General features: G+C 42.6%; 3 protein-coding genes and 1 long non-coding RNA gene across 10 annotated transcripts in view; 3 read left to right on the forward strand and 1 right to left on the reverse strand.

The window, feature by feature from the left end:
* The first annotated feature begins 1615 nt into the window (after positions 1-1615).
* UEVLD (UEV and lactate/malate dehyrogenase domains) lies at positions 1616-28080 on the forward strand. Of its 6 annotated transcripts, none has more exons than XM_080405804.1 (15): positions 1690-1765; positions 2832-2888; positions 3152-3236; positions 3879-3941; positions 4697-4860; positions 5893-6028; positions 7371-7495; positions 8102-8207; positions 9964-10134; positions 17034-17207; positions 17792-17876; positions 18514-18637; positions 19990-20150; positions 26065-26149; positions 28027-28080. In XM_080405804.1, exons 1-14 carry the CDS (start codon positions 1724-1726, stop codon positions 26081-26083), a joined length of 1512 nt encoding a protein of 503 aa, XP_080261930.1. In that variant the 5' UTR covers positions 1690-1723; the 3' UTR covers positions 26084-26149; positions 28027-28080. The 6 variants fall into 6 exon arrangements, with proteins under 6 accessions (XP_080261934.1, XP_080261935.1, XP_080261930.1 ...); XM_080405807.1 differs by lacking the exon at positions 2832-2888 and adding an exon at positions 2579-2682 and having other exon boundaries at positions 1750-1765; XM_080405805.1 differs by lacking the exons at positions 26065-26149; positions 28027-28080 and adding an exon at positions 21193-21778 and having other exon boundaries at positions 1693-1765.
* TSG101 (tumor susceptibility 101) lies at positions 22177-44780 on the forward strand. 2 transcript variants are annotated; one of them, XM_080405816.1, is made up of 10 exons: positions 22177-22371; positions 26065-26149; positions 28027-28092; positions 28680-28843; positions 29854-29980; positions 32705-32771; positions 34449-34543; positions 41421-41623; positions 43080-43319; positions 44451-44780. In XM_080405816.1, exons 1-10 carry the CDS (start codon positions 22330-22332, stop codon positions 44538-44540), a joined length of 1179 nt encoding a protein of 392 aa, XP_080261942.1. In that variant the 5' UTR covers positions 22177-22329; the 3' UTR covers positions 44541-44780. The 2 variants fall into 2 exon arrangements, with proteins under 2 accessions (XP_080261942.1, XP_080261943.1); XM_080405817.1 differs by having other exon boundaries at positions 22182-22371; positions 34452-34543.
* Positions 44781-51298: 6518 nt separating this feature from the next.
* On the reverse strand, positions 51299-57357 carry LOC308070982 (L-lactate dehydrogenase A chain). The gene is made up of 8 exons (XM_080405822.1): positions 57220-57357; positions 55834-55968; positions 54937-55054; positions 54109-54282; positions 53511-53684; positions 52755-52872; positions 52201-52324; positions 51299-52091 (listed from the first exon to the last, which is right to left on the reverse strand). Exons 2-8 carry the CDS (start codon positions 55957-55959, stop codon positions 51927-51929), a joined length of 999 nt encoding a protein of 332 aa, XP_080261948.1. The 5' UTR covers positions 55960-55968; positions 57220-57357; the 3' UTR covers positions 51299-51926.
* Positions 57358-57478: 121 nt separating this feature from the next.
* LOC308070995 overlaps positions 57479-70030 on the forward strand; it is a 15661-nt gene continuing 3109 nt past the window's right edge. Inside the window, exon 1 of the long non-coding RNA XR_013930961.1 lies at positions 57479-70030. This exon is cut by the window's right edge and continues 2135 nt beyond it. This is a non-coding gene — a long non-coding RNA (uncharacterized lncRNA).

Raw genomic sequence — 70030 nt, forward strand, 5'->3', positions numbered from 1 at the left:
CAATACCCAGGTTGCCCAGAACACTTCCCCCTGTTTAAAAAAGGGTCTCCACCACAGCCCCACCATGCCAGAAAATGCAATGTTCAAGGTTATGCTGGTGACAGTCCCAGAGACAAACTTCCTCCTCAGGGCAGGTGTTTCTCTGGGCCGGTGGGGTTAGGGACACAGCACCTGGGACACTGCCAGCCTTGCATGTACGGTGCAGAGTGGGGCTGGGGGCTTGGAGGTGATGTGCTGGGTCACTGCTGCCGTTCCACAAGTCCTTGCCCTGCAAACACTGCTGGAGATGAGCAGCTTCTGCACAAATACAGGCCTCGAGGAAGGGTAGGACCATGCAAAGTGAGACCACCAGGAAGGAGCAAAGGTGGTCCTCAATGTATCTCCTATTCACAGGACCGGTCTGTGGTAAGTGTGATGCCCTACCCTACCTCTTATGGTTCAAGAAGTTCCCATAACCCTTTCCCTCTTGCCCTGGCATTCACAGGGCCCCAGCTGGTACTTGCTGAAGGAAAAAGCCAGTCTGGCTATTTTGACTGCTACTGCAGCCACCGGACACCATCCTCCTAAATGCCAAGCTATGGTTTCTGCTTCTGGGTGGGCTTTCACAACCCTGGGCACGAGAGGTTGTTGCAATTGCAAACCCACCTCGATAGGATTCTCAAGTGCAAGAAAGAGCAATACATAATGGTTCTAACATCCTAGCGCAGCAAACCAGAAAGTCAGCCTCTCTTCTTTGAGCTGAGTCATCTGTTAACACCTCTGACCTGAAACTTGGTTACACTGAATGTGGACAGCTGGAAACTGAAGTATCAGCTCTACGGTACACACCAGCCTCTGACATTGAGAACATCACGTCTTAAAAAGTCACGTTTACAAATAATCAGCTGTCGATTCATTGAGAAAGCTCAAAGGGCCAGAAAGTGGAGCCTCAGGGTGCGCAGGCAGTTACAGGCCCACGGAACCACGGCGGCCTGTCCCTGCCGGGGCCTGCGCGGCAGCCCAAACCGTGCTGCCACGATCGCCCCGCCAGCCGGCCCGGCCCGCGGCCTGGCTCCGCCCCCCAGGCGCGCGGCCGGTGCCGTCACCGCCCCTTCACGCCGAGCGGCACCACCCGCGGCCGCGGCGGGGAGTGAGGCGGGGCGCGGCGCGTACCGGGGCTGCCGCAGCGGCTCTCGGCGGACGGACTCCGGACGGACCGAGCGCCGGGGCTATGACGTCACTCCTACGTACACGGAGGAAGCGGGCACGGGTGGTTCCGGACCCGCTCGCTCCTTGCGGCACCGCAGCGGCAGCGCGCGCTCCGGGCCGCCGAGCGGCTCGCGCCCGCTCCGGCAGGGCGGGGCGGGCTGCACGAGCGCTTCCCCAGGCCGCGCTCCTCGCAGAGGCGCGCCGCGGCGCTCGGGCTGTTCGGCTCCGGGCTGGCGGGCCCCCGGCAGGGCACGGGGACCGGCCCAGCTGAGCCCACCGCCTCCGTCGAACCGGCCCCCGGCCGGCACCGCCCACCTGCCCGGCGGGGCGGCCCCGGGAGCGAGAGGTCGAGCAGTGCAAGGCAGTTCGTTCTGCATGTTTAGTTGCGCCACGTAACCCCAGGAAGCCGCAGGTCAGGTGCGACACCGCTCGCCCAGCGGCAGAATCCCCCGAGCCCCCGGCGCGCTACCCCGTAGCTGGGGCGGCGCGGCGGACTCCCAGCAGCCCCCACGCGGCCCCGCCTCGCCTCGCCGCCATGGCGTTCTCGGAGGAAACGCTGAGGAAGCAGCTGGGCAAGGTGCGCGGGGCCCGGCCGCGGCGGCTGCGGGCGGCACTGGCTGCTCGGACGGGGCGGCGGGAGCGGGGCGGCTCGCCGCGAGTGGGCCGGGCCGGCGGCCGTGAGAGACGCAGTGCTCGGCTGGGGAAGGCTTCCGCGTGTCAAAAAGCGGTGCGGGGGGAGGGCTGAGCGGCGACCGCCCGGCTTCCCGGCAGCGCGCGCCGGCCTTAGTCCGGCGGTCCCCGCGCGCGGAGGCCGCTGGCCGGTGTGCGGGGCCGCGCGGCGCGTGTTCGCACGGGGCGGTGTCGCAGCCCTGGGGCGGGTCCATTCCCGCACGGGGGCGGCGTGCGGGCGCGCCGTGCGGGCCGGTGTGCGTGGGGAGGGGGGGCATTTGTCCCGGCCGCCGCTGGGCCAGCCGGCAGGGACGAAGCGTGCAGCAGGGGCGGCGGGGAGCCGGGCAGCTGGGCCCCCCCGGGGCACGGCCCGCTGCGCCGGAGCGCGCGCCGCGTTGTGTACGTCTGCCTCGTTCGGGCACCTTTGGGTTTTTAAATTTTCTTTCAACTGCCTGCCTTGGCAGGCCCCTCGAGCCGCGCTCCGGCCGAAGGGCGCTCTTTTCCTGCTGTCTGCGTGTCCCGCCCCACGCGGAACGTGCCCGCGCCGCCCCCGCAGCCGCCGCTGTCCCCGCTGGGCCGAGGAGCGGTGCGGTAGCCCCGGACGCGGAGGATGCTCGTTACGGCTGTCGGGTGCGGGGGTGCAGCTCGCGTGGGGCTGGCCGGGCGCGGCCTGATCCGTCCGTGCTGACGGTCCCGTCCCAAGTGTCAGTCCCTCTGTTAGCCTGCCAGTAGGTTTTCCGCAGGCGGGAAGGAGGGATGCGTTATTTTGTTTGGATTTGCTCAGCTCTCAGGGACAGCTTAAACGTGGAAGAAATTTCCCAGAGGGTAATTACTTACACGTTAAATATGTTTGTGGAAATCAACATCTTATGAAACTCATTTGAAATGTGTGCAGGTGGATCTGAATTTTTAGTAGTAACTCGGTAACTTTTTAAAGAAGTTTATATTTTTATGTTTTTGATTATTTTGTACAGAGGAGACTGGATTTTACTAAGCTTCTGCTCACAGCTGTAAAGGAGGAGAAACGCTATATAAGGAGTGATGTTTAGAGTTTGAGTGTTAATGTAGCAACAGCAGACCTGTGATACCTTTAAAGCCTTTTTTTTATAAAAATCAAAATTTTTGAGAATTTATTTCACACTGTAACTGTTTATAATACTGCAAGTAATTATTACCTTTGCTGCCTTATGTTTCTGCCTTCTCTGGGTTAGTTTACCCTATCTCTGGTAGTGAAAGAAGAAACCTTTAAAGTGAAACATTTTTTCTCTGATTTTTTTTTCTCCCTCTTTCCCAGTATAAGTTCAGAGACCTGACCATAGAAGAACTAAAGAATGTTAACAAGAGCTATCCAAACTTCACGTTCTCCATGAACACATACAGTAAGAAGTGATGCAGTTACTTTGAACTGATTTTGGGGATTCTTACTTGCCATAAATTCAGGCAGTGTGTAATAGAATCTAAATAGTGTGACATCTTTCAGTTGTGTTCCTATCTTTATTTTGACTTGCAGTAAGTTTCTCATGTCATGTGACTATTTTTGAAAGCTCTTCCAAGAACAGATACATATAAAAACCTAAGCCACTCGTTCACTAAACTTCATCTTAACTTGTCAGTAGTTACAGAAGATGGATATTGTTTTAAATTTTTTGTATGTAATAGCATTTTTCCCATATCCTGTGATCATATTGAAAACATTTTGATGGCTTTAGCTTATCAAGTGTAACTTCTGGATTCCCTTAGCCTGACTGAAAGTTCCTATGACACCAGAATTACCCAGGACACGGGTTTGCCCAACTAACCATGTGCTTAGTTGTACCAGAGCAGTTTTCATTAAGACTCCATTATGGAATTGTCTCAAAGGGGAGGTGGGGACCTTTGTAACATTCTAGCCTTGGTTGTTTCAGGAGCAGTGTATTTGATTTCTAAAGAATTAGTGTTGTATATTGGTAGCTGTGGATGGGATTGCCGTGCCAGATTCAAAAGGATTTATTATTTTTATAAAACCATGTTTTTAATTTCAGCCTTCAAGGATGGATCCCAGAAGGACCTCCTGAATTTTAGTGGGACTGTTCCAGTGAAATATGGTAAAGTAAATGAAATAAGATTTTCTTACCAGTGATGAATCTAATTGTAAAGCGTGCTGGGTGCTGCCTCTTAACAATGTACTGTGCAGCTTCTTTAAAGGTGGCCATAAAGAATTTTGAATGAATTGGCAGAAGCCACTTCTACTGCATAAACAAGTGCCTTCATGCACACACAGATGCTGAAATAAGGTGGTATTCATTAGATAAGTCAATTAAGTATTTAAAAAGATCATGTAGTTTGAGACTATGTAGGCAAGCTCTTCGCTTCTAACAGAGCTTGCATGAACTCTACAAGCTCTGTGCTTGTAAAGGCAGCGTCCAGAAATAACTAGTAGGTAATTTTTTATTTTTGACTTAAAGCCTTTGAAGTCTGACGTAAAAAGCCCTTAATAGATGTTGAGTCCTAAAGTAAGAATGAAATGGGTAGCTGTAAGAGATTTCTTTGCCTGGAAAAGAGGATGCATTGGCTGATGGAGTACCCACCCTGGGAAACAGAACAACAAAGGTTTGTATGAAGAAATCATAGAAGACATGATCAGTAGCACTTCAAGTTGATCCAGGCAAATCTGTTTTTATTAACTAGCCTAAGTAACATAAGTACTTTCTGATGTGAATCTGGAAAATGATCTGTTGGGCTTTTTTTTTTTTTTTTCCTATGTGATTATGAAGTGTGAATCACATGCACACCTGCCTTTTTTTTTAGTGCCTCTTTCCAATGCAGAACCTGGTAATGGCTTTCATTTTGTGTTGAACAGGTAATTCCTATAACATACCTATTCATCTGTGGATTCTGGATTCTCATCCCTTTGCTCCACCTATTTGCTTCTTAAAGCCAACTGTGAACATGGGCATTTTAGTGGGAAAGCATGTTGATGCTCACGGCAGGATTTATTTGCCTTACCTGCAAAACTGGAGCCATGTAAGAGGTGGAGTGGCGGACAGGGGAGGGAAGTATTTGGGAATAATGCACGGTATTGTACAGAGATCAGTGGAGAAGAATTGGTAGGGTTCAGAGCTCTTAATTTTCTGCATTTTTTTTTTTTGTTAAATATGTAGTGACTATGCAAAGACAACCAGAATGTTACGTGTCTTGAAATTACAGCTTTCAGACAGTCTGAAGCAATTGTAAAGGAAGTTACAAGTGATTGTCAGGAAAATTATTTTAAGCTGAAGAAAAAAGGGGCTGACTTTCTTACAGAGCAATGTTAGCCTCATGATACTTTTTCCTTTGTTGCTATGAATAATCATAATAATGCTACTAGACCAACTGATTATCCCTCAAGAGAGTTCAGTGGAAGCTTCTGTCTTTTGGGTATGTCTGTCTCAGCAGAACTCTGAAGTGTTAGCATAAAGATTCAAAAGCCAGTGCTGCTGCTCTATGATTTTATGCACTGTGTTAAGTAACTTCCCTAAATATGGCTGCCAGGCCAGTAAAAATGATTTCATGAACACTAGCTTTCTGAAACAGAGGGGATATATTTTACATTATCAATACAGAAGTTCCCATGGGAACTTCTGCTGACTTCTCTGTGTGTTTTGCCCAAAGGACAACTGAATTGCTGAAACTCTGGACAGTTAATTTCATCTGAGAAGACTGAATTATCTTTCCTTTAGCTATGATTTATCCCATTTATAACATTGGATGTGGCTATACTAGAGGCTTTCCTGTGTTCATAGATGTCTTAAAAAAATAGTTGCACTGATAATTTGAATTTTATAATTCCTTTTTGTTAAATTCCTTTTTATCCATACTGCTCTTTGGAAAGTATCTTCTCAAAAAATGATGTTTTTCTTTCCCTTAAGTGTTTATGGAAGTGTTAAGTGTGTCAATAGTTAGTTCCATTAAATTTTATATAGCTACGGTTCTTTATGAACTGTTGCAATTTACAGCTGATACCACTATATGAAATAGCTAGTCAACTGTTTTGTCTTCTGTATTGCTGTATTTCAGCCTAAGTCAACTGTCATTGGATTGATCAAGGAAATGATTACAAAATTTGAGGAAGAGCTGCCTTTGTATTCACTTTCATCTTCTGATGCAGCCAGGCAGGCAGAACTTCTGTCCTACATTGCAAAGATTACTGAAGGTGTGGATATTTTCATGGATTTGTATGTTATGTTCTTATATAAGTTTTACTAATTATTACTTGATATCACAAAGATGCCTACGCAATTTTGTTACCTGAATTTTTTGTGTCTGCATGTCCACAGCGTTTGGTATTTTCTTTGTATTTCTTTGTTCAAATTTCTTTGTTCAAAAGTGCCTCTTTTTGAACAAGAGAGCTCAAATTCTCTTTGTTTGAGTAAGCAGCTAATTTGGGATGTTTGTATTTACGCCTACTGGAAAATGCTGTAGACTTGGTACTACTCATTTTTTTGGAAATTACTGCAGCAGCAAAACTCAGTGTAAAATCTTATATGAGGGAAATGTGATTTTTATTATAAATGCGTTGATTTTACCCAGTCACAGTCAGTCATTCTCTCAGGTCTTATTGGCTCTCACATCCACAGTTGCAAGCCTTGAGATCCACCTGACTACAGTCGCTGGTGTGCAGTGCTGAGGATAAGGAGTGCTGGCTGTTGAGCCTGTGTCATGTCTCTCGGGAGGTTCTTGTTCAGTGGTGACAAGCTGATTTTGGACTTGTCTTTTATACCCTTTGGGAGTAGATGCTATTTGGCATTTTTGCCTTATTGCTTTATCTCACCCATTGTAAATCTTGGGAAAAATTCCTACATTTCAGAGTTCTCATGTTTTCCTTATTTTACAGCTCTGGTCCTGTTGTTTTCTTCATCCTGACACATTTTCTTAAGGTTGCTCTTTTCTTCTTTAGTGGAATCACACACTGTGATCTGTGGCAACTGTGCACACCTTTCCCTTTAAACCTTTTCTGCTCTTTCTTCTGGTAATTGTATACACATGCATTCTTGTGAGCACATACCTGTGTGGTGCGCACAATACACAATTCTACGTAGTGATGCTACAAATCTCTGCATTATACTCAGAATGAGAATAGTTGTCTTACCAGTAACACTGACTAAACAACCTCAGGTCACTGTATTTTAATTGAATTCCATCTTGCACATCTTTTCAAAATATGAAGTCTTTTAAAAAAAGTTATGACCATGGTATATAGTTACACCTGTAACAGTAGCAAAGGGAATATTGTTTGTACGGTCTTAGTGTCTAGCTTCTTGCTATTGTTATGCTCATATTTCCCGCTTAGTATCCAGAGAGGAATATTTGTTTTTCTTGTTTTACACTTTGCAATTTGTGATGAGTCTTCTGTGGCAAGGCTTGACTGCTGTTTTGAAGAAGTTTATGCAATCTGGTTTAACTCTGGCACAGCCGTGATCCTTTATGCAGCAGCAGTGCTTGTATCGATAGAATGTGGACCAGTGCTTATGTTTGTGGTTTTCTTTTAATTGTAGGAGTGACTGACATGAAATCAAAGAGTGAATTTGGTGGAGGCAAAAGTGAAGGATGTTTTAAGAAAATTACTGTTGTTGGAGCTGGAGATCTTGGCATTGCGTGTGTGCTAGCAGTTGCAGCAAAGGTACATACTTACTATAAATGGAAACAGGCCTGATTAGTAGAGAGGCTTCCAATCTAGTTCTTAGTGTCTGATGGGTAGAAATACCTCAGCAGTTTTAACAGCCGTCTCACTTGCTTCTTCAGTTAACTTACAGACACACGGAGAAGTGTTAGTTTCTGCCCTAGTTTTCTCAGTCAGCTTTATAAATACAAAGGATTGAATATTGAATTAACTTATTTTGAAAATCCTTGGTTAAAGGATTCTTGCCTGAGTGGTAGCCTCTTACAGTGGGATCTCCTAGTCCCCTGGAAAAGGATAGTCTGATGATCTGAACTTCATTACGGCTGTGTACTTGGGGACAACAGAAACAGCAATGTTTATAACTGCCCAGAGATTTTTTGAGTTTTTTTTTTTTTAATTTGTCTCATAATGCCTTATTTTCCCATTAAACTCACTAAGATAAATTATTTTTCTTGTGATTTGACAGTAATTTTGGCCAGTATTTTTGTTTGGTACGCAGTACAACAAACACTGGAATTGGAGGAATACTGGTTTTTATCCCACACTCATACAAGAACAAGTTTTGGTTTGTTTTATTGTTGATGTGCATTATTTTTATTCATACAGGGTGCTGCAGACAGGGTGGTTCTTCTGGATCTTTCTGAAGGTGCAGCAAAAGGAGGGACCATGGACTTGGAGATCTTTGCTCTGCCAAATGTGGAGATCAGCAAAGGTATTAGATGTTGTTTCTGGAATGGGAGTGAGTACTGCACTGTGTGTGCTTGTGCTCATTTTAATGAGAACAGGGCACCTGGAGAGATACAGAGGCTCTGGCATATAGGCCATCTTTTTAAAAAGATGTTAATCTTTTCATAGCTTCTTGCTTTTCTTTGTCTTTTCAGGGTAAAGTTGTGAAAGGAACATTCAGCAAAGCTTGCATCACTTTTATTTCAGGCTTTTTTCATTCTGTATATAGAGGTAGAGGTGTGTGAGTCTATACTTCCAGGGTAAGAGGCTAAGGCTGAAATTGGGCTTGTGCAGAAATACAGAGAAGCCAAGCTAGCACTTCCGTGCCATAGCTAGAGAGAGGGTAGGGGTGGCGAAAAATATGTGTGTTAAGGAGTTGGAGATAGCTGTGAGAGCAGTGTTAAAAAGGCTGATAAACAAAGGTAGGTTTCAAAGTGCCTCTTTACTGGATTGATGCTCATTAATCATTATCACTGCATATTCAAAGAATTAGGTTTTAACAGTGTTGTCCTCAATTAGCTGTGAATGTACACTTCAACAGAGTGAGGCCATAAGATGGCTACAGTCTTTGATCCTCGTTGCAGAGGTTGTGATGATGTGGCTTGAAAGCCCTTCCAAAGGGGAAGCTTGAACTGAATTGAGCAGCTTTGCCATTCTTCCTTGCTTCTGTGTCACGGTTTGAACATAAAACAAAAAAATATTTTGCCCTCTGCAAGGTGAAGTGGGAGGCAAACAGAGACTTGTTCTGGTCCAGAATATTATCTGCTTATTCTGCACTTGACATTGCCTGCTGTATATCCTTTGATCTTATCTTGCAGGTTTTATTGCCAGCACACGTTTTTTCCTGAACCCACGTTGTGCAACTGTACCACAAATCTCTGTTTGTGCCTTAGTAGTTACCTACTATATATTTACATTTAGCTGTGGTATAAAAACCTTGTATATTGTTGCTTGTTATGCTATTAGTAGTGTTACAATAGTACAAAATGCTTACACACTGTCATCAGTTATTTTAGTATGGTTATATCTAGATTTGGGGCAAGTTGGTATTAATTATATCCTACATAGTATGCTTCCAGTTTGTCAGTGCACTAGGCCTCTGCTTTGGCTTCAGCTCATCGCAGAATTGTGTGACAGTCAGATTACCTTGTTTCTGTGTCCAAGCTGATCATCTTTATGGTACTTGCTCAAAGGCAGCTTTGACATACTAATTTCTGCAGCAAATGTGGTTGTCTGTTTTCTTGGGCTAATAAATAAATTATCCTTGACTTAATACATACATACTTAATAAATAGACTTTTGGAACAATTTTTATGGTTGTCTACACGTCCTTGATCGAGGACAAAATTTGAGATTGAGATCAAAAAGAAACCTTGGATAAAGGAGTAAAAGTCTTTCCTCCTCTTTAATATTTCTGTCTTGCCAAGGAAACTTGGAAATGCTTATCTGTCAACCCCGTCTAGATGTTTTCTGGTCTCTGCTCTGTTAACCTTGGACAAATCGCAGTCTGCCTTCTGTGTTTGCCAGTTATGAAATGGGAAAGTAGTTCTATGGGAGAGCTGTCTTTTACATGTGCTGTAGAAGTGCCCCAAATTCCACATGGGGGATACGGAGGGAGACAGGAGGTAAAGAATCCCTAAGCTGGATGCTGCAATTCAGCCTTTTGGATGGCTCTTTGTTTTGCATCCAAAACTCAATAGAATGGTGTACATTTTAAAAATGTATTTTCTTTATGTTTTTAGATTTTTCTGCTTCAGCTGATTCAAAAGTTGTGGTACTTACAGTTAATTCTCTGGGTAATGCTCAGACTTACCTTGATGTAATACAAAGCAACGTGGATTTGTTCAGAGGAATTATCCCAGCAATATCGCACTACAGTCAGAACACTGTTCTCCTTGTTGCTTCTCATCCAGGTATGCTGGTACTTTGCCTAATGTTCTGTCCCTCAGCTGGCTTTCTCTTAGGCCTGTTTTAAAAATACATTGCTGATGAATATACCCACTTAGTCATAAACTCTTGCTACTCTGAAAGATGTTTTCCTTTCCAGCTTTGAGCAGGACACTGTCTTTGAGAGTTTTTTCTTTACTGTTACCAAGACAAAAGAAAAAAGTATACTTTTGTTTTATATAAAAGGTATGTATTTCTGTATGTTTCTGTACTTATTTTCAACCTGGCTGTATCTACAAGATTAACATCCATTGGCTGTTGTCTTGTCAGTTGTGAGTTTTATGTGTACATTTCTCCTGTGCAGTGAAGATATATGCAAGTGTGCTGTGTGCCATATGAACAGACTCACAGACTACTAATGTACATAGTAGAGGTGTCCTGGTTTCAGCTGGGATAGATTTGATTTTCCTCCTAAAAGCTGGTATAGTGCTGTGTCTTGGATTTAGAATGAGAATAATGTTGATAACACCACTGAAGTTTTAGTTATTGCTAAGTAGTGCTTAGCCCAAATCAAGGACTTCATTTTCCCATGCTCTGAGAAGATGCATAAGAAGCCGGGTAGGAACCTAACCAGGGCAGCTGACCTGAACTAGCCAGAGGGATATTCCATACCATAGAACACCATGCTCGGTATATAAACTGGGGGAACTTGGCTAGGGGGGCTGATTGCTGCGCAGAGACTGGCTGGGCATTGCTCAGAGACAGGGTAAGCAACTGTTTTCCTTGGGTTTTATTTCTCTCTTTTTTTTTGTTGTTTCCCTTTTTGTTACTGTTACTATTTTATTTTATTTCAGTTACTAAACTGTTCTTAACCCACAGGCTTTACCTTTTTCCTGATTCTTCTCCTCATCCTACTGGGGCAGGGGGAGAGGGGAGGTGAGCGAGCAGCTGTGCAGTACTTAGTAGTTGGCTAGCGTTACACCATGACAGTCCTTTTTGGCGCCCGATGTGAGTCCCAAAGCGTTGAGATGATGACAGATTTGACTGGAGTGTATTAAAACCGATCTGTTATAAGCATGCATTATATTATTTTAATAGTTGCTGGTCACAATGTTGATTTATTTGCTCTCAGAGTTTGTTGCAGTTGTTCTTAGAGTTATTAAATGCCTTATTTGCTATAATGTGTTCCCTGTTGTGGTGTTTGTCATCTCTGGGGGCTGGGCTAAGGCTATCATTTCATTCTACTTTGTAAGACTGACTTATGATAGAATTGCTGGTTGTGAAACTAATCTGGTATATGTACTCAGCATTACCATCACTCTGTACTTCAGGAGCCATCTATTGGAAACCAGTAATAATTACACCTTTTACAGTTTCTCCTTGGAGAGCCAATCTGTGGAGCAGACTTCTTTCCACATCTCCCCCTTCTCCTCCAGGCTAATTATGATAGCGTTTGAGAATGCTGAAAATTTTGAATATCCTTGGGATGTTGAAACCAGCATGATTCTGTTGCTAGGAGCCATGAATATGGTTCAGGTTTTATTCAGAGTTAGGCAACTAATTGCTACTTGCACCCCAGTGACAGGCACTACAGCCACTCAGACCCTGGTGATGGGTGATGCAGCTGGACCAGAGGACCAACTTGTGCTGGTGTCAATCGCACCTATACACAAGAAGAAATGGACACAAAAGACAGCTCGTCTAGTAAAGGAGGACAAAGTAGGGACATCACAAGAAGAGGCAGAACAAGAGGTTCTCAATCCCTATCCCTGAGTGAGCTGCAGGATGTGTGAAAAGATTTCAGCTGTCATCTTGGGTGCTCTGATGCTGGATTAACAGGGCTAGTAGCCTGGAATTAAGAGGGTAGGAAAGCCAGGCAGCTGGGTTCACTTTCTAGGGAAGGAGGCACTGACGAGGTGATTGGAAAAGGGACAAAGCCCTCAGCCTCCAGAGGAGACTCCTGTCAAGCTTGAAAGAAAGGTGTCCCTTCAAGGAAGATGTTACATGTCACCCAGGCAAGTGGAGCACTGTGGAGAAAGGTACCCAGTACCTGAGGGAGTGAGCAGTGCTAGAAATCATTTATTATGACCCAAAAAATGCACAGTCCACTATGGATCCAGAGTCCAATGCATATGACCCATGTGGTGGAAATTTGTACAGAACACACCATTGTCGGATGCCAGCTCATTGGCAGTAGTGACCTGAAGAGGCACCAGCAGTGGATGAGGGGGCTCGCAGACTCCAGCAACACAAGAAACTCTTCCTCTCTATGGACTTGCATCTCAACTGTGGAAGAACTGTCTGAAAATTGGGAAAAACTGTTCCAGGGGTTCCAGCAACAAAGAGGATAGATCCTACTCCCCACCTGTACAGGCTAGTGTCTCAGCTGTTAACAGTAAGTGTTCTTTTGCTCAAGAGAGGATATAGAGGGTGTACATGATGGTGTACCTTGTGGTTTTACCTGTGGCACCACAGAGAGGACATGAGGAAGTGGGATGGAAAATCTGCCTCGACCCTAGAGGCACGGGTACATGAACTGCAGGGAAGAATGATCACAAACAAGGGTTCTTCCAGGAAGATTGCTGCTCCAGTGGGCAGTTCCCCAGGCAGAGTGGAAGGGCTGATCTTACTCCTGATCCTACAGAAAGAAGTGCTTATCCGTTTTTACAAGAAGTAAGTGGGGAATCCTGTAACCAGGCCTAGAGCAACCCTGCCTCCAGCCAGGTGGAGGAGAGGAACAACTGGGTTTACTGGATGTTGTGGATTCAGTATGTCAGACCCACCGGAGCGTAAGGCTCTGATGGATACAGTGCACAGGGTACCCCAATGCCATCAGGCTGCAAGGGGGCAGAACCCATCTGTATTTCTGGAGTGCCAGGGGGAACCCAGCAGCTAGCTGTACTGGGGGATGAAGTGAGCCTAACTGGGAATGTCTGGCAAAAGCACCCCATTGTGACTGGCCTAGAGGCTCCATCCATCCATCCTTGGTGCAGATTATCTCAGGAGAGGGTATTTCAAGCACCCAAAAGGGTACCGGTGGGCTTTTGGTATGGCTGCCTTGGAGCTGGAGGAAATGAAACGGCTGTCTGCCTCACCGGGTCTCTCAGAGGACCCTTCTGTTGTGGGGTTGCTGTGGGCCGAAGAGTAACAGGTGGTGATCGCTACCGTAATGGTGCACTGGTGGCAACATCACACCAACTGAGACTCCCTGAATTCCAATCCATAAGCTGATTTGTTGACTAGAGAGCCAAGAAGTGATCAGCAGGACCCTCACCCATTAATAGCCTCATATGGCCAGTGTGAAAGTCTAATGGGGAGTGGAGACTGACAGTGGACTACCGTGGCCTGAATGAAGTCGTGCCGCTGAGTGCCGCTGTGCTGGACGTGCTGGAATTTCAGTACGAACTGGAGTCAAAGGCAGCCACGGGGTATGCCGCAGCTGGTGTCACTGATGTGATTTTCTCCATCCCTTTGGCAGCAGGGTGCAGGCCGCGGCTCCTTTTCACTTGGAGGGGGCACCCAGGACACCTGGAATCAACTGCCCCAGGGGTGGACACACAGCCCTGCCATCTGCCATGGACTGATCCAGGCTGCGCTGGAATACAGCAGAAGCAGTTTGTGAGAAAGGGGAGAAAACACTCCACATCCTTCTGAAAGCTGCTTTTGCCATAAACCAAAGTAAGGTCAAGGGACCTGCACGGGAGAATCCGATTTTTAGGAATAAAATGGCAAAGACTGGCGCCATCAGACCCCGGTGGAAGTGGTCAACTAGATGACAGCTATGTCTCCACCAGCCAGCAAGAAACAAACACAAGCTTTCTTGGGTGTTGTTGGGCTTTGGGGAATGCACGTTCCAAAGTACAGTCTGATTGCGAGCCCTGTCTATCGAGTGACCTGGAAGAAGAATGATTTCAAAGGGGGCCCTGAGCAGCGACAAGCCTTTGAACAAATCAAACAGGAGATAGTTTGTGCAGTAGCCCTTGGGCCAGTCTGGGCAGGGCAAGACGTAAAGAGTGCGCCCTACACCGCAGCCAGGGAGAGCGGCCCTACCTGGAGCCTCTGGTAGAAAGCACCAGGGAGGACTCGAGGTCGACCCCAAGGGTTTTGGAGCCAGGGATACGGAGGATCTGAGGCCTGCTATACTCCGGCTGAAAAGGAGATATTGGCGGCTTATGGAGGGGGTTGGGCTGTTTTGGAAGTGATGGGCACTGAAGCGCAGCTCCTCATGGCACCCCAGCTGCCGGTGCTGGGCTGGATGTGCAAAGGGAGGGTCCCCTCTACACATCATGCAGCTGATGCTACGTGAGCGGGTGGGTGACGCTGGTAACAGCGAGCTCCAATAGGAAACCCCAGTCGTCCAGGAGTGTTGGAAGTGATCATGAGCTGGCCAGAAGGCAAAGATTTCGGGATGTCATGAGAGGAGGAGGCGAACCGTGCTGAAGAGGCCCCACCATATAATGCGCTACCAGAACAGGAGAAGCCATACCGCCCTGTCCACTGGTGGGCCCTGCCGTATTGTAGGGAAGCGTGGTGGAAGGCAGCTGTGTGAAGTCCCACACGACAAGTCACAGAAACTGCTGAAGGCCAAAGTGAACGGAATCAGTCTGCAGAGGTGAGAGCTATCCAGATGGCTTTAGACATTGCTGAACGAGAAAAACGGCCAATACTGTATCTCTATCTTGACTCAGGGATGGTGGCAAATGCCCTGTGGGGGTGGCTACAGCAATGGAAGCAGAGTAGTTGGCAGCACAGAGGTAAACCCATCTGGGCTGCCGCATTGTGGCGAGATGCTGCTCCCCATGTGGAGAACCTGGTTGTGAAGGTGCGTCATGTAGATGCTCATGTACCCAAGAGCTGGGCCACTGAAGAACATCTAAACAACCATCAGGTGGATCAGGCTGCAAGACTGAAGCGGCTCAGGTGGATCTGGACTGGCAACATGGGGTGAGTTATTTATAGGGCAATAGGCCCGTGACACCTCAGGCCATCAAGGAAGAGATGCAATGTATAGATGGGCTTGTGACTGAGGGGTGGACTTGACCATGGACACTATCACACAGGTTATTCGTGAATGTGAAACGTGCTGCAGTCAGGCAAGCCAAGCGGTTAAAGCCCCTCTGGTACTGGGGAAATACAAACATGGGGAGGGCTGGCAGGTTGGTTTTATCGCCCTCCCACAAACCCGCCAAGGCAAGCGCCATGTGCTTACAAGGGTGGAAGCAATCACCGTGGCTGGGAATATATCCTGTGCCCCATGCTACTGCCTGGAACACTGTCCTTGGAAAAACAAGTCTTACAGTGACATGGTACCCCAGGAACAACCGAGTCAGATAATGGGACTTATTTCTGAAGTCAACCTCATAGACACTTGGGCCAACGACCACACTGAGTGGGTGTATCGCATCCCCTATCACGCACCAGCCTCTGGGGAAGTTGAATGATATGACGGACTGTTAAAGACTACACTGAGAGCGGTGGGTGGTGGGACCTTCAAACATTGGGATGCACATTTAGCAAAAGCCACCTGGTTATTCAGCGCTAGAGGATGTGCCAGCTGGGCTGGCCCTGCCCAACATACATGCTGTGGAAGGGGATAAAGTCCCTGCAGTGCACATAAAAATACGCTGGGGAAGACAGTCTGGGTTATTCCTGCTTCAGGCAAAGGTGAACCCATCTGTGAGACTGCTTTTGCTCAAGGACCTGGGTGCACATGGTGGGTAGTGTGGGCGTGTGGGGAAGTCTGATGTGTATCTCAGGGGGATTTGATTCTGGGTGAGAATAGCCAGTGAGTTACACTGTATGATGTTAATTGCATGTCGTTACTACTGTGGTGGCTATATGCCGTATCAAGGGTATTACAGTAAAAATTGCCCAGATTAATGAAGAATGAACTTCAGTGAAACAGGACAAATGCAGCAGTGGTGGAATCAGAACTGGCTTCAGCATACAACAATCCAACACCATCTTTCCTGCCCTGGAAGATTGTTATGACAGATGGAGCCCAAAGTCATGGACTAAATGAACTCAACAGACTTTTACAGGGATGGCCCACAGACTATGGGAATCATATCTGTGTGTATGTATCAAAATACAGGAAAGGTGATGGTGGTTAACTGGGATGTATTGGAAGTGTGAGACCTAGACGTGATGTAAGTGGTATAGAATAAAGGGTGGATATTGTCCTGGTTTTGGCTGGGATAGAGTTAATTTTCTTTGTAGTAGCAGGTACAGTGCTGTGCTTTTGGATTTAGTACAAGAATAATGTTGACAACACAGTGATGTTTGGGTTGCTATGTGGTGCTTACTCTAAATCAAGAGCTTCCCAGTTTTCTGTGCTGTGCTAACCATGAGGTGCACAAGAAGCTGGGAGGAAGCAGAACCAGGACAATAGTGTTCATATTAAATATTGTAGCTGCGTTTTGGTGGAAAGTTTAAATCTGTTGGGTCAGTGATACTGTGAACTAAGACAAAGTAAAAACACTACTTAGAGGGGAAAGAAGTAAGGTTGAGCCTCTCTGTCTTGTAGACGCGCTGAAGACAGCCTTTCCCTATTTCTCAAGCACCTTTTACCCTTCCTATCATTCAGAGCTGTGGAGATGGAGAAGAGAGTGCTTGCCAAATTGAAAGAAATTAAATACTGGCTGAATTAAATTTAGAAGCACGTGAGATTTTTGGTAGAGGGAAGCATGATGACGCATTCTGAAGTTTCACTTGACTTTTCTTAAAACTTTACTTGAGCTGTGAATGTTCTTCACCTGGTCCCCACCTGACTTGGTGTTTTAGGTTGAGATAAACTACTGGTAGGTTCTTACATGCTTATACTTTTTCTACAGTAAACCACTTGGTCCTGAGTGTTGTGTAGTTGTGATTTGTGGTTTGCAGTTGTATTGAATTTCGAGTTCACATACTTCTCTTTCACACACAGTTGAAGTAATGACGTATGTGTCATGGAAGCTGAGTGCGTTTCCGAAAAGCAGAGTTATTGGAGTAGGTGCCAACCTAGATACTGAGAGGTTTCAGTATATACTGGCAAATCTTTTGAAAGCTCAGGTGCTGGCAAAAGATGCTTGGATTATTGGCGAACAAGGGGAAGACAAAGGTAAAGCAATACTTCATTACAACTGAGTATGTAACGACCTTGTAGTGCTTAAGTAATTCAGTTATGAAAGAATAATTGAGAAAAGTAATGAAGATAAGGTAGTCATAAGTAGGGTGGTAGATTGTATTATTTAGAACTGTTATGAAAATTTGCTGTGTGTCCAGGACTGTAGACCTGGAGTAGTAGCAAAAGAAATCAACATCTGTCACAGTAAAAAAAAATAAATATATATATATATGTATAAAGTACAACCTCAAGTGCTTTTTATTTAGTATAACAATATAGGTTAAAGATATTGAAGGAAGAGAGAAATGTGGTATAACATGTGGTAGATTACTGGTAATGTAAGAGTTCCTACATATTCATTTTTCAGCAAGTCTCTCTGGCCAGGTGCAGAGTTTATTTCAGCAGTGCAGGGAGACTTTGAAGGTCATCAATTATGTTTGGGTGGTTGTGGGGGAAGGAAAGTTTGGGAAGCTTGAGAGTTTTTTATTATTAAAATTTTTTTCTTCTCTTTGCCTTACCTGATACCTGTTTTAGTTGCTGTTTAGATGTGCATTTAAACATTGATTGTTTCTATTTAGTACCATTGTGGACCAGTTGTAATTTAGTTGCAAATCAAATGGAAGCAGTGGCTGCTCGTAACTCAAGAGAAAAGGTGGCTAGCAGGTAACAGCATTATAATCTTAATTTTTTTTTTCTTCATGTTGAGCACTTGATGTTTGCAGAGTTTCTTCCCTCAGCTCTTTAGGAAGAGGAAGTTTGCTCTAAAATGTTCACACATAGAGTTTATAGGTCTGGGAGTCATTCACTTTTATATATGTTTATATTCTGACTGTTTCTCTGAAATTCTTAATAATGTTGTGCCTGTGATGATATAAGGGCAAGAAAAGCTTTGCAGAATATAGACTAGAATATTAGAGTTCTCAGTTTGATTGTGTGGTTTAAAAAAAAAAAAAAAGACAAGTCTTCTGGCACACTTCGCAGAGCTTGTGTAGAAGCAGTTTACTTCAAAGCACAGTACAAGTTTGGATCCATTTACGTCATTTCATTAGCCACATATCAGTTACACCTCTTGACAGAAAATAGAATTGTTATTGGTGTGGGTAAAATGTACAGAAATAAATTCTTTACAGCAATTCTTAATTCCCTTCTGTTGTTTTCTGAAACAGATACTCATGTATTTCTAGCACACTTTACCTGATACGATACACTTAATTGGTTTTCTGGGTTTTACATATAAACTAAAACGTGAATAATTAAACTCTAAACCTTAACATTTTTCTCCTTTTTCTGGTTTATACAGAGCTATGGAAGTTCTGAAGGGAAAAGGTCAGAGGTCTTGGTCTGTTGGGCTCTCAGTGGCTGATCTGACGGACAGTATACTGAAAGATAAAAGAAAGGTTCATTCAGTATCCACTCTGGCAAAGGTAAATGTGTTATATTATCTTTTGGTTGGCACTGGAATTATATTATTTATACTGGATATGACAATTAATTTTAGCAGCACAGACATCTCACTTAAAGCAACTGTTCTGAAGTAGCACTACTTCCATTATTTCTTCCAATAACAGCTTTCAATTCTGGTCCAGAAATAAGCAAAAATCAATTACTGTCTTAATCTGAAACCAATATTAAAAGTGGATTATTCTCACAAAAGTACAAGAGTCCAGAGGGAAAATATGTTCAAGGTTACTGACCAGCTCCCCCAGAAGAGCTGGAGTTTGCAAATGAAGGGAAGTGCACATGTTGCAGTTTCCAAGTGCTCAGTATTTAATGTAGATTTTTTTTTCTTTTCCCCAGGGGCCAAAAGAGTTTGGTATCTTTCGTGGAAGTATAAAACGCATTTTCTGCCAGTATTTTATTTGACCAGCTTTGAAACAGTAGCTTTCTTACTCCTTGATATTTTACATTGAGGAAAAGATTATGAAGCTACATTTAACTTAAAATTGTAGACTGAACTTCATTTAGTTTATCCTAAGAGGCCTCATTAAAGCATTAAGTCATTTTGTATGAGGAAAAAAGCTCATGAAGGTACATTTACTTGTCGCTTATGTTTACAGGCTTCAGAAGGGTGATTTGCATGTCCCAGTACAGGGAATTTGAGGAGGCTGCTTATTCTACCAAGTACAAACACATACCTAATTTGATCATTATATTCTCACATAAAGTTTTTAATTGATTGTGAACTAAATGCAGATATAGAGGTGTGACAAGTCTTAAGTTTCAGAGTAACTAGAGAATGTAAAATTTCCCATACGGATCCTAAAAATAAACAAAATTTACAGTGTAAACTTGAATTATAGTGACATGTTTAATCAAGTCCCTCACAGAATGAATGTGGGATCAATACTTGAAAAATATTCCCCAGATAGTTCTCTTTGCCTGCATTTTTTAAATTTCTTTTGTTCAGTCCTAAAAGAACTAATGATGGTGTACTATTGAGTGTCCCTGCTTGTTCTACATAAGAAACAGGTTAAACAGTGTTACGGTGCTTTGTAGTATAAACTTTGCCTGCATTATAAAGGTCTGATATATTGGGAAACTCCTCTGAGTGGCATGGCTCAAGACTTTTTTTTTTTACCTGTACAGTAATATTGTACAGTTTCTATACAGTAACCCATTGCACGGGATCTAAAATAACTGGAATTTGACCTATACAAAACATGCTATATGATGGAGTATCCTTGGTTAATTAAAATAATCAAGTTATTTTGTGTAATTCCATGCTTTAGACAGAGCCAGAAGTAAGTAACTGACAGCATCCTTTGTGTGTTTTCAGGGATGTTGCAATATAAACAGTGAAGTATTCTTAAGTCTACCGTGTATTCTTGGAACCAGTGGAGTGATTGAAATGGTCAAACTAGAAGAAGATCCACTAGTGCAAGAGAAACTGCAAAGCAGTGCGGGATTAATTCATGACCTTCAGCAGCAACTGAAACTGTAAGCACCCACAAGGGAAGCCCCAGTGTCTGCTCACAAGTTGGAGATTTGCTGGGCAGAAAGGGTTGCTTGGTATATCTGGATTTCTATATAAAACAAGAAGTTGTTTTACTTTCCTTTCAAAAAGTGCTTTCTTGGTTTTGGTCTAAATTACTTAATACTGCACTACACAGTACTTTCTTATTTGAGAGATGCACTTCCAATGGCCAAAATGAGGAGGGTAATGTGCAAGAATGTTTTATGTAAATTCAGATGACTTTTGCCTCTGGCTTTTTGTTGCCACTTATAGCCTGATTCTTGGGTTATTCTTAGCTTTTTGCACCTGCTTAGGACACAGTCTAGGAGAGCATCTTACCCAGCTCTGTAGAAACTCCAGTGTGCAGAGCCTGCTAGAACTCTTCCCCCTGGTTTTTAAGTGTAGCATCAGGGGCTTGTCTAGAGTGTGGTCACACTCCAGCTCTTCAGGGCACTGGGGGTTGGAGTTTTGATAGCTTGATCTTTCGTGCCTGCCGTAGGTGCTCTTACATCAGTGAACTCCTGCTTATTACTAAGGGGGGGAAAAAGAGAAAAGCATGATATTAGCCATATCCTTCAAACCTGAGTACTGGAGATTAATTTCTGTTGTATGTTTAATGATGTCTGAGACTTTCTGGTCATGACTTGTTTGCTCTTATTCATAAGGATGTTCAGAGTGCTAAAGCATCTGCAGTTCTCAGTACACACGTCTTACCCTGTGCAGTATTGAACAGGTGCTCTTCCTGAAAGGGGGGAGCAGGAGGTGGGTTTCCAATAAAGAACAAAATGTAACAGTTAAGTAATGCAGAAATATCTGCAAGTTCAGGCCTTGATCCAAAGCCAGTTGATGTCAGTAAGCTTTACTTCAGCCTGATACAGCTAGTTCAGAAGGCAACAGAACCTGCAGCCTTCAAGAGGAGGCCTAGCACGTGATGAAAAAGCAGGGTGTGGGTTTTTAGGTAAATCAGAAAGCAGCTGTTCTTAAGATGAAGGTTTTAGGGTTGTAATCTCTTGATTCATTGTACAGGTAGAAGATTATATTCATCCTGATTATACCTTGGCGTCACATTGGAGACGGAGATGGGGGCTCTACATCTGCTGTGTGCAGCTGCAGCTTAGAGATTACATTCCATGTTTATGTTTTGAGGAGTGATTGGGTAAATATTGATAAAGCTTTCTAAGCAAAAGCTGAGTCTCTGTCAGAGCAAAAGATCTGTTCCTTTGTGACTTCTGGATATATCTCACAAAGAGGCAGACTCACAAGGAATTCTGAGTTTACCTTAGAATTAAGATAAAAATAGAAAGAAAATTCAGCAATTTTTTTTTTCGTGGAGTGCTCATATTTCCTTCTTTGTGGTGATCAGTAATAGGGCAAAATTAGCAATGGCTGCAGGTGACCTACTTTGTTGCTGTATTAAAAAAAAACCCACCACCACAATGGTTCGACTTTGGGGTTTGTTCCCCCCCCCTTACAGCATATAATTACGGCTTTACATTGTTCTTCAAGGTGTTTAATCTATTGAGCATTTATTCTCACATGAACAGTTGAGGTGTTTTGTTTATTTGGGGTTGTTTATTAGTAATTTTAAGCATAAAAAGTTGCAACTCTTCCAGGGACTTATTTTTTAGAGTGATGCTTCTCATCTCGGCTTGCCACCCTCGCGTTTGTGTTGTATCCGCTGGAAAGGAATCAGACGGGGTCGCAGATCGATCGGTGTGGTGGGGAGAGGCACTGCACGTTCTCCCGAAACACCATTTCCCAGAAATACCGAACAATACACGGCACTGCAAAGGATTTCTGGGACGGTCTCTGCAGTATTTTTCATACACAGCGCGCTGCTGCAGCGCGGCGACTCCGAGGGACGCCTACGGGCAGGGGAGGGCGGCCGGGACCAAGCGGGCCCCCGGCGACAGCCCTGCCCCCCGCACCGCGCCCCGGCAGCCCCCGCCGCCCCCCTCGGCTTGCGGCACGTGACACACGCAGCTCACCTCCCGGAAGTGGTGTCACCGCCGGGCGGAAGCGGCTGTCGCTGCCGGAAGTGGGCGCGTGCAGCCGCTTCCTGTTTTTATGTAGGGGTGGGGAGCGGCGGCCTGGGCCGGGCCGGTGTGTGGCGGCGGCGGCGGCACCGGGAGCGGCAGCTGGGCGCAGGAGGGGCCGGCCGCCATGGCAGTCTCCGAGAGCCAGCTCAAGAAAATGCTCGCCAAGGTAACGGCGCAGCCGGGGCGCGGAGAGCCCCTTCCACTCCCTACCGGCCCAGCCCGGCGGCTGCGAGCCGTCTCCGCCCTCCACCTACCGCGGCCCGTCGGGCGGCCCGTCCTCCTCGGCCAGGGCTGGGCGGGGGGAGCGGCGCGTGGGCCCCTGGGCGCCTGGTGTGCGCCCGGGACAGGGCGCGGGCCCTCGGCAGGGGCCGGCTCCCCATCCCCGCTTCTCTCCGCACGGGCAGGCGCCAGCTTGCGGCTTTGTCCCGGGCCGGCAGTGGTGGGAGCGTGTCCGGCGGCCTGGAGCCTGGGAGGGGCGCGGGGTGCCGCAGCCTGACAGATGCCGTTATTTGTAGTTCTATGAAGCTTTAGTTCTGGGTTGGGATGGTGCCGGTGGCAGCTGAACAGGAACCATTTGCCGAGCTGAAGCTGCCGTGCAGCGAAGCGGATTGGAGCTGCGATGTGTGGTGTTGGGGTTGTAACAGCGTCGTTCACATTCACTGGTTAAATGAAGGTGGAATGCGAGTTCAACTTCATTGACTAGGATAAGGGTGGGGGTTTATTACCTTTGTTTAAGGAAACAAAAATCTATTGGAAGGTAAGTCGTTAATCACTGAATCGTCTAGAGCTATGTCTAGTTGTGCCACTTTTCAGGTGACAACTGGGCTTTGTCCAGCAGCTTGAAATGAAACCCTCTCAGGCTGAATAATTCTGGGGAGTTGTTGTTGGTGGTGTAATTTTTTAAATGACATTTAATCATCATATTTGCAGAATTTTAAAATTAAATACAACAGGTGAGGATCTGATCAAAACTGGAAAAACCTTATTAAGGGGTCTTTCACCTGCATGGACTCATAAGCACATCTTTATCAGCTTGAAAATGAGTGCTGAATACTAACTCCAGTAAATGAGATTATATATTTGTGTACACCTGTCTTCCCTAAATTAAAATTGATGTGCTACAAGAAGAAACAGAATTTAAGGTAGACCTGTGGCATCTTTCCCCAACACTTGCCCATTTTATACTGCCATCTGACTTTCTGTAGGTAAGTTCAAAGTGCAGTGTAATTAATTGCTGATGAAAAATGAAGTTCTATTCCACTAATTTATTTTTTTTAAATAGTTATGCTTTCTGTTCTGTAGAGGGAAGTTTAGTGATATTTACCATATTGAATAGTTCAGTGTGTGAGATAACAAAAGACTTAAGTCCTAGTTTAGGTGAACATAAGCGCTTGACTTCAGGTATTTGCCTGCTGGTTTTATGTAGGAAAGTTTCATCTCTATGATCTGTTTCCTGATACATGAAACAAGGATGCATTTGCCATCTGAGAACAGAGGAGGGGAAAAAATGAAGTTTAATCAGTTCTAGTTACCTTTGTAGAAATCACTAGAATCTTACATTTTTCAAAGAGATTCTGGTATTTCTTGGAAATGCACAGCTACTTTCTGTACGAACACAGAAAAAGATTGTCTTGTTATATTCTAGTACTCCTTAGAGTGGAAAAGAGAAATAAGCACTAAAGAGTATATGTTGTGCTTTAAGTAATAAAAAATTCTATAGAAATTGTCATTCTCATTGGAAAAAACTTCTTCATATGTCTTTTTAATATACAAAACTTTGATCTTCTATAGTTATCTGGATCTAAGTATTGAAATTACTAGCTCACATAGCCCTTAAATTTGCTTGTGGCAACTGCTGGAATTTTACAAGCTTCTCTCTAAGTAATTATTCATTACTCAGTGTAAAAACTTGAGTATTGGAAAAACAATAGTCTTAGTTTTAAGAGACATATGAAAATATTTTTTAATTTTCAGGTGTTTGGCCTAATTTCTAAAATCACCCCAGGTAAGCAGACCTCGGTGTTATCAACCCTATCACCTACTGTGTACCAGATTCCCGGTACACCTGCTGAGTAGGCAGGTGCCGTTTTATCTGTTCCTTGACTAAAGTTATGCCAAAAGTGGAGTTAAATCGTGACTCTGAACCCTTGTGCTTGTTGGGAGCTTCTGTTAGTGGAAGCCAATTCTTTTTTTAATAGTGATTATGCAGTCTTCTTGAGCCTATATCCTGCATCATAAGGCACGTTCCTCTAAAAAGACCGCCTCTTTGTCTGGTGACATGCATTCATTCATACTGTAGTAACATGTGCAGTGATGTGGGTATGTACTGCCAGTCTCTGTCTGGCCTACCTGAAATTTCACAGACTGCTGTCTCCATGTTCTAGCAATGCCTGTTAACCTATTTCTCGACTGTGCTAGGCATTAGGGAAGGAGGGAGGAATGTACTCAGTTGCTAGCAAGTTGTGTCTCCTCTGTCAAGCTCCTCCTGTGTGCTTCTGATCCTGCACCCACTTGCCAGAGGAGGCTGTGTTCTTTGCTGGAGCCTTCCTGTCCAAATAGCACCCAGGGGCTGTCCTGACCCCCTGACCCTGTCTGATTGACTTCTGTGCTGGTGCCAAGCATCCCTATGGGAGGGGTTGCTTGATTTCCCACAGGCTGACCTTATGGCTGTTTTGCCTTTGGTCATTTCAGGAAAGTAAGTTACAGCATCCCACAAAGCACAGGTGCTTTTTGCAGACTAAGGTAGTACTAAAGGAAATGACATGGTATGTTCATCTCTGCTCATTAAATAAGAATTATCATGCCCAGGAGTAACATCCTTGTCAGTCTCTGTAGATAACAGGGAGCAGAGTTAGTTTCTAAGCTTCACGACTCATGAGTGTTTGTCAGAGCAAAGGTGACCTTAGCTGTGGCACCACACTTTGCTCTTAGATAATGTCTGAATTAATTTTTTTCACATGTTGCTAGCACCTGCATGCTTTGGGTATCAGACATTTCATTGTGTTGGGCCCTTTGGCTTCCTGCCATGGTTGAATGAAAGGATGCTGTCTGTTTATGTTCCTGAAGACATCTGAAGATTGTAACTAAAAAAAAAAATTACAATTAATATATTATTGCCAAGAGGGTACATCGTTAACTTTTCTTTTTAATAGTAGTTACCGGGAGGAATGGCCACAAGGTTAAAGAGCTATGCCAAGTGGTGAACCAGCTCTCTGTTGCCCAGAAGCATCTCCTTTGTTGTCTGTGGATTGTGGTTCTGAGACTTAAATTCTGTAGTAGTGTATCTGTGGTTTACAGATCTTCTGTGCTGTGAGTTTCTCCCTGCCTCCTGATAAAAGGAAGGGGGTGAAACCGGTATTATTACTGATAATATCATGCCTTGAAATGTCTGCTTTCTAGCTGATAAAATAAATGACAAATACTGTTATGCTTTGAAAAGCGCTGTGAAAGGTATCTGTGAAGTTCAGATCCTAGATAGCTGTGTGTCAGAAATGTTCAAAACATCACTGTATTTGTACAGAGATGGGAGTTGTTTTTAAGATCCACATATATCTCTCAGATACTTTTGGTAGTGGTGGAACATGAATGAAAATGCAATAGCTTTCCCCAAATCACTTGATGTATGGACCCTTTGTTTAAGATTAAAAGCATCTTAACACCCTGTTAACATTTGGTAAGTTATATAGGCAGTGTTTGGTTAAGTAATATGGAGAAATAAATAATTCTAAAGTAAGAGTGGAGAAGAATGTCCGTATAGCGATGGAAACTCATAAATGCAATCCATTGGATAAAACAAAAGAAAATTAAATTGTAATGAAAATTTAGTTTCTAAAGTCATTCTTTCTCTTTTGTTTTCCAGTATAAATATAGAGACCTAACTGTACAGGAGACAACCAGTGTTATTACTCAGTACAAGGACCTCAAACCTGTCATGGATTCATATGGTTAGTGTGTGTGTGAGAAAATTTTTCTTATTGATTTGTTTAGATATATTGGGTAGTTTTTGTGGGGAAAAAGGAGATTAAAATTAGAAAACATAATTTGAGTTTCTCTTCTTGATCTTTGACATCAATACTTCCTTAGAAACACAGTTATTTTCTAAAATAACCTTTCTATATTACTGAGTCTGTCTAACATGCCAAGAAGCATTGCATTTTTCACAGCTTAACTTTTAGTCAGTTGCTCAGTGATGTCATATCAGTTGTTGTTCTGAGATTGTTGGTATTTTACAAATTCGACTTTGCTGTCATGTGAAGATACTTTTAGAGTTCTGTTTAGAAAGAACTGTAAATCAATGAACAAATACTTCATTACATGTCATTGTGGCAGTTCTTAATAGTATGAAGAAAACAGTCATCTGTATAGAGGATTGGTATGTAGCGTTTTGCAATGTAAATTAATGATGACAATCACTCTTTGTTAGCTATTTTAAAGGCTGTGAGAAAATTTGGGTGCATTGAATGAAGGTGGTGTCTGGAGTCAGCTCCAGAGGCTGAGGGCATGGTTTCACAAGATACAGTGAGCCAGCATAGCTGCTGAGGTCATCCTCCTTCTAATCAGTTTATTTTAACTGTCACCTGTGGGTTTCCTCTGTGAGCTAATTTATACTACTAGTATGTCATCAGAGATTTTATGATCTCCTGCTTTCTAAATTCTAAATCTGGATTGAGAAGTATTAAGAAGGGACATGGGTAGCTAAAGATAAATTAGTTTTAACTTGAATAGCTGCAAGCCAGCAGCTGTCATGGAAATAAAAACTCATGCAGTGACTGGACAATCAAAAACAGTTGTAAAAGGACTGCGGTTGGAAAGCCATACACAAGTTTGCATAATGATAGTGACCAGAATTCCAGATAGATTTGAAGCTGTAGCAAGAAGCCCGTTTGTGTTACCTAATTCTAAGCTGCCTGGCTAAGGCTGAGCACAGAACCATGTACAGATAATTGATGCTATTTGAAGCCATGAAATGAGCAACAAGAAGATGGTTACATTGCTGTTGAGATAGTTTTCAAGTTTATATTAATAATGAAATATATACCCCTGATTAAGTCCCAACATGTTCTACCTGCAGTTGCAGAACACTAGCACCAAAAGAATTGTACATAATAAGTTACATTTGAAGTATGACTAGAAACTTTCAGGTAAAATTAGTTTCGGCTGAATAAACAAAATTCTGGTAATAAAGCTTTTATCTTCCTACTGTATTGGATCGAAAATATGGGAAAACTTAAATACAGCAACTCAGTAAACTGAGGTCAGGGTTCCTGTGCAGCTTGTGAACTAGGACTAAGGTTTGACAGCAAATCAAGTGCTATGCATTTCTTCCTCTTCGGTGTATTATTGTTTGGTTAAATTACCTTCACAGATTATGTAATAAATGGCTGTGGCCCAGTAATTTTCAGTATTCTTGCTGACCTGTTTGTTTGGAGAAATTATAAGTAATTCTTTCTAATCCTAAAATGACAGTTGCTTTTTAAATTAAGTTTGAGTTCAGATTATCTTTGCAGCAATTTGTATGATTTGCAGTTTGTATGATTCCAACATGTTTTGCGTGGTCTCTGAATTTTTATTTATAGTGAATGTAGTTTAACAATTAGTAGGTATTCATTTAGCAGAAATTATTCATCAGAAGTTACCCAACTGTAGTTAATTGTTTGCTAGTCCATGCAATCCATTCTGTGCAAGAGCAGAGCCTTTCAAGCTGAGTTTATAGATCTGTAACTTCTGAAGACCTATGCTGATAAATAGATGGGGTATAACCTGAACAGAGGTTAATGTAGCAAATAAGTTTGTTTTGAAAATACTGTATGTTCCCTTGCAGTTTTTAACGACGGTTCATCAAGGGAGTTGATGAGCCTCAGTGGAACCATTCCTGTGCCTTACAGAGGTATGTGTTTTTTATCATCATCATCATCACTACCATTGTTTTCCGAAATTACATGAAAAGCTATTTAGATTTGTTCAGGTTCAACTTAACTACTGCAGCAATCACTGTTTTCTTGGAATCCTTTATTTGTCCAAAGTATAATGTTTTAAAGAAATTTTTCCCTATCTTTCCTGCAGAATAAAATTTTGATGTTGAGCATTGCTTCTTCAGTCTTGTACAGCTCTGTAACTTCTCTTATCTTTCAGTACTGCATGTTTCTCAAGCTTCTCGATTGAGTGAGGGTTGCAGACCATTTATTGCTGCAACTAATAATTCAGATTAGGGTCTAGTAATGTTGCATTGTAGAACAAATGAGATAATGTATTAGTGGTAAATTATAATTGTAAATCAAAGTTAAATTGTTCTGAAAAATCTTGAGTTCATGGCCATAGTGTGAGCTCTTTGTGGAATGTTATTAGTAGATTTTGTCTTCTGATTCTGTGCGGTTGAATTTACTGGATTTAGGAGTTTTTTTATAAATCTTGGATACAAGAAGACAGTTGAAGTGTTCGAATAAGTTCTTAAATCTTTCAAAATATCTTTTCTAGGTAACACTTATAATATCCCAATTTGCTTGTGGCTGCTGGACACCTACCCTTTCAACCCCCCAATTTGTTTTGTTAAACCCACCAGCTCTATGACAATAAAAACGGGGAAACATGTTGATGCAAATGGAAAGATATACCTCCCTTACCTGCATGAGTGGAAATATGTAAGTACAGGGAACTTGAAATTGCTCAGTTCTGAATTCCTTCAGATAGTTTTATAATTTTTAACAAATAATACAAAAATAAAAAAAAAGCCCAAATAGAGTGGTCCTCTTTGAGATGTTAAACCATTTTAAAAAATGAAAACAACTGCTTATTATTTGTAATGTCTTAAAGTTCAGGATTTTGCATTCTGTTGCCTGGTTAATCGCATCTTTAGTTATAGCTTGTCTAATTAAACAGTGCAGCATAGGTGTCCTTCCCTGGCAGCACACTGATGTGAAGATCTGTGAGATGAGAATATTTATGGAATGGAAATTATAAATTCTGTTAAAACATCTCTGGGCTGAAATTAATCTCTGACTGAAATGGACTTGTATGAGCAATTGGACTTCTTTATGCAGACATTGCTGGAGCTTCAAGTATATGGATGTATTTGCTTTATCAATAAAGGCAGGCATTGAGCAGTGCAGGCCTTAGAGAATTGTCACCAAAACATGGATTTTGTAAAGAAGATAAACTGTGCTGACAAGGTCAGAAGAATGGTACAAGATGCAACCTCAGCAAAAGCTATGTGCTGTATGAAATGGAAATGTCTGAAAACTTATTTATCTGTACTTTTTTCATGTAGGAGTGTGGATCTAAGTTTTTAAAGAAATATTATAATCCATCATGGCACAGTCATCTTCAGTTGTTTATTGCCCTGCAGTTGATATGGAACCACGTATTGCGCAGTTTATTCTAAGTGTAGATGCTACTGCAGGTGTGTTGTGCTATAGCATTTTGAATACCAGCTGGTGGCTGGGTTTGGTATCTGTAAAGGAATCCAGAAAGGTAGTTATATTTGCCCAAACACAACGTACATGTCTCTGTGTGTATTATCTATCATCTGTCTAAAACCCACAAATAAAAGGATGGCTTTTGAGAGATGATGTAATGGTATAATTTTGTTAATATAGTCAGTTAAACTGTCTGTTAGAAAAATCAGCTATTTCTGATTTGCTTACCCTCACAGCCCCAGTCAGACTTGCTAGAACTGATTCAGGTCATGATTGTTGTGTTTGGTGAGGAACCTCCAGTCTTTTCTCGACCTACTGCTTCATCAAGCTACCCACCATACCAGGCAACAGGCCCACCAACTGGTGAGTAATCATGACTACTAATTTCTACAAACACGTTAATATTCTGAAGTGAATGTTGCTTTGCATAGTTTGTCAACAAATTATGTATTCCCTTTTAGAATGAATTTCTGTATTGCTGGCTAATGAATTCACTTGTACTGTACTTGACCTTTTTGAAATATGTTGGAAGAATGCATGTCGTTTTCCAGCTTTTAGAAGGAAGGGAATAATTAATTTTGTATTTTAAAAAAACCCACACAACAAAACATGCACAAACATGCCCCCAAGCCCCTTGAAACAACAAGTAACCTGTCAGCATTCAGAGGTATTATTAGAAAGAGATTATTCAGATAACTGTATCTTAATTTTTTTTATTCTGATAATACAAGTCCATCTGTTAAGTTTCCTGCAACCATTGATTCCATAAATAAAAGCATAACTGCTTCTGTTTCCTATGTCCATGCTCCTGTTTGTTTTGGACTTTTAAATTTTTTAATAATTACTAGCTGAATATAAAAAAACTCAACAAACTGCCTAGTGGTTTTTCATTCTCCTCTGTTGATTTGGTACTCTGACTTGGTATCCATTCTTATTTTCTTGCAAAAATTCTCAAGACACTTAAAATCTTTTGTTTATTTAAACTTCTGGAGCAGGGGTCCTCAAACTTTTTTAACAGGGGGCCAGCGCGGATGAAGGGGCAGGGAGTCATCCGTGGCTGCTTGGTTTCCCCCCGCAACCCCCGGCGGGGTGTGTGTGTGTTTGTAAATACCGGGGGCCAGATTGAGGACCCTGGGGGGCCATATCCGACCCATGGGCTGCAGTTTGAGGACCCCTGTTCTGGAGGCTTGGAGGCATCTTATTTTAAAGACTGGGGATAGGTGTGTGAGGTAAAAAGGGAAGTAGGAAACAGAAAACCCTAGAAATTCTGCATTGGGTGGGAAAAAACCCCGGTAGAGTAGACCTGCTCAAGGCAAAGACTGGGGCGGGAGGGGAGGAGGAGAAGATTAGGTGCAGATAGTTTAATGATATTATAACAGTTCCACATTCATTTAACGATAGAGTATCTGTATTTGTGGTTATATATTTTTGCTGTATTTTTAAGGCTGTGTCTGTTTTCTGTTGAAATGTGACTTTTGTCAGATCATAGGGTTCCATCTGAAAAGCTGAAGTACAAGTTAACTACAATTTCCAGTGGAAACCATTTTTTGACAAGGTCTTAAGTTCTTAACACGCGAGAGAAGGCATGGCAAACATAAATGGGACCACTAGGGATAGTTGGATAAAAGTGTTTGGGACTTCTTAGCTTGTCAAGTGCTACCCTACCTGTAAGAGCACTAGGTGATTCTGCTGTTTGGATTTTCCAAGAACAGCAGGTGTCAGGACTGGTACAGTTTCATTAGAGACTGTGACCTGTATTGTGCTTTAAGGAAGGCCTGTCAATTGAAACAAACTTACTTACTCTTGTAGTCATTCAGTGCTAGCATAGCTGACATAATTTTACTGGAAATGTTTCAGGATTTTCACAATGTTAATAGCTACTTAGTTTTGCTACTGTAATTGTTTTTTCCTTATTTTACAGACATTTAGGTTTTGGGGGTTTAAGTGCTAGATAAACTGTTTAAGAAAGAAATTAAGCCCTTTTTTTAAAAAATAGAATTGTTTAAAAGCATTCAAAGATGAAAATAGCTCAGCTTTTTTTTTAAAAGATCTATTTGTAATCCTAAAATTACTAGAAATGGGGAGTAAACATGCAAAATATAGAGATACGTTGCTAAGGCTGTTAAAGGCTTAGGCATTTGTATGTGTTGATAATAATTTTTTAAAGTGTAACTTCTAAGTAGCAGAAGTTACTGGATAAGAACATGGTTGGATTGTTAAACGGCTAATCAACTGTGAAGTCTACTCTGAAGGTACTTAAATGATACACTTGTTATTTAGTGAGTGGAGAACAATGGTTACGTTGGAAAGGTTATTTTCTTTCTTCAGATTGTTTATCTATCTAAGAAGACAGTTCTCCAAGTGTGTCGTCTTTAATAACATGCCTTTCTTTTCTCTCTTCCCCTAAACACAACTACTTGTGTATTTTTAAATCAATAACCATTTTTATTCATGCAGTGGTTAGGTTAAAGTAATGATTAAGGGAAAAAAAAATGCAATGAAAGGTGCCCTAGCTAGTTCTAAGGATGTGTGATTGACTTCAATTATAGTTCTCATGCTCTTCCTCCAAATAAAACACTCTTGAAAATATTTTAACCACAGTTGATAGGTAGAGGTGCAGTCTTCAGAAATGCAAAATTTGCCTGCATTTTGTTTGCCTTTGGATACAGAAAGGAAATCCTAATTGGTCAATACATGGAAGGAAGGTCTCCTGCAGTTTAGTCCTTACGTGTTTTGAGGGGTAGCAGCTGCCTTGATCAGTTGGCACAGGGATAGCTCACAACAAATATCTGTATGTATTCCTCTTGCCAAGCTGCACCAGAGCAGCATGGGACATATCTGGGAGCGTTGTGAGATGTGATGATGTGGACGGGGAAGTGAGGGGTTGCAGGGTATGCATTTCTGAGGGGTTTTGGCCAAGGAATGACTTCTCTTACTCTTATTGTTTTGTTATGTTATACTGTATTCGTTGTTTGATAATAATTTTGAGAAGCATCTTACTACAGCTTAATGTATATGTAATCTTTATATATATATATATAAAGCTATTGAAAAGTAAAAAATATACAACATCATTATTTTATTTAGCTTCCTATGTGCCGGGCATTCCAGGTGGAATATCTACCTTTCCAGCAGGAAGCACTCCAAACCCAAGGTTAGAACCCCTTTAAACTATCATCATTTACCTGACAGTTTTCACTAAATAGTATCTAGTCTTAGTTGTATTATCTTATGGTATATTTGTTGTATAATTGTGTTAGCAGTTCTTTTTTGAAAAGTGAGGACTGAATTCTTGTCAGTAGCCAAAAGGAAGTTTGAGAGAGGTTTAGCTTTCATTGTGGCTTGCTTCAAATACAATATACTTGAGTGAGATATGTATTTTGAAAATTATTACCTAACTCCCAGGTGCTGTCTTGCTTCATTCATATATTGGATTAGTTTTCATAAGGTTGATATGTTTACATGATACAGAAAGAAATGTATGCCTACAAGCTGTTTTGTTTATCAGCGTTGTTAGTATTGTTTGGCAAATTGGCAACTCAAGGTATTGACCAAAACGCAATTGCCGGATTAATACAAACCTTGACTCCAATATAAATGCAGACTTAATTCAGAGCACTCTTAAGAGAATTTCAAGGGCACGAAATTATTTTAAAAGCTTTTTATTAATATAAACCAAGACTTCTTCTTTAAGTATGATAAATAATAGTTTGGAATAAAGCTTTTCCAGAAAACTTGCAGTTCTTTCTTAGCAAATAGTAAGATGCTGATCGCTGCTATTATAATCTATCATGATAATCCATCATAATTAATTATTTTTATTATTAATATCCTGATGTCCTGGTTTTGTGTTTGGAGCATGTGAGGAGTTGCTATAATATAAACTTAAAACCCTGTAAGCATTAAGAATGTGGGCTAGTATGTTTTAAGAAGTGAAAAATGGGGATTTTGCTAAGTTCTTATGGCTAGTTTTTTCCTCCTAAATATGTTTATTTAAAGTGCTCTTAATGAATAATAGAAGAACTGTTTTTGAAATAGTATCGTTTATGAATGAACAGAAATGTTTTTAAAACTACTGAATTTGTAGTTATTTGGAGAGGCACGGAATATGTTTTTTTATATTTTACATATGTTCTTGGACCATTTTGTTTACTTGTAGCCATGGTTAATATTCTCCTGTATGCAGGTATTTGTCAGTCTAGTGCTGACTAATTTGAGTCCTTGTTTCAGTTGATAATAAACATATTACAGGAAAGTATTGTAGATTGTCATGGTGTATGTCATCTTGCGATTGTTTCGGTGAACAAATGAATAGTTTTGCTCTCCTTCCTCCTTCAAAGCAAGGCTGGGAATTTCTGTAGGAGTTTCATCTTGCAACCATATTTTGCACATTTTTATGTTTACATAAAGCAGTTCAGAAGTCATCTTGATAACTATTCTCGTATTAAAAATCATTAAATTGAAATTGCTGTTTGTGAGTTTGTAGCTGGAATAATTTATTTTGGATACTTTTGGGGTTTTGTATGGCAAGTTAGAAATGGCATGGCAAGATTAAGAGATTAAAGAGAATTTAGAATTATCCAAATGTTTGACCAGGCAATAACTAGATAAGGTTTCAGATAAAGTTATACCTTCTTAAATCATACCAGAAATATAAATTGTGAAGGATGATGTTAATGTGAACAGGAAAAGAGAAAAAGTATGACTTGGCCTGCAATTAGAACATTTTATTACGTAAAACAGATGTTGAACACTGTGACATAAAGATAATATACACAGATGATATTTTACACATAGTTACATAACATTAGCATATCTTTCTTTGTCAAAGCAGCTACCCAAACTATTCTTACCCGGGTGGTGTTCCATTTCCAGCAACCACTAGTGTTCAGTACTACACTTCTCAGCCTCCCGTGACTACTGTTGGTGAGTAGCTTTGAAAGAATTTCTCTGAAGTGAAGCTTCCCTCTATGACTGATACATAAAGAAAATGGAAAAAGGAACGTACTGTTATTAATCTGACCTTCCAAAGTATTGCTTTTCAATGTAAAAGTTATTTGAGGGAAGAATAAAATACGTTTTATGTCCTTTACCTTGTATTTTATTCCGTTGGGAACTTGATATATTCATGGTTTTGTGCAATGCATTGTGTGTGTTCTATGAATGTTTTGAAGACTGTAACTACCTTAAGTTGGGGTTTTTTTCTCACTCTTTAACTGTAGGTGATTTGTGATTGTCTGTGTTGCTCTGTTTGTGGTCATGGTTGCAGTGGTTTGACCCTGTCTGAACACAGTGTGCCCACTAAAGCCGCTCTGTCACTCACCTCCTCAGCTGGACAGGGGAGACAAAATAAAACAAAAAAGGCTTGTGGGCAGAGATAGGAACCAGGAGGTCACTCAGCAATTACCATCACGGGGAAAACAGGCTTGACTTGGGGAAATTAGTTTAATTTATTACCATTCAAATCAGAGTAGGATAATGAGAACTAAAAATCAAAACTTAAAAACACCCTCTCCCCACCCCTCAGTTCTTCCCAGACTCAACTTCACTCCTCATTTCTCTCCCTGCTTCCACAAAGTGGTGCAGGGGAATGGGGAACGGGGGTTACAGTCAGTTTATCACGTTATCTCTGTTGCTCCTTCCTCCTCACACTCTTTCACTGCTCCAGTGTGGGGTCCCTCCCGTGGGAGATAATTCTGCATGAGCTTCTCCCATGTGAGTCCTTCCCACAGGCTGCAGTTCTTCGTGAACTGCTCCATTGTGGGTCTCTCCCATGGGATGCAGTCCTTCAGGAACAGACTGCTCCAGCGTGGGTCCCCTGTGGGGTCACAAGCCCTGCCAGCAAATCTGCTCCAGTGTGGGCTGCCCATGGGTCACAGCCTCCTTTGGGTACCCACCTGCTCCGGCGTGGGGTCCTCCACGGGCTGCAGGTGGAGATCTGCTCCACTGTGAACCTCCATGTGCTGATGGGACAGCGTGCCTCACCGTGGTCTTCAGCATGGGCTGCTGGGGAATCTCTGCTCGGGTGCCTGGAGCACCTCCTGCCCTCCTGCACGGACCTGGGTCTCTTCAGGGCTGTTGCTCTCACATATTCTCACTCCTCTCCTGCTGCAGCTGTTGCACAGATATTTTTTTTTTCCCCACCTTCTTAAAGATGTTCTCTTAGAGGCGCTACCACCATTGCTGATGGACTTGGCCTTGGCCAGCAGTGGGTCCATCTTGGAGCTGGCTGGCACTGGCTCCATCGGACATGGGGGCAGCTTTCTGGCATCTTCTCACAGAAGCCACCCCTGTAGCCTACTGGCTTCCAAAACCTTGCCACACAAACCCACTGCAGTGGTTTATAGAAATGGTTTTGTCCTTATTTAATCATCTACTGGACTTGCTTTATTTAGACCTATGTGTGTTTTATTCCAAGTCATAGCTATCTGAAGCAGAGTTTTCCAATGTGTTGGAATGAGTTTCATTTTTACTAAATTTCTTCTCCAGCCTCTAAACTGTTGCTTCTTAATGGTCCCTACTTGTGACTTCCTTCTTTCTTCAGCAGCAGGATCTAGGGTATTAACATGGATCTTTTCCCAGTCTGCTGCTCCCTTGCCCTTTGCTAGCAAAATAACTAAGCTTGGTTTTCACCCAGCACCTCACTTCTAGTGTTTGTGTAACAGATTGGGAACGAGTAATAAAGGTCTTCTAGTTAAGTAGGAAGTTGGTGCAGTAACTTCACAACTGGATGATAGTCCTTTAGGAGCAGATATATGGTAAAGGACGTAGACTCTTTTGTCACCTTGTTCGAGTATCATTTGTTTGTAGTGTCTTGCACCATAATTTAAAAGTGCATCCATAGGTTCTTCATTTAATTTGTAAACTCCCAGTTATTTATACACGCATTTTTCTCCATAACTCTGTGTACTTTGAAATTTTCGTTCACACACATGGGGGCAAAGCAAGTTCACAGCTTGGCAAGGGAAGATAGATGTTTCTGCTTTACTCTTAAAATATCTGAGAGTTGTTCTGTTACAGAATTTGGAAACAACAGTAAGTTGTATGTTGCATACTTGTGCCTGATCGCATCCTTTGTGTCAAAGTTTGTTCAGCCTTCTGAATTAGAAGAGTCTTCCCTGAAGGCCATCGGCTGTTTCAGTGGCCATCTCCACTCTGAGGTGACATGTGTCTGTCATGCCCACTGCAGGAAAGCTGCTGTCCCACTTCAGCACAGTACTCAAACAGTATACAGTTGGGAGGCTGTAGTTGGGTGTTTGAGAATTAATGGTCTCTACTGGCTCTCTTGTAGGGAGGTGGTAAGAACCATTCTAGGGAACATTGGCTTTCTGCAGCATCTTTCTCAGATGCAGTTTTGCTTTTATGTAGTAGAGAGTTAATTTAAAATACAGATATGGTCTTATTTCACTTCTTTCCCTCATTTTCATGCCCAGTGAAGATGAACAGTGGTGGAATATCTGCCAAGTATTATAGAAGTCTTTTCAAGTCCCGAGTGAGATCATCTGGTCCCATGTTGTAATGCCAGATTTTGTAGTGGCAATTTAACTGATTAATTTGATGCAGCTAGGTAAAAGTTATACACCTGTTATACATGGTTTATCTTGTGCCAAATGAAATGCAAACATGTCTCTAATCATTCACTACTTACAGTACTGTTTGTTTTTTTTACGGTGCAGTAATGGTTTTTCTTTCAACTGAAAATGTTTATTTCCTCTACATGTTGTTTGGCTGCTTTATTTTGATAGTTTATTTGGGAGCATATCAGGTGCTGTAACTTCAGAGTTTTGTATGCATGGTGGTGGGGTGTTTCCTATGGTGAGCGTAGTTTGAATTGGATGAAAATACTAACTCAAGAGTAGCTTAAGTTTTCACTAATAACTGTTTTCTCAAATAGTCAGTCAGGCTTTTTCTTTCTGTTCAGTCATCTGCCATTAATTACCTAGTAACCATGCAGTTACTGGTCTGATGATTCTGTAAGGTCATTTCTGAAACCAGACTCTGCCTGGTAAAGGTTAGAGGTTTCAGTGCCCTGTGGATTTAGTGGCTGCGTGCCATAAAGTTTCCCCCAAGCTGGGCTAATTATGGAAGTGACAGAAAATACAAAGGGTTCATGCTCTTTAAGAAGATATGTAAAATCTAATCGAGCTGTATTAAAACGATCCTTCATATGTTCAAAGACCACTTTCCTATTTGTTGGCATTTCTGTGTGGACTTTTATTGTCTTAGGTGTCTTGTGATTGTATTTTTTTTCCTGTGTCCTACTTTACTGTTAAAGGGAGCCTTGGAGAAAATCTCCCAGAGTGAGGGATATCAGACAAAAGAAAAAGTAGAACTGATAGCTGGTTCTGACACTGTGCTCAAGAATAATTCATTATATAAAGTAAACAGTAACTGAAATCATGCTAATACTGTTCTTGAAGTGAAATCAAGACCTTTTTGTGTTGATTTGGAACATGTATGTTTACAATTTCCTGCCTTAAACAGCAAGTCCTAAAAAGTGAATAAATTCTTTGTCCCAGATAGTTTTACTGGATTTGTTTTACTTCTCACTGTAGAAAGTACTGTTCTTTTCTCCTTTTCGTAAGAAGCAGCAATGATGAATTCCTGGCTTTGTGTGTATGGTGCCATTTGACAGCTTCTGTTGCTGATTCTAATAGACAGTTAACCAAATACTAAGAATTACCTTGTTGACTGGAAACAGGGCAAATTGCTTAAGCCAGAACTGTAACTCAGATAAAATGTTGGGATGTTTATATTTTCATAAGACTCTTTGCACCAGTTGATTAATAATTTAGTCTCTCTTTTGCAATAGTAGTTAGCTCATTTATTTAAAATTATGTATGTTTTGGTGCAGTTTGTATGTAAAGTGCTTACATTAGTAATTACCAAAATCTGATATTTTCTTAATTTTGGAAGAATTTGGTGGTTTAGTAAGCATGATGTGCATCTTCCCATAGTTCCTTTCCTGTCATCTGCATAGTTTTATTTTGCCATGTATCTGGCTTGGTGCAGGTTTTGTGGGCAGGAATAAAAGGCATAGGAAAGAGATACGAATTTATGCAGTCTTGTTCTGTTAGCAGCAGAAATCCAAAAAAATCTTCTGGACGTTTTAAAGATTCTGAGGTGTGCAGTCCTGTCAGCAACAGTTTGCATTTGTTAGTATAAAAATACCAACAGACGCTCCAAATAGTGTGTTTTGTTGTGGGTTTTTTTTGTTTTGTTTTGTTTTTTAGGTTATGAGGCTACCCCAACAAAAAATAATTTTCCATTCAGATGCTTGTTTCTTAAGGCAGAGTTTAGGTTTTAAAACCTGTTCTGGATTGTTGCTGATTATCAGGAAGATACCCAACCTACCCCAAGAACACTTTAGTGCTGAAATTTCACTAGACAGCCTACCCTTTTCCTGAGTAACTGTGGTAAAATTATTGTAATCTTATTTCTAGCTAATAGTAGTTTAGTTATTGAGTACTATTAATAACTAGCATAGCAAAAATATGTTTATCGCTGTTTATCTCAGTGTAATTTAGTCTACAAATACCAGTCTTTGAACTGCAGTGTTTACATGGCAAAATTGTTTGACTTGTCTGCATTTGCTTCTTATGAGGGCCTGTGATTATTAAGAACAGTGAAGAAGTGGACTGGATTTCTGCTGACTTGAGACACTTCTCTTAGCGTTTGGGCAGGAAAAACAGAAGATATTCTAATGGTTTTGTCTTTAGCTATGTAAGATTCACAGGAACCTTGATGAATGCTTTTTCACTTTAATTTTTTTGAGATCTAGGGTACTGGGAAGTATGGTGTATGTAATGCCATAGCAACTTAAGGGTTTTGATAACTATGTCTCTGGATGAAAGGACACTGGTAGAATTTCTTTTTGCAAATTTTCTTTCCAGTTACAGAACTTCAAATCACTCTACACTTCATCCATAAAAGTTGGAAAGTTTAGGCCCAAAACTTGCTATAATTCTTGCTTTATTAATAGTTGTTACAATTCAGGTGAAATTTCACAGATCTAAGAGGTGTGAGGCATAAGCATGGGAAAACTGTGACACTCCAGTTTTTCCCATAAAAGAATGGTTGATAAATACAACCTGATAAATACAGATACAATTTTGCAACCAATAGCCACTTTACATTCTCTAAAGCCATCCAGGTTTCCTGGTCTGTAGATACACAGCACTTCCTGTGACAGACAGAAAGGATTTACCTTTCTAATTGAAAAGGTGTTCGTGATAGACTCTTGAGATTAGGTAATCCTATTGAAAGACTGATTTGTAAAAGCAATAGTAATAATCAGGTTTAAATGTAAAAGCCTCTAGTGCTTCAGAGGGAGAGGGGTTAATGAAATATATTAGAGGATTTATTTTCTTCTATTGTTTTCTAATATTGCTGCATTTAAATGTGTTTAATAAATCGGAATTACAAGTTGTATCTAGCAATCAAAACAACCAAAAAAGGTGGTTGTTGTTGTAACTCAGTTACGTAGCAACCTATGTTGCTGTTTAACTGTAACACTGATCATTTATAGAAGCTAGTTATATAATACTAGAACAATATTGGCTAGTAGCTACTAGCAGGTTAGTAGTACTAGGTTTACTAGTGCTAAAATCACTAGCCTGAGTTTCTGGGCACAGTGGACCAAGTGAAACTGGCAAATTAGTGTATCTGCAATCAAATTGTGTCATTATCTTTGTCTTACGTAAAATAGCTATGCTTACTTTGTTAGGATCAAATTGTGTAACTAATTCTACAGAATTCCTGTATGCTTGACTAACACTCTTTATTCTACTAATATTAAAGAACTATTTTATTCAGAGAGAATTTTTAAGTGTTCTTCATGGGTGCCATTACCTAATTTTATAAACTATGCTCCTCACATCCTGTTCCAATTAGAATAACATCCTGCAGAAGTTTAAAAAAAAAAGTACAACACTGAACATGTACCTAAAAGACTGCCATCTGATTTTAAGTCTGCTAGACTATATCTAGAAACCATATGCTAATATGATTGGTAAGATTTCTCTCTTTCTGTCTTACAATCTTTTAATAAATGTTGCTTGTTAAAGTAAAATTACCTCCATAACAAATGTTCTGTATTGATGCTGATTGTTTTACTTCTCTCCTATACATGCCCTAGGATGGCTGAATGATAATAATTGTGAAACCAGTTGGAAAGACTAGTTCATATTGTAGCTTTTCAATCACTTGATACTGTCCAGTAATCTGTCACTTAAACAGACTCTGCTATTAGATCTTCATAAATATAAAGGGAAGCAGTTAAGAGCTTTTTCATTGAAATTATTTTGGTTAGCTTAGTGGGCATCTATTTTTATTAATCTTAAAGAAAAACCCAGTGATTGGCAAGCCTCAAGATAGAGTACCTACAGAAAAATTCACTGGCTCAAGCCAACTGTTATACATAAATTGTGGTTAAATACATATATTCATTAAATCCTATAGAGTTTACCAGAAATTTATTCTTCTTTAAAAGGACTCAGACTAATAACATTCATAGACTTTTGGGGAAATGGCCAGCCCATTTTTAGATTAAAGGAAGATTGTGGATATGGGAATAGTAAAGTGAATGAATGGATGCATATTCTTAAATTTACTTGTGCACATCTTAGTGTGGTTTATCTCACTGTGGTCCCATTGTTTCTGAAAATTATTATGGAAAACAGTTTACTGTCTTACATTGCTAAAGTACATAGAGCTGGCTAGCCACTTGTTTTTTCAAACTGGCTTTATACTGAAGCCAGTGCAGAATGGAGTTAATGATACACTTGTGAATTTTCTTGTGCAGGACCCAGCAGAGATGGAACTATCAGTGAGGATACCATTCGAGCTTCCCTTATTTCAGCAGTTAGTGATAAACTGAGATGGCGAATGAAAGAAGAAATGGATCGTGCACAGGCTGAACTCAATGCCTTGAAACGGACAGAAGAGGACCTGAAGAAAGGACACCAGAAACTGGAAGAGATGGTAACTCGCCTGGATCAAGAAGTGGTAAGCTGGGATGAAACACTGCTCTGTATCTGACTATTCCTAGTAGTGAACAGAAGCATGTCATTAATTCATTATTGAGCATGATAGAAAAAGCTTCCAGTGTGTTGCCTTTTGAATATATATTCTCTTTCCCAGTTGAGGAGCATGTGTTCAGACTGAAGCAAGTCAGAAATAGCAGTGACTGTAAGATGGATTGTCCTGCACATATCTTAGGAATGTCATCGTTCAGTAGTAGAGGAACAGTATTATTTTGCCCCATCCTTCCTGCGAAAGATGTCAGTGGTGTGAGATTATTTCATAATTGTGTCTCAATTTCTGGGTATTAATGTGAAACAGCTGGAAAACATTTCAGTGTCCTACGGCAGACACACTGATTTCAGTCACAGTCTCCTTGTATAACCTGCAGACTTTTCCCAGACAAGAGTCTCTCCTACTCAGTATGCTCAGAAATCCCTGCAGTTTTTCATTAAGGCCTGACATCTTCTGCTTAGTTCATCTACTCCTTGTGTTACTGCTTGGGAGTAAGATTTTGGGATTGATGAGCAGTTTCTGAAACCAGCTCAGTGCTCAGGTGTGGTTTAAAAAAATAATTAGAAATTATTTACCAGGACTAGAGAACAGGGGAAACCATTATGTCACCGTATAAATCTGTGATATGCCCACTTTAAATGTAGTGTGTCATTCTAGCCTTACCTTTGAAAGAAAGGGCATAATAGAACTGCAGATATTTGATGCAATTTGATGATCCAGCATATCTAGACAGCTTCCATATAAAACATGACTAAGTAAGCTAGGACTTCAGTCTGGGAAAAAGACACTGGGGACAGAGTGTGGAATGTGGTAATAGTCTATATGGCTTTGAGTGATATGAAGAAAAACACAGTGGTGTACAGTCTCTTCCAGTGCATTAGCTGTGGGACATCAAAAATATCAGGAGGCAAATTCAAAAGTAACAAAAGGAGGTACACCTCATACAGATGCAGTGAAATTAGAGTTACCATTAGTGGGTAAAGCCAGCGTATTTTGTTTCCTGTCAATGCAGTTAATTGTTTGTTTGATCCATGCTCAGCAAACTTGTATAGCAACTTACTCCAAAAGACACATTTCTAAAGAAATTTTTTTTTACTTTGCTTGCATTATCTTTAGCTATTTTAAATGGTTATTTTTCCTTATGTGGCATCTTCAAAATACTTAAAGACTGTTAGCATGCATGCCTTCTCTGTAGTTATAAATTAGTAATGAATTGACATTATCTAAAATAGCCTTTATTTTCTTAAAATGAAAGAATCCAATATCTATAGTTTGGTAGCTCTTTCTTTTGGAAAAATCATCGTAGAGATGAGTAGAGAAGTAAAGAATCAACTGGCGTGTCTAAAAATCTTTCATCTTGACAGTTGTATCACAAGAAGAAATTCAGTTCTCAAGACCTAAGAAATAAACATGCAATTGTTTTTAGGCTGAAGTTGACAAGAACATTGAACTTCTCAAGAAGAAGGATGATGAGCTCAGTTCTGCCTTAGAGAAAATGGAAAGTCAGTCAGAAAATAATGACATAGATGAAGTTATTATTCCTACAGCACCACTTTACAAGCAGATCCTGAACTTATATGCAGAGGAAAATGCAATTGAAGACACCATCTTCTATCTTGGGGAAGCATTGAGACGTGGAGTGATAGATCTAGATGTTTTTTTAAAGGTAGGTTTCTTGGGATGTTTTCAAGATGTGCATTTTAAATGTGTTTAAATACTTTAAAATTTTTTGTTCAGCTTGTTAACGTTAGTGATTCCTGCACAGAGGAGGATCTTGCAAGAACATGAATACTTCTGTGTCAAAACATAAGTTTTAAAAGAGGAATTTCAGAATTAAGATAAATGACCAATTTTTAAAAGCATTCTAGTTAAGAATGTGTTGACATAAGCTTTCCGTTGGGCTTGCATTCCCAGTTCTAGAGAAACCAACTTTAAGGGTTCTTGGAGTGTTCAGGCTGCTTTTCACTTGCAGTCTGTGGATACCTCTGCTGAGGCAGCCAGTGGAGTGTTAGAATCATAGTGAAAAAACCACACCAAACCAAACCTGGACAATTTGTTCCCTTTGGTTGCTGTCCTTAATGCTGAAAGTTTTCATAACATCTGATTTAATAACATTCCTTTATTTTGAACTTTTGTGCATGATGGTGGCATTTGAAATAAAACCAGTTGTTGCTTTTGAAGGATTAAGAATACTTCTTAACATGAAGTAAAACTACACAAAATGTGTATGTCAGAGTAATTAATGTTGCCATTGGATCTGGAAAGATTAGTGTGCAGTGCAGAAGTGTTAATAGTCTGTACTGGGGCTACTGGGTAATGAGAGTTACCAGTCCTACCTTTTTCTAACAGTTGAGGATCCCCCCGAGTTACCACTTCAGCTTTGCTTTTAAACATCCAGTGTACAGTGCACTACATAGAGACATAGTATTTCCTTCTTGCGTAGCTTGCTAGTTCTGTTTCTTCACTGTTAAAAGACCTGTTCTCTGCCCCATGGGAAGGGCATCGGTCTGATTTTGCATTGAAGTACATTGCACATATTCTTATCAAATAGAAAAGTGGTAGAGTTAATAATTAAAATAACAAAAAATACACTATAGTGATTGCATTTGGTAGCTATCTACAAGTAATCTCGAGCCAAGAGAATGCCATTTAGTATACTAATGTATTTAGTGTTTCCAAAAAAATAACATCCTATTTGGGTCATGGAATGTGTCGTGCTTTGAAAACGCGTATTGTAATATAATTAAGATTATATCAAAACTTTCCCAATAGCCACCTGTTCTTGTTCTTTTTGCAGCATGTACGTCTTCTGTCTCGCAAGCAGTTCCAGCTGAGGGCATTAATGCAGAAAGCAAGGAAGACTGCTGGACTCAGTGATCTCTACTAAACTCTCGGACTTTGACTGGGAAGTTAGATTTCCTTATGAAGCAGCCATTCTCTTGATACTTCTTTTAATCAGTAGGTGCCCAGAGTAAGTTATTAGATCATTCAAGTGGAAGATATTTTGAATCGATAATATATTTTCTTTTTGGTAAAGACTAGCTTTTATTAATGCACTTTGTATCTCCTGTAGTCTTTGTGCTGGTGGACTTACGCAGAATAAAACTTGTTTTCTTCCTCTACAGAACTGTGTGTGATGCGATTTCTTTACAAACGGGGCCTGGTTTATGCAGTGTCAGCTTAACTGATATGGAGAAATAGTGTGAAATGGGGACAACATACCTACTTTATAACTTTCAAGTTATAGAGTCTAATTCTGCACGTCATAACCACTTTCACTTTACTTCTGTGATTTGGAAGACAATTCAGTGTCCTGAACTGAAACTATTTCACTGTAACTGACCTTTGTAATGATCAGTGAAAGCTGAAAACTCAGAATTTCAAGACACTGCTGTTTGACCTAGCTGTTGACATACAAGGATTGTTCTCTTGAAGTGAGCTTAATAACCGTTATATTGACTTGCTTGTTCTACCATCAGATCATGGTCTTAGTGGGGTATACCTTATGGTGCCTTAAGAAGCAGGGACAGTGCTTGTAGTGACAAGCCTGGGAGTTAAACACTGCACTCTCTGCAGAAAAGAGAGTATGTTGTACACTTGCAGTGCTGTAGAGATTCATGGTGCTGCTCTTGTCACCTCTCAGCAGCATATTGCTCTCCTTCTCTGTTTGATTTTGTAGGCTACCTCAGCAAAGCTAGCTTGAAAAACCAAAGTTTCTTGGTCTCAGCGAAGTAATCAGTGTGGCTAAAAACTGAGGGTTTGTCTTACGGCTTTTCATGTTACTATTGTGCGGCGAATGAAGAGACGGGACACAGCTTGATGCAAGCAAATGTCAATTTATTGTACAGAAGCACGAGTTTCTATACACTTTCAGAAGCTGCGCGTTTTAAACAGATTGGTTCTTGAAGCTAAGCCTTGCATACTAGGCAATCCCTGATTGGTGGTTAACTACCATCAATTAACAGCAAGGTGTTACCTTTCCTTGGCGCCATCCTTGGCTCCATCTGTCTCCCACTCCCCTGTGCTCTGCAAACATGTCTCATCATGGTAATTGCTGTCTAGACAAGCTCAAGCACATTCCCCTCAGCTAACTGATCGCCACGCATGGTCCTAGTTTCCAGACCGCTCCTGCATCTCCCCCTTCCTGTTGCACAAAAAGAACCTTTGAAACCGAACGAGTAAAAACAAGGTATAAGTAATAGAACAAATAAAAAAAGCAACTAAGACATCAGTGTCAAAATAACCCACTGTCTCTGTTCCGTACAATTTTACAATTTCCCTTTTTTGTTTTTGAACAGCTAGTACCAGGTTTGCCATGTTCTGCAGGGCCCTTGCAAACATGACAGCAACCAAGGTAATAGCAAACAAACAATACTGCCAACTGAGTGAATGGATGCCAAAAAGGCTGACATTTTCTCAGATTTTGATAACATGTTGCTGCAATGGGGCACCTAAAATCCACGCAGCACATACCATCAAAATCCTCACAGCCATGTCCTTGAACCAACAACAAAAAGCAGTGGCAATTTTGACTCACATTCTTAACTGCCTACCAAACAAGGTGATTTAACTCTTTAATGCTTTCCCTGCTGTTACTCCGGATAAGAGAAGAACCGCTGCGACACGTTCCCATCATAGCCTCCTACTGCATTAGCATCTACAGAAAGACAATTATCGACATTCAAAGTGTAAACAATATCATCTTTTGGATTAACATTATACATAGGTGGAAGGGCACACCAAACAGAACTGGTTCAGTCAAAAAGTTCGAAACATAGCATGCCTTCTCTGAACATACCTCTGGGGTCGTTCCCTTCATTCCCTCTTTTTTTTTTATGCAAAGAGAAACACTTTTACCATAACAGAGAAGCCCCTATTTACATCTCTGAGCCCGGACACAAACCGCAGCTGTATGCTCCACCAGGCTCAGGGCAGAAACCATTCATGCAGTTACATAGCTATATATCTCTACAAGCGTGCAGACACCTATTAACACTAGATAACCATGTTTATCTTTCCTATTCTCCTTCACAATACCCAGCTGTTCTCTCATCTCTTGTTAGGTCAAATATTCTCCAGTTTCCTCTCCTATCTCTCTCTTCAGACATTCTCTATCCTCTTTTTTGCTTGTTAATTGCGAGGAGGCAAAGGGTGTGTGTAGCTGGGTGACCATGACCTGCTTTACGTTACAATCAAATAAACACTGAATACAGAAAAAAAAAAAGCATGGGAGACATAAGGCAAACATCAATAAGGTGGTTAAAGATAATTATAAAAAATCCTGTAATACTTTTGAGTCATGGCCCAAAGTTTCCCAGCCGTGAGAAGAGACCAAAGGCATCCCGCCCCTGGCTCTGTTGCAGATCTTTGTTTTAAGGCTTTTGAGTTTTGGATACTTTTGTAAATTAATTCACAGTGGTCACTCAGATTCACGTAACACATCCTATCAAAGTCTTCACACTTGTGTCCCTGTGCCAATAATAAAAATCAATAGCAACTCGGTTCTGTAGCAACATATGATGGACAGAATCAACATCTGTTAATAAGCCAGAAAAAAAAATAGTATTTGTAGTATTACTTTGTTGAGCAAGCTAGCAGCCTAATTTACTACGCAAGTTAAAAGCGTGTACTATTCTTACAGAAGAGATTAGAGAAGCAAAAATCTGTTATGCTGCATTCCAGAACTCAGCCTGAGAATTACAGTCTGCTGTGAGCTCTGCGTTACAATCATTTGACACATGTTGGGGTTGTGATTGTGAAAGTTGCCCATTTACAATTTTCATTGGCATTATCACAGCTAGTTGTTTTAAAAGCAACCCTTGAGCTTCCTGATGTTCGACTTGTTGCAAAATATTCTGAAGCCAATCAATCAAGTTAGTATTAAAGTTAGTGACTCTCTAGGACCCTGCAAGACTGTGGCAAGACTCCCGCATCCGGACTGCCTTAATAGCCATCTCTTCATTTGCAAACAGTTGTCCCTGGGATACCTTGCCTGAGTCACAGAATCGGCAGTTAATTGCTCCAGCCAACTGCTCATAGTTAACAGCAATTCCCCGATTAAGGTTTTCAATCAAGGCCACTACACATAGCTCACAAAAATCAAATAACCACATCATATACTGTATCAGTTAGTACCATACAAAGCAATAACTTCCAATCATGCAGTGTGAGTGTATAAGGCTCTGCCATCACTTCAAGAAGGGACATAGCAAATGTATTATGAATCCTCCCTTCCCGCACTGCTTTGCTTAACTCTTTAACAGCCTCGTATTGCACAGGCTGCCACTCTGCAGGTTGATTTGTCTGACAAAATACTGAACATGCCATAGCGACTCCCAAAACCCATCACTTAAGTGTTTCCCACTTGCATTCCTGCCACCAATCCCGCAGACTCCCTTTCACCCTCCCCAGAAATACAATCAATGCATCAGGAGAGACAAGGGGGTGGGGGAAAGGTCTAGCTCCTTTTCCAGATCTATAGGACCTGGATCAAAAGGTTTATCAGTGTCAATGGAATCATTGTCCGAGTTGTCCTGACTGACGTGCGGAATTAGACTCTATAACTCGAAAGTTATAAAGTAGGTATGTTTATTGCGCGCAGATGCACGGGGGATCGCTCCTCCACAAGCGTGCATGCCCGAAGTGACGAACCATCTCACATTTATACAATGAAACAAATGAATATTCAATTAACGCCTATACATATTTGTTACCTAAACCCCGCTTTGTATGTTAATTAGCTTTGTATGTTATCAGTCCGTTTCCTGGAATGTGGTGGTCTTGCAGGTTTGTAGGTGATTCATGTCCTTGTGACCATCCGATCTGCTCCAGCAAGGAGACTTAGCACTCCCTCCCTCTAGATAGCATTGGAATGTCTCTCATCTTCTCTCATTCTCTTTTAAATAGCCCCTTTTGTTAGAGAAAGAAGGGCAGGCGTCTCCCCGTATCCCCTTTGTTAGAGGAAGAGGGGCAGGCGTCTCCTCAAAAACTGCAGTTGTCTCCTCAGAGCTGTGTGCCTATGTGACCAGACACCGCACCCATGACTAGTCACCATACCCACATTTCTGAGTAGACATATACAATCACAGTCGGTGTTAAGCGTCCCCATTTCACACTATTTCTCCATATCAGTCCTGTTCCCGTGCTTGGTCCTGTGTTGTGAGGGTCGCTGCAGTCAGTGACAGAAGCTTTGGGGGCAGAGGAGGTGTGGACAGAATCGCCATAGCTGACTGTGTCTTGAGAAGAGTCGTGCTGTCGGTGGAATTTACAGCTTCCTCTGGTTTAGCACCGTTAGTAGAATTAGTCCACACTTGGCAAAGAGTAGTCAGAATTTGCCACCAAGATGCTAAATGCATTCCCGACACGGAGTTCCCCTCCGCGGCAGCATCATACAATTGGCTGCTGTATGTACACACTTTCATTCTTTCAAAGTCTCTAAAGTTTCTTGGCTGCTCACCTGTCTCGATGAATACAGGTGTTATCCTCGGGGTTTAGGTTGTCCGCCTGGTCCAGACAGCAAGACGATCGTTCAGCCAAGCCGTCTCCTCCGGAACGCAGCCCTCTTCCATGAGCTGTCTTTTTTCCGTCCTTATTCTTCCAAGCCTTCGGAACACCACCATAGGGGTCACCATTTGAGGAGACTGAGGCACGGACTCCCTGATCTGACTAGAAGACCCTTCATGAGTCCATATACGTCTCTTCCTGGGGACGAAGCCTGATTCCCCGTTACAGATTTCCCACAGCTCACCTCTCAACTCTCCAGCTTCCTTTCAGCAGATCATTCAGAGTTCTGTGGGGTTCACTGCACGCCGCTCAGATAGGCGATTCGAGAGCCCTTCACGTTAGATCCTTAAACGCACCACGTCAGGATCACCAATTTGCAGCGAATGAAGAGACGGGACGCAGCTTGATGCAAGCAAATGTCAATTTATTGTACAGAAGCACGAGGTTTTATACACTTTCAGAAGCTGCGCGTTTTAAACAGATTGGTTCTTGAAGCTAAGCCTTGCATACTAGGCAATCCCCGATTGGTGGTTAACTACCAGCAATTAACAGCAAGGTGTTACCTTTCCTTGGCGCCACCTGTCTCCCACCCCCCTGTGCTCTGCAAACATGCCTCATCATGTTAATTGTTGTCCAGACAAGCTCGAGCACATTCCCCTCAGCTAACTGATTGCCACGCATGGTCCTAGTTTCCAGCCCGCTCCTGCACTATTGGATCTGAAGAAGCTGGAGTTCATGTTAAAAAGCTGGGTGAGACCTCGTGCAGTAAAAATTGTAAGTCCTGTGGATCTTCTGAAAGCTTTGAAAATTACTTCATACATCTTCCTATCATCTGCATAAAACATGACTATTCATAGTCACTGTTGCTCTGTGCTCTCATTCCAGGTGCTATTTTGGTCATGTGGATATAAGAGAAAGCAGTACAGTACAGTAGCTACAGCTTTTCCTTTGTCACTGAAATTGCTTCACAAGCACTTTCAGCTTATTCAAAAATACTATATGCAGTCCATGTTAGAAATCTACCCTGGACTTAATCAGGCACTCTGTTTCCATTCTTAAGATACATGCTGTGTCCTAGTGTTACAAAAAGCTAAGAATAATGCCTTTCTATCTTCATTGCAATGAAGTATATTGTTTTAAAATACTAATGACAATTGAGGTGATTAATTCTTTAACTTATTATGGCCTTTGAAGAGTGTGGTGTGTTGACCTTGGCCGGATGTTGGGTGCCCACCAAGCTTCTCCATCACATACCTCCTCTGCAGAAGGGAGTGGGGCGTGTGTGTGTATGGCAGACAGGGAATAAGATTTAAAAAACCCAAACTTGCGGGTCAAGGTAAAGGCAGTTTAATGAAAGCAATAGCAACAGTTGCACTTGTGTGAAGAGCAAAGGAAAACCAAAGATGTTATTCTCTGCTTCCCCTCTGGAGGCAATGGTTGGCCACTTCCTAGGAAGCATAGCTTCAGTGTGGGTAGTGGTTGCTCTGGAAGACAAATGTCATAAATAATAAATGCCCTCCCTTCTCCTTTCTCTTAGCTTTTATATCTGAGCAAATGTCATGTGGTATGCCTAGGACAGCTGACCCAAACTGACCATATCCCCTCCCAGGATCTTGCCCAGCCTACTGGTGAGGTGGGAGAAGTTTGGAGAGACAGTCTTGATGCTGTCTGAGCACTGCTCAGCAGTAGCTGAAGGCTGGTGTGTTATCACTGCCTTTCTAGCTACTAAGACAAAAGCACAGCACTGTTGAGGGCTGCTACGGGGCTCAGCCAGACCCAATACAAGGCATAATGTTGTTGTTGGTTTCTATGCATGGCTATTCCAGAGGAGATGCTTTTTTGTGCTTGGCAGCAAGTTTACTTTTTATGGATGTCAAGTACTTGATGTAGAGGTTCTTCTGACATGCATTTGTGTGTACAGGCAAGGAAGATCTTCCTTTGTTGCATTGTCTCTCCACTCTCCAAACATCTTGGTAAAGCTTGTTTCTTTGCATTAAGATGGGAATCAAGTTTTAAGTTCCAAGTATTTAAATACTTCCATTATTGTTTTTCATTCCTACCTGTTGTTTGATTTAGATAGGTACAAGTGGAGCTGCATTTTGGAGACAAAGCCCTACAACTTAAAACAAGGGAGACAGAAACAACAGTTCATGGTTTATTTGGTGTTGGAGCTGGTACTACAGTTGGACAGTCACTGTCTTCTGCAGAAACCTTAACATTTTTTAAACATGCTTAGGAGACAAACTTACAACTAGGCTGATATAGTACACAAAAATAAGGTTCTCTAAAAAAAAAAAATACACAAAAATTTTAGAGCAGTGTTAGGAAAATAGATTTGGACCTACCCATAGTGAAATACTTAATCAGGTGGCAGAGAAGGTTGACAATCCTTTAACTGCAAGATAATAGCCTTTGGTTTGACATTGTGTAATAATTAGTTACTTATTGTTCTGAACCAACATTAAACAAGATAAGGAAAAGGCAAAGGGTTTTCTAGGCAGTGCTGCTTTGAGTGTTGGATTTCTGTTACACTACTGCACTGTACAAGACTGACTAGGTTATCTAGCTCTGGCAAAGAACAGGGGTGTCTGAACAGGGAAAACCCTAGCATAGTTTCCTAATGGTGTCTTGAAGAACATCACTTGTTCAGATTCAAGCTTTTTGTGTGTTCTAGTTAAGATACATATGTTGAAAGACTTAACCTGGAAAGTGCCATGTTAAGACAAACCACTAAACCCATTAAACTGCAGAGTGAACTGGTTGGGCAGATTTAAAACTGTAATTCCTTCTGGATTCCCCAGAGTGTATCTGCGCTCTTCCTTAATTTGTCTTCTTCCTCAGGTTTAAGGATCATCTTCACTACATCAGTGATGCCACTATTGCCCAGTACACAAGGAACACTTAGAAAGACATCATCTTTTATTCCATGCAGGCCCTGAAAAGTAGGTAAGGATAGTTAGGCTAGAATTTGTGTATGTCTGTGTATTTTATAGAATATCCTGTCAGGAAAAACTCAACTGAGTTAGCAAAAAGGGGCTGCTCACCTTAACAATTGTAGAGATCGGGTGCACTCTTCTTAAATTCTTCATAATAGTTTCAGCTAGGTCTGCCACAGAAAGGCCAATAGCCCATGATGTGTACCCCTTCAGTTTGATGACCTCATAGGCACTACAAAGACAAAGTTACTCATTAAAAAACAAGTATCATCAACTGAAATATTTGAAGTTTGTAAGAAGGGCTTTTGGAGGTGCCTTACTACTGTGGAGACATCAGAAGCTTGACTGATTTGCTGATAGGACTGAAATGAACTCAGCAGTGAAGAATTATATTTGCAGTTTACGCTACTGCCTGTAGTTATACTGGGAAGTTGGAAGTTAAAGCACTTCCCTAATTCAAAGTTCACTAACGGTGAAAAATTAACTCTGCCAAATCTACATTACTCTTTAAAGTATTATTTCAAGTCCTGTTATGTCTGCATCTTGATAATTAGTTTTGGGCTACTATGGTATTTATGAAACCAGATACAGACACTGCAGTTCAGAGATACTATAGCTCTTCATAATTTGTTATTGTATTGAAAAAAATAATCAGTATTTACCTGTCCACCACCTGCTTATGGACCTCCTTCCAGTGCTCCTTGTCTGCATCAGTTCCCAAGTCTGGATGAAGAGCCTTCAGGGAGACGCCAGCAACATTTACTCCACTCCAGACAGGTACTGAGATTTGCACACAGATTAATTATCTCACAAGGAAACTTAAGTACTTTGCAAAGTTTTCTCAGAGAAAGAATTGATTCCAAATGAGTCCCGAGTGTCAAGAAGCAGTGCTGCTGGAAGGTAACTGCAGCAGTTCCTGCTGTCAGGAAGCAGCTCTAGTGCTGCTAGAGTACAGGTTAAGAGAAAACTGCTCTTTCTCCTGTTCTCTAGACTTGCCCTCTGCACTTCAATTCCTATATGGAGTTCTTAGAGTAATTAAGAGATGCCAGTGAAGACAACTGAGTGACTATCAGTAGGTCTAGTGCAGGTCTTTGTGAGTCCTTTGCAGAGAATGTTACCCTTTTGCTTTTTCAGTTGTGAGGTGTGTGTGGGTTTTTTTTTTTTTTAGAGTTATGGGAACAACTTAGCCTAGAAATTTTTAGCCTCCTCAGGTTACAGTAATGACCTTTTCAAAGCAGAGTAACTCAGGTCAAATGTAGATCATCTAGGGTTACTCTGTGCAGCAAAACCTTAAAGCAGGACTTGCATTCTTGGGTGCTGCAGTGCAAAGGTTTTTGAGCAACATTTTGCTGTAGCTTTTCGAGATACTTGCAAACAAAGTTTCAGGAAAAAGTTCTGTGTAGCAGCCAGGCACTTACCACTGGAATCTCCATGCTCTCCAACAATCCATCCATGGCAGCTCAGAGGATGGATGCCCAGTCTTTCTCCCATGAGGTGGCGGAAACGGGCAGAGTCCAGATTGCAGCCACTACCAATAACACGATGTTTAGGAAAGCCACTGATCTTCCACGCCACATAGGTCAAAATATCCACTGTAAGTAGAACAGGGAGGATAACAAGTGCCACTCATGAGCGGTTTGATAACTAGGATGGTATCTTCTGTTCATCTGTAAGGGTTTTATTTGCATCCTAGTTATGTACAATAGAACACCAATGCCTATCACCACACTTCTTTAGAACATAGTGACTGTTCTAAAGGTGGAATTGAGAGGCTGTTTATGCTACACATGCACTTAGGACACAGTCAGGGGTACTGCTATGCAGAAGATCACTTAAAAGGCAACTGAAGACCCATGTTGAAGGGAACTTTGTTTCTCAGAGGACCAGCTTGCCGAGTGGTGATAGGGAAGATAACACTTCTTGCCTGTGCTTGGTTATACTAGTAAACTAATGCCACATTACTGAAGAAAACACTGCTCTCTAAGCCAAACCCTTTTAAGGCAACACAAGACAAACCTGGGTTTGAAACAATAAGCAGCTTGCAATCAGGACTGTATTTAACAACATTAGGAATGATGAATTTGAAGATATTGACGTTGCGCTGGACCAAGTTCAGGCGGCTTTCTCCTTCTTGCTGACGGGCACCAGCAGTGACAATGACCAGCTTGGAGTGTGCAGTCACACTGTAATCTGCAGACAAAAGGCTGTGTCAGACATGACCTCTTTCTACACACACTTCAGAAGTTCTCAGTTCCTTTTAGTATTGGTGAGGGTGCAAAAATTGTCCTGGTGGTTGTTACCCTAGTCTTTGTTTCTACAGAAAGTTAAGTTTTCTTTTAAGACTGTGCCTTGTTGCCACAAGTGGCAACCTTAAGGGCATGTCAAAATCTTAACATGCCAAACATGGGCAGCGATATTCCACACATTTCAGGCACAGGTGGGTATAGGGGTAGCTAAAGGTATGAGATGGCTAGCATTTGCCCAGGTCAGGTTGCCACTAAACTTAAAGCTATCAGACATGTATAGCCAAGAAGTAAACAGTAATGCATTCAGGGGCTGACTGACTGTGAAATAAAAGTACTTCAGAAATTAATCTTTCTGAATGGACTGGTGAACTACTTGGGTTCTTATGACTGAACGGGAGGGTTCCTACTTGGACTGGGCTTAACAAGGTATACGAAACAATGTCAGCTGAGTAATATTTCTGTAGGAACAGAAATTAAGCAAGCTTTCCTCTTAATAATTATGATGCCAGGCTAAGCACTAGACTCGTATGACCAGATTGAGATCCAAACTGGCTATCATCATTCAGAAATAATGAGCACATTAGAGCAGACTACTTGCCTTTGCCAGAGATGATTTTTGGTGTTCTAAGGAAAAGGCTCCCATGCTGGAGATCTAGCATCTCTCCTCTGAGCTTGTCCTCCACAACATCAACAAGGGCAAGTTCATCAGCCAAGTCCTACAAGACACCAAGATTAAATAGTGAGTTTATTGCCCCTTTGAGCAAAGTATCCTATTTGTAAACTGTGAAGTTACAATTATTTTAAAAGCAGTGATCTACTTAAGCAATTTTGCTTATCTGTAACACTTGTTCCCCAAAAGTACTTGGATCAGTTTCCTGGGATGTCACTTTGAATCAGTTTTGTACTTTTCATGTTCTACATTCTGTGTGGAATAGTTGTACAATTCAGCAAGGCAATGATAAAGAATAATTTAATAGCTGTTCATAAACAACCTATTTTCTAGTTAGCACCAGGCTTGCTTTTTGTTAACCACAGCATTTTCAATATAACAATGCAATGCAGAGGACAAGTCATTCAGAGTGCTCAGGAGTGTTTTTTTCTAGTCCACACTGCAAAGAACTTTTCCACTGCACAATCTGCTTCAGACAAAATGAACCCTCAGTTCTTAATCTTTTTGTATATTTAGGAGTGTTAGAGGACTCCCAGTTAGAAGGGAGTCTGAAAGTCCTTCAAAGGTAAATGCAGCTGTTAAGTCAAGATGATATATAAAACATGTTCTGTCAATACCAGAGTAAACTTCTTTTACAATAACTACAGCTTTTTGTTCTCTTGTCAATAGCTTGAAGATTGCTGCTGCACTTCAGGCCCAAACAACAGAAGGTACAACCAAAAGTTCATCTTGTGTGCTAGCCCAGTCAGTCTCATAAGGGGGATTACTATTTGTCCCTTCTTTAGGCCTCAGGTAGTCACAACTGTGCTTCCTCCCAAGTCTCACCTTCATCAGGATGCTGATAGCACAGGCCATTCCAACTGCACCCACACCAACCACACTGATCTTATTGTGGGCATGACTCTGCTCCTGTTTGTGGACATTGTGGATGAGCTGATCCTTGAGAGACATGGTGCACTTCTGAAAGGAAAGCAGCAGATTATTCCTTCAAGCTTTGGAGCTTTTACTGACACCAGAATGTTTGTGTCAAGCAAGATAGACTTTATTTGAGGATGTTAAGAAAATGAATATCATTCACATGCCTAAAAAATCTGGCAGTTATGTGCCTGTATGCAACAAAATGACTGAAAAAACCTTAAGTATTGATAACAACACACTGCTTAAGCTCGCCATAGCTTTCCCTCAAATACAGCCTGAGAACCACTGAGGACATAGCTGGGTGGCACTCCAGCGTTGGTACGTTGTTCTAAATGGCTGTCAGTATTACATTTCGGTACAGGGAGCCATTTTAGTACTTCTAAGCACAGCATGGTCTAACAATCTCCATTCTACTGCCCTGAAAAAACTACTACTCTGTGCCCTGAGAGCCTTTCCAGAGCTGAAGTTACGGAATGCTTCAGCAAGCCCTTCTTAAGCACGGTGCTATCCTCAAAGTCAACTCCGTGGGTTTATTTTAAAGTGAGACTGCAGAGTTTCGAATTAAGATGTTTAGAGCCTGGCGTCCCCATTTCTCTCCCCGCCACAGTTTCCGTTGCCAGCTGCACGGCAGCCTGGCAGTGCGGGCTCTGCCGGAGCGGCACGGCGGTGGCAGCCCTGCCCACACCCGCGGGGCGCTGCCGGCGGCGCCGTCCCGGCCCTGGCGCAGCCCCGCCCAGCCCGGGAGCCCGCGGCTGGGGCCGCCTCGCAGGCGCTGCGCGCGCAGACGTCGCTACACAGGCGGGGGCGGGCGGGGCCCTCTGCGCTCACGCTCCGGGGACGCTGCAGCGGCCGCCCCCCTGCCCCGGGCGCTGTGCCGCGCTGGGCTGGCGAGCGGCCCTCGCTCTGGCACCCTCTGCCGCACCCAGTCCCCAGAAGTGCCGGGGAGGGAGCGCTGCCGCCCCGAGAGCTGCGGGCCGGAGCTGCTCCAGCGAGCCCCGGGCCCCCCGCAGAGCCCCGGGGTCGCGGGCTACTGCCGTCCCCGGGGAGCAGCAGCTCGAGGGAGGGGAGGGCGGCCGAGCAGGGCGGGGCGCCGCCACCCCCCCACCGGGCCGCACACCGGGGCCGTAGCCGGCCGCTCCCCGGCGAAAGGGACTCGGTCGAGCAGGCGGCGCCGAGCGAACCTCAGTCCGAGCAGCTCCACGTCGGGGGGCCGCCGCCTATCCCGCCCCGCAGCAGCCAGCCCCCCGCACCCCATCCCCCCCGCACCCGTCCCGCGGAGGCGATCGCACCTACCGAGTATCCTCAGCTACGTGTGTGGCAGCAGGGCGGGGAGGTGCCGGCCGCCGTCTTAAGTAGGGGCCGGGCGGCTGACGTGCGGCGGGCGGGCCGTGGCAGTGGAGACGTGCCCGTTGGCACGTCGGGTCGGAGGAGGGGGGGGGGTGTGGGCGCGGCGCGCGCGCGTTGTACCGGCGCGGCGGGGGGTGAGGGGCGGGGGTCAGTAGTGCGTGGTCCGGTGGCGGCCGCTTTGGGACGCGCGGCCCGCAACGGGCGGCCCTATGCGGGAAGCTGAGGCGGGCGAGGAGCGGCTCAGCCCTGCCGGCGCCCCGCAGCCCCCCTGGGGGCCCTCGGGCGGGCCCGCCTCAAGCCCGAGACGGCCTGGCCGGGCTGCGGCTCCGCGCTGCGCCGGCGGGGAAGGTTCCCCTCATGGCGTTACTGCGCGGGCGGGTGCCGGCGGTGTGAGGCGTTCGGTGCCGAGGGCGAGGAGGACGCGCAGCGCGCGCACAGCCGGCGGGCGGCGCCCTCGGGGACAAGGGCAGCGGAGCTCAGGGCGTTCTGGTCCCCGTTCGCCGGCCGCGCCGCTCGGTGCCCGCTCCGCGGAGCCGGGCCAGCCCCGCCGCCGGCCCCAGCCGCTCCGGTGTATGGCCGTAGCTCCGGGTGGAGCCTGTTGTCCACTAGCTAGAAACCTGCTTCTGATTTCCATCTAAATCTGCAAATGTTCGGGGTTTTTATACAGACATTATCCTCTGGCGTTTACTTCCCCTTTCCGTCTGTGTGTGTACCCAACTGCCATTCATTTGCTGTTTTAACTACATAAGCTAAGCCTTTTCAGTCTAGCAGGTTGGGGGGTGTGCTCTGGTCATTGGAATGGCCTTTCCACGGGCTCTCAGTTACCACGCTTTTCTTTTAGAGAGGCTGCTGTGTGGAGTGTTTCAGACAGCCTTCTTGGTGGCACCTGGAACAGGAACACTCATGTTTTCCTGCCCTTCCTGGATATGTGATGACTGGAGTCGCCCTGTCTTTTCGCAGTCACACCACACCATCAGCCAGCTCTATTCACCCTGTGGTTGGTTAGTAAACCAAAGTCCTTCCCCTGTTCACTTATATCCTGCTAGGATACTAACAAAGAGCAAATCCCTACACATTTTTATTGTTTCCTAGATGCCTGAAGTTTCAATTTTATACTGTGCTACAAGGTTGTCCTTTACCAAAACTACTTTTGGTAAACCCATGCTACCTTTTATCTCTTTCTCCATTGAATTTCATGTTTGTAGTTAAACTTTTCTTTGCAAGTTTTCCTGAAGAACTGCACAGATGTGAGAAGCACAGGCCCAAATGGCTTCCACCATGGCTCGCTTCTTAAATCCTTGCTGTTCTCTGGTCCTGTGGTAATGCCTCCAAGTCAGTAAATGTACTTAAAATCCCTGCACCTGGATTTGTGGTTTACTGTGCATTGGGATTCTGGGATGGAGAATGTCTGGTTCCTGTAGCTGGAGTACAGCAGACTCTGAGTTTTGCTCACCAGCTGGCTGTGTTCATTTATTATCTTGTGCCCATTTCTCCCTTCTACCCCCCTTCTTAGGCATTCTGGCTTTATGCCATGGATTAATGTGTTCATCCTTAATGAAAATAAGAGAAGCGTTAATTTGATCTTGTGCGAGTAGCTGTTACCTTTATTTTCCCATTCTTGCCTTACAGTGATACTTTTTTCACCACTCCCCATCCCCCACCACCCTTTTTTTTTTTTTAATTTCTTGTAGCTACGGTAGCTTTGTGATGTCTTAGTTTCCTTTTGGGTTTCTAAGTCTAGCTGATTTTTGGCAGTATCTGTTCAGGGCTTCAGGAACATGCTTGACTTCCTTTCTGAGGTGCTTATCTTGCAATGGCAGAAGTCCTTCCTTACTAATTAATGCCTTTGTCTTCCTCAACCCGTAACAACCTTTCCATCTCTTTTTTGTCTGGGATGTCTTTTTCCTCTTCTAAAGTCACTTTATATAGTTTACCTCTTAGTCACTAGAGTTAGCCAATTTACAAAGGAGATTGCATGGAGGTCCTCATCTCCCCATGACCTCACTGTGCGTGCAAGTATAAAACATGGCCTTCGGCCATGCTAGAGCAGAGCAGGTGGTGTGAAGATGGGTATATCTCAACACACCTAAGGCTTGCACTCATCTAACAAACTGTGCTTTACAACTGAAGGAATTTTCTGCTGCTGTTCAAGGCATGCTAGCGCCTTGTCACAGACCATCCTAGTGACAATTCCCTTTCGCTGTGATGATCTGACAGGAACAGTAGCCTAAAGCCTCATCATTTCTTCTGCAGTCCATTGGCAAAACAAAAGAAACAAAAAACACAGGTGAGAAAACATCTAAAAAATACTTGAAATGTGGAGATCTGTGTGAAATAAGCTAGAAAAATAAAACTATTTGGTTCTTATCATACAGGCTAACACTTTTATCAGAGGAAACTAAATATAATGACATATCAGTTGCAAAACTAGGTGTGCTTTGTTCCTTGCTGCTGCTTGAGTAATGAATGATGCTTGTGAGATGTGCAGAGGAGACTGGCAGCTAAGGAAGGGAAAGTGTGGGTAGGTGTTGAGTAGACAATGCTGCATGAATGCAGAATAAAAGGAAACCGTATAACAATAGTTCTGTTGTTCTGTGTTATGTTGGGTTTGCTGAGCATCTTGTTTTATCAGAAGTCTCAAAAATGGATTAGGGAGTTCTGCATCCCAGGAATCTGTATTTACAGTGGCTTTATATGAATGGACTAAACCAGAGTTTGGGTTCCAGACATCTGGCAGGACAGAAAATGAACATTTGACAGGATCGAAGATGAAGAAGAAATATTTTCTGCTTATAAAAATGTTTACTTTTGAAGAGTTTAAATGTGAGATAAGAGGCTTCTAAGACAAGACTGGCTGGATAGATCAATGAGCATTTTAAAAATATGTAGCCAATGTCGAGCAAATGGTATTTTACTACTGCCACAGTGAGACAAAGGCTCCTTGGAGAAGAATGTTGGTATTACAAGGTTGCTCTTATCCTGTGGCTCAGGCAGAGTAAAATTGAACATTGTTTTCAGGGTGTAAGTTTCAACAAGATCTTCCCTTGCTTGTGGTTGTGTTCCCTGTTACTGAAAACAGAACCAAGACAAATTGTTATTTATAACATAAAGCATCAGGTTGTCCTTAGCTGTCTGTTGTCTGAAAGTTGAATGTGGAAACATTTATATTTTTATTCTAGGAGTTACAAGTGGAGCCTTTCCACTGGCCTCAGGAGGCATTTGATCAGGCTTTGGTTGACAACAGAAGGAAACATTGCCACGTTCTTATTAAACAATGTGCTTGTCTTTAAACTATGAAATACTGATGAAACCTTTATTCCAAAAATCAAGTCCCAAGACAGTTACACAAGGTGAGCTCAATGTGTGCATCTCGCTATTTTCAATGGAACACAAATTATTAGTAGATTTCTCTCCATTTTGCTAATATGCCACAGGTTTTACACGGTGATGCTTAACTTCTACACTTGTCATTTGCTCAGGTCCTGACTTAATGACAGATTAAGTTAAATCTGATGCTGCTGCTGAGGTGAGTAATGACACCAAACTGTGACCAGCACATATCTGTTGTATGAGCTACAGCTCAGCCAGGAGGTTAGCTGTAACCCAAAGCCAGTGTTGATGCTGACCAACCCTGGAAAGGTCAGCGGAATTTCTCCGCTCTACCTGAGATGTGAAGTATGACTTGCCCCTAAAAATTGTGTTGTTCTCAGCATGATCAATCCTGCTTTTGCTGTGACGTTGTCAAGGGCTTTGCTTTCATATGATGTCAGTGTGTGAGAGAAGGACCTGGCACTAGACATAGCCACATCATGTTCCAGTCTTCTCTTTCTCTTTGATTTATACTGAGGCCTGAACAACTTCCTAAACAGCTTTAATGGCTTCATTTCTTTTTGTAAAATGGGAAGGGTCTTTCTGATGATTGTACTGTAGGGATTAGTTAATTTTGAAATGCTTCAGCTTCATAAAGCAAAATGAAGATTATGGAGGTTCTTTACCTAAACTAGATAGGCTTGGACCCCAAAATGGAACTTGGCACCTGGTAATGCTCTGCTAAATTGACAACATCAGAAAAGTTGCCAGAGCCAGAATTATTCCAATTTCAAAATACTTAACAGGGTAAGATGCAGGAAGTTTGTTCATACTCTGCAGAAATCCATATTTTGTGTTCTTCAAATCTGGACAGTATAGCCACATCAAACAGTTTGAACTGATCTCCTAAGAAAACTAAAAGCTAAAAGATGAGTTTTGCCTTGGCTTGCATTAGCAGGTATCTTTGCACATAACTGACTAGCCATGGTCCATACACTTCTAGGTCCCTCTCCTTGGCTGCTTCCATGCATGAATGTTATGGTAAGGATGCTGGGATTATAAAGATCCTGTGCTTTTGCTGCCTTACACCCTCTTTTTCTTTGCACTGTCATTGTGGGGAAGGGGAGGGGCTAGCTTATGCAATTCTCATGTCCAGGTATTTATAAGTGTGTGTTTCTACAACCTATTTTAAAATGCACACCAGGGGAATGTATATATAGAGACCAGTTAAATAGTGTTCAAGTTCTGAAGATCCCAGGCTTCCACAATGCCTTTTTGTCAGAGGTATGTTTTTGATTGCAAACTGTTTTCTAGCTGACATGTTTCAGTATGCAGAACTTCCAAGTTACACTGATTTTTCTTTCCCCCTTAAAAGGTTGGTTATGTTTGCAAGTACAACAGCAAGAGATTATGCATTCAGTATAAAGCTATATAAAACTATTTCTTGCAGTGATTTTGTCAATGCAAAGCTAAAGAAAACTGTATTTCTTGCAGAAGCTTCCCCAGTCATCACTCTAGGTAGCTGGACTAAGCAGAATGTATGATTTTGTCTTGCTTCTCTAAGGAAATTAATTTACTCATGGAAACATGAGTCACTGTGCAGGATTCTCTAAGCCAAACCCATTCCCTTGATACAAGTCTGAATACTTACTTACTTAGGAACTGCAGGAAATGGGATGCTTGGATAAATCACATGGTCAGAGAGAGATGGAAAAGCACACCCGTGGGCAGGGGCCACTGTTCAGTCTTCGCCTAACAAAGTCACAAAAATATCTCAGCCAGTTCAGCACCTTCCTTCTGTTGACTGTCAGGAGGCGTGTAATAGGTAATGCAGCCTTGCTGCTGCCCTCTGAACTGGCACGAGCAGAACTGTTACTGTTACCTAACGTGTTTTTGAGTGCCTGGCAGGTTGCAGTAGGTGGAGACTTTCTATAAATTACTCTAAGGAGCTGGAGTGATATGAGAGGAGGGCTGTGGGCTGCTGCTTTTGCCACTTGCCAATGCAAGAGGGCAGGCAGGTTCAGCAGCAAAAGGTCAGAGGCATGTCCCTGCACTCCATCTGGAGCAGAGACCCCCTTGCTCTTATTTTAATATTCATATTAATTCTGCAGCTGTCAGTTTTGGTTTTCTCCAGGATCCTTCCTCAGCACATCACATGCCAACAAGTTGGTTAGCTCAGGTTAAAGAGCTAGAGTCCTGCAAAGATGTTTTTACTGATTTAGTTGGGACACAGTACATTTAACAACAGAGTCTTGCCTCCCCTGTGGAGGGAAATAATTTTCCAGCATTTCAGACCTTACATATCCGGTTGACCCTCTGCATGTGCAAAACAGTAGCACGTTATGTATTCTCTCCCATCCAAAAATCACTGTGGCCAAACTTCTGTTTTTGTGAATCAGAATTCCAGGTTGTGTTGCTGGAAGCTCAGCATCTTGTGGTTGAGAAGTTGCTGGGCCATACCACCACTGTAGAAAGCTGAGAGTAGATCTCAACGTTACAGATGCACAGGCTTGGTGGAGGAACTTCACGTCCTGCCTGCTCTACAGAACCACAAGAAAGATGTGAATACATGCCTTTATCTCTTTCATCCATTTAAGAGATGAGAGCATCACAGCTGAAGCTCTGCAAAAGGAAGGTCTCACTTGGGCAGCATGAAGTTACAGAGTCAAGGAAGTCCTAGACATTGGAAATGGTTTAGTCTGTGTTTTCATGAAGGATCCACCTCAGCATGCAGGATACTTCTCTTCCAAGCTTTCACTGATGACATCAGCACTATAAAGTGTAACTTTTACAGCCTCTGAGATTTTCTGGCTTGCAATGTATGGGTTAGTTTCTGCAGCTCTTTGTGGTTCGTGGTGAATAAAAACCAAGCCAGTTCACTGCCTGGAGTGGAGTGGGAAAGCCAGAGCTCAAGAGATAATCACATTCTGGTTTTGCAGTCTCCATTTAGAGCCTGGGTGCCAACACAAGTGTGAGCTTTTGACTCGGCTTTGTTATGCAGCTGTAAGTGAAATCATCAACATACTTCAAGCAGGTACCAAGTTGAACATCTGTATTGGGAGCACAGCTTCACAGTGCAGGCATGATACATACACATGCCACAGTTCTCCTCAGCAAAGAGCTCACCAAAGAGGCAGAACAAGACAGGGAAGTGAAATTGGAAGCAGAGTAAGGCAGAGTAATTGCCAAATATGATGCTTTTCTTGGTGTGCTGTGTTTTTCAAGAACATTACACAAACATTACACTGACCCTTAGCTCTATCAATTCACTTTTCTTAGTTACACTCAAATTTTAAACAGAAAATGAATGGTTGCTGCTTGCCTACGGACTGCCAATGAAGCATTTTCATGGTGCTATGCTAAGTGTGGAGTTTCTGGTTTGTGGACCCTCTGCTCCTGTATTTGGATGAAATTGCACAAATGTCAGCAAGCATTTGCAGGCAGGGCTTTGTTGTCTTACAAACTATGGTGAGTCTTGTTTAAGGAGGCGGATGCTACCACTGAGAACAAACACCTAACTTTTAGCTCCTATGGAGGGAATCGTGATACTTGCAGAATCTCTTTATTCTCCAACTTGGGCCTTGTAATTAAAGGAACAGCACACCTCTGTTCTGGGTGGTAAATGCAAAGCATGCCATTTCTCACTTGCTATCTTCAATCTTGTGTTGTCTTTCTCATAATTGTATCCAGATTCAGTCGTACCCCTAGACCCTATATGGTTCTGGCCTTAAGAGGCAGTATCTCAGTGCAGGCACCCTTTTGAAAGATGCCAATAGGATGAAAATGTGAGGTGCTGGGAGATAGTCTTATGGATTCTGTGTGTGTGTGTATGCATGTCTGCACAAGAGCTGGATTTCTGGATGCTGGGTCTCCTGGATGCTTCACCCCCAATATATTCTCCATATCCTTTTCTAGTTGTACATAATTTCTGCTTTATACGTTCTATAGTCTATGTAGGATTCATTGTGCATTTGTGGAAGATTTTGCTATTTAATGCTGTGATGTCAGAAGGGAAAAGATACCAGCATGCTTTATCTTTTGCTCACTTGTGTGCGGGTGGGTGGTTTTTGGAGTGGCAAACAGGGATGCGCAGTCCCCGTGGTTTGTGTTAACTCCTTGCCACGTGACAAGCCTTTGGACTGGCTGCTGGGGCAATGGGGCTCACCTATCACTCTTGGTCTCTGGACTGGAATGCTTGCAGACAGGGCAGTGCCAGTTTGGTGGAAGAATGTCAGTATTAAAATTTGTGAGACACAGAATGGACAGAGCCCAGGTGTCTGAATGCCAGGATGTGATGTGGTGTATTTACGTGTTCAGATAGAAGGAGCTAGGTCTGTTGCTTTCTTTATGGAGTAATCATTCTGTGTGTGTGTTTGGCTGCTAACATGGTGTTCCTTCACTTTTAATCTCATCAACTGTTTGTTCCCCCAGAGTGGCACAATAAGGACAAGAAATCTTGTTTCACTTAGAAATACTACCTGGCTCTAGAAGTTTCAATCTCCACATTTGGTCTTGAGAAGTGAAGGCAGATGAAGGCTGAGGGTACTCAATATGTTTTGTAAAGTTCTGGATTAAGGCTATGTCCTTACTATGTGTGTTCAACATTATGGCTAAACATAAATTCCTTGGGTATAATCTCAGTCTTGCATCCCCTTTAAAAATACACTCCTTACCAACAACATCTGGAGATTTGGAGTCAATAGGGTGTTCAGTTATGGAGAGAATTAAAATAGTAATAATAATTAAAAAAATCTCTGTAACATTTCACATCTCTTAGGCAAAGGTTACTGAGAGCCAGTTAGTTCAGTGCATGACCTCTGTAAATAGGAGCAGCCAAAAATAGCTCCATGGTAGGTCAGGGAAGGCATCTTTTCTGCATGTGGATAGCTTTGCATTTCTGACCTGAAACATCTATATGTCTTATGGTAAGCAAGCAAGAACAGACGGAAAGAAAACAGAATACAAAATGAACTTGGAGGGCAGCCAGAACCTGTTCCATATTCGTACGAGCCTGTACAAAATGCTGTCAGCCTTGGCGATTTTTCCGTACATGAAATGGAGAAAGCCTGCGTTAACTTCTAAACCATGCTTCAAAGACAGTCTAGCCAAATAAATGCTGGATTCCAGCTGCCAGTAGATGAACATCAGCAGGAGGGACCCTTAGGTTTTACAATGGAGCCATAGGCTTGTACGCAAGTGATGTTAAACTTCTGACTGACCCTGGAGTTGGAAAGAAATTTCAGCTTGTCAGACCAAATGTTCTCTTTCTTTTGATACCTGTGTGTTGAGACAGAGTTTACAAGAAGCTTTTATAGCAAATCCCAAAGTCAGAGGTCACAACAGAACACTTTAATTATTGAATAGGCAAGAGCTAATGTGAGAGGGAAAGGCTCTGTGTTTCTCTGCATATTAATCTCCTCCCCGCCCCTTCCTGCCCAAATCCCCTTGGTTAATCAGGTTATGTTTGCTCTGTTTCTCTCAGGGAGCAAGCAGAATGCAGTGTTGCTAGAAGGGTAAGGGGGAAGAGGAGAAGGGCATGCTGAAAGCAAGAGTGGATTGAGGATGTGTCCTGGTTTTGACTATGATGGAATTAATTTTCTTCTTAGTAGCTGGTGCATTGCTGTGTTTTGGGTTTGGTGTGAGAGCAATGTTGATAGCACACTGATGTTTTTAGTTGTTGCTGGGTGATGTTTATAATAAATCAAGGACTTTTCAGTTTCTTGGGCCCTGCCAGTGCTGAAGGGTTGAAGGGTCACGGGAAACTGGGAGGAGACATAGCCAGGACAGGTGACCCAAACTAGCCAAAGAAGTGTTCCATACTATATGATGTCTTGCTGAGTATATAAACTGGGGGAAGAAGAAGGAAGGGGGGGACATTTGGCATTATGATGTTTGTCTTCCCAAGTAACCGTTGCACATGATGGAGCCCTGCTGCCCTGGGGATGGCCGAACACCTGCCTGCCCGTGGGAAGTGGTGAATGAATTCCCTGCTTTGCTTTGCTTGCGTGCGTGGCTTTTGCTTTACCTATTAAAAATTGTTCTTATCTCAACTCTTGAGTTTTACCTTCTGATTCTCCTCCCCATCCCTCTGGGTGAGCAAGCAGCTGCGTGGTGCTTGGTTGCCAGCCGGGGTTAAACCACGACAGGATGCTCCAGAAATGAAAGCTTCACTTTAGTAGGATTCCCAAGATGACAGCAGGATGCCTTTGGGCAGTGGGATGTTTCTATGGCCTGTCATGCTTGCTGAAGTGCATGATCTCACATTTCAGGCCATGTGCCAAAGGACAGTGAAGGGAGCTTGCCTGTCTGCGCTCAGCCTGGAGGTACTGGTGGTCTCTGTGGCCAACAGCTCCCTCCCCAGACACCCACTCAACAGCCTGTTTCAGCTAAGGGTCCCTAGGAGGGAGTAACGCCGAGGGGAGCACATTCTGCCTGACACTTGCCTGAAGTGCAGGGGTTGCCCACATGTACATACATGTGCTCGTACACAGTTGTATGTGCTGCATGCTTTTGTGCAGTTAGACAGCCTTTAATTCATGCTGCACTCATCCTCTTGGACATGTGACTGCAAGCCACATAAAAATGGCACAGATAGACCCACCAAAGTCAAATGCAGCTATGAGAAGCAGGGAGCCAGCACATGCACAGACAGCATCACTGACCTGTATGCTGGTCAATCCGTTTCCTTTAAGTCTGAGAGTGGTAAGATTTGGAGTGTTCTTCATATGGGTGCAGGCCTTGGAAATGTGCTTCTGTTCAGTTATAATGGGCAATATCAGACTGGGAGACTGAGGTCCAAAGCTCTTTTGTGATCAGTGCCTAAACCCAAAGCTTGCAGCTGAAACCATTTCTGAAATGTGAAAAATTGCTTGTTTTGAGGTCTGCATCTGGGCAAGCTTAGGAGAATATGGTAAGTTTTGACAGGAGAATTAAGTGCAACGACTTGGGTGATTTTGGGAGCGTGGCAAATAATTGAGAAGGATGTAGATCTGTAGGTCTGCATCTGCATTCTGTGTTTTGGGAATAAATTTATCCAAAAGCTCGAAAGCAAAGCTTTCTAGACCAAATCATGAAGCTTCAGGGAGATTATGTGTAACCCTGCTTCTCTAATGCTCTCATCCTGGCTCAGGATCAATTGAATGTCAGCCTATGCTTGCATTTCATTATTGCTGGGGAGTGCCAAGCCACACAAGCATTGCCTAATTCAGTCTTGCCTGAAATTCATTCTTTGCTTGGATTGTGGTGCATTGTTCCTTTGAGACACATGTATTAGAAGAGATTTTTAGCACCCCTCTTTGTTAACAGCATGGATCAGAAACACTTTTGTTGCTCAAAGCCAGGTGAATGCTAAGGCATTCTTCCAAAAGCATAAGCATTGGTAAAGGCAGACCTGCGCTAGTAAGTCCCGAAGCCATGACTTGATTTTACATGTTCCCCAGCACAGAGCAGAGCTAATTGTGTGGCCACAGACTCCTGCTCCTGCAAGAATGAAGACAGGCAGGAAATGAACCATTAGAAACTGTTCCTTGGCAGGAGAGAGCTGTGGAAGAAGCAAGGTGTAGCAAGGACTGTGCTGTTGCAGAGCTAGATCTTGCAGGTGCCTGCAAGCCCCTTGGGGATCCCAGGTGCCTTGTTCCCACCTCACAGGGCTCGCTGGCAAGCACATGTTGTGATGCATGCCTGGAATGTGCCAATACCCCAATATAGTGTGCTGCTATGGCCTGGTTGCTTGTCGCTGTCAGACACTGGCTGGCGCTGTATGTTACGATAGTTTTGCTGTGCTTGGCCCTCCCCTGTGCAATGCAGTGAAGGGCAAGAAGGCTGAGATGCTCCACAGAGCCCTTTAACTGCAGTAAGGTATGTTTGCTTCATCCCCCTGCCCCACCAGAGCGGCAGTCAGTAGTGTGTGTGTGAGGGGAGAAAGCTGAGCACTGCAACGAGCGGTTTTGGTTCAAGTCTGCGCTAGGCAGGAACCTGTCTTGCCAGCCCGTGGGTGCGAGTGCTGCTGGAGCCCTGTCACTGCAGGGCTGGCTGGCTCGCTGGGAGCTGCCCGCTCTGTGCAGGGAGGAGGAGGGTGTGCTATGTGGCAGCCTAGAGGCTCACCCCCACACAGAGCCTACATCTGACTTGAAGGCTGAGCAACAGCATGATCTAAAGAGCAGGTCTCGTAAATTGTTTGCAGGTTAATTAACAGGAGGCTTTTTCTATGCTTCTCTGATACTGCCAGGTAAAAGGCTGTCAGTTGCACAAATACATACATAAATCTCCCCCAAACTAGACAGGTGCTCAGAGTTATGTGACTAGCTTAAAAATCATGAATTTACCATCTGGTGTACTTCTCATTGCCTTTCTGCCTTCCAAAACCTTAATTCCTGTTGTCCAGCTTCTTTTTTTATAAGCCAGGAACTAGTGGGGTGAGGTGGTTTGGTTTGGTTTGGCTTTTGCTAACAAAGTCCTGGGATTCCCAAAAGTGTAGTTTTAAGGAAAACTGCAGCATTTGCTCAGATCTAGTAGCACTGAAAGGAAGCTGAGAGGCAAAAACCTTAGTGGAGAAGGTGGGCCAGGAGCAAGGCTGAAACTGGCTCCATTGTTTGACTTCTGTGATAGCTGGTGGGTATGGCTGCGTGCCCCAGGGAACTGCATGTTACAAATACACGGCTCTTGGTGTGCACAGCAATCAAATCACACGGCAATAACTGGACCAGTGGGAGAGGTGTGCAAGCAGTATAGGTTGTTAAATAATTACAAAACCCATAAACCAACACACTACAGTTTGGTACTCTGCTCCTATCTCTTCATTTTAGATGAGAAAGAAATAGGAAGTTTATAGATGAAGAATCTTGACAATATCTGCTTCAGTTTTAATTGCTGATAATGATCTTGATGGGGCAGTGGCTATACTGACTTCTGCGCCCAAACAGCTAACTTTTTAACCATTTAAGACTTCAGGCATCTAATGCCTTGAAGGTCTGATCCTGCTGAAAGTGCTGGTACAAAACACCCATTAAAGTCAGGGCATTAAAAAAATCTTTAGAAACATTGATATGACAGCATGGGATTAATTTGGCCCACAGAGTTCTGCACAAGAGCCATAGGACTGGAGCTCCCTGACTAATAGAAATAGGATAAGTCTAATCTAAAATCTGTTATCCTTTCTCATGCTGGTCTGCTGAACATGTGACTTGGAATTTGTGGATTGAGGTATAAAGTGTTAGGATTTAAAAATGTAACATATATTAATGTCTCAGTTCTTACATGTGGTTTGAGGTATCCTACAGAGATCAGATTTTTGGAAGTTGGATACTTGTCTGGATGGGAGTACTCCCTCTAAATACAGCCTTTTAAAGCTGTTGCACAGTGTTTCTTTGAAGTTTGTTGTCCACAGAGAGACTTAGTCTGTCTGGAAACCTTGAGAAGAGCAATAAAATGTTTATTTCTTATGAAATCT

This window comes from Falco punctatus (assembly GCF_963210335.1).
Source record: "Falco punctatus genome assembly, chromosome: 10".
Taxonomy (NCBI): domain Eukaryota; kingdom Metazoa; phylum Chordata; class Aves; order Falconiformes; family Falconidae; genus Falco; species Falco punctatus.

Bases quoted from the DNA above. Each gene is read 5' to 3' on its own strand.
- UEVLD (XM_080405804.1), top strand. From the start codon at position 1,724: ATGGCGTTCTCGGAGGAAACGCTGAGGAAGCAGCTGGGCAAG. The intron at 17,208-17,791 runs GTAAAGCAATAC...GTTTCTATTTAG, and splicing joins CGAACAAGGGGAAGACAAAG to TACCATTGTGGACCAGTTGT. The intron at 18,638-19,989 runs GTAAATGTGTTA...GTGTGTTTTCAG, and splicing joins CAGTATCCACTCTGGCAAAG to GGATGTTGCAATATAAACAG.
- TSG101 (XM_080405816.1), top strand. From the start codon at position 22,330: ATGGCAGTCTCCGAGAGCCAGCTCAAGAAAATGCTCGCCAAG. The intron at 28,844-29,853 runs GTAAGTACAGGG...TTACCCTCACAG, and splicing joins ACCTGCATGAGTGGAAATAT to CCCCAGTCAGACTTGCTAGA. The intron at 43,320-44,450 runs GTAGGTTTCTTG...TTCTTTTTGCAG, and splicing joins ATCTAGATGTTTTTTTAAAG to CATGTACGTCTTCTGTCTCG.
- LOC308070982 (XM_080405822.1), bottom strand. From the start codon at position 55,959: ATGTCTCTCAAGGATCAGCTCATCCACAATGTCCACAAACAGGAGCAG. The intron at 53,685-54,108 runs GTTTGTCTTGTG...TTCTACTTACAG, and splicing joins GCTTATTGTTTCAAACCCAG to TGGATATTTTGACCTATGTG. The intron at 52,873-53,510 runs GTAAGTGCCTGG...TGCAAATCTCAG, and splicing joins AGAGCATGGAGATTCCAGTG to TACCTGTCTGGAGTGGAGTA.